At 41.9% G+C, this 72,089-nt stretch overlaps 1 protein-coding gene across 3 annotated transcripts; it reads left to right on the top strand.

Moving 5' to 3' along the window:
• The first annotated feature begins 41,321 nt into the window (after positions 1–41,321).
• Positions 41,322–61,356, top strand: LOC138808851 (ral guanine nucleotide dissociation stimulator-like). Of its 3 annotated transcripts, none has more exons than XM_069995045.1 (9): positions 44,240–44,324; positions 46,872–46,977; positions 49,298–49,453; positions 51,983–52,218; positions 58,254–58,398; positions 58,579–58,772; positions 59,624–59,671; positions 60,095–60,321; positions 60,614–61,356. In XM_069995045.1, exons 2-9 carry the CDS (start codon positions 46,954–46,956, stop codon positions 61,327–61,329), a joined length of 1,746 nt encoding a protein of 581 aa, XP_069851146.1. In that variant the 5' UTR covers positions 44,240–44,324; positions 46,872–46,953; the 3' UTR covers positions 61,330–61,356. The 3 variants fall into 3 exon arrangements, with proteins under 3 accessions (XP_069851147.1, XP_069851146.1, XP_069851145.1); XM_069995044.1 differs by having other exon boundaries at positions 59,528–59,671; XM_069995046.1 differs by lacking the exons at positions 46,872–46,977; positions 49,298–49,453; positions 51,983–52,218; positions 58,254–58,398 and adding an exon at positions 41,322–41,410 and having other exon boundaries at positions 44,041–44,324; positions 59,528–59,671.
• Positions 61,357–72,089: the final 10,733 nt, after the last annotated feature.

Here is a 72,089-nt window from a genome sequence, read left to right as displayed (position 1 = left end):
TGGAGGATTGGAGGTTGAGGCTGCTCTTAGTTCTGGATAGCTATCCCAGGTCAAGGTAGTGGCAGGCCCTCTTTCTAGTGTAAATAAAACTCTCTAGTGTAAATGAAACTACTTTGTCATCTTTAACCATGCCTCTGTGGATTTTCTCACCCCTAGGTCATTACATTTAGAAGCCCCAGAGAGATGATACATCTGGATGGCAGGCCTTGACCCTTGGGAAACACCTTTGTAGGTAAGAGTCTAGGCCCTCAGGGAAGAGATCCTCCCTGTTTCCTGAGGAAAGTGTCTGTTTCCTGAGGACCAATGTAGACAGGAGTCATTTGGAATCCCTCTAGGGGTGAATCTGGGCAGGCCTGCATCTGGGGAGGCTCATTGGAAGGCTAGATGCAGCATAACTTCCCAAGTCTGAGGCCATCATTGTAATAACACACAAGCTGGAAAAATCCATCAAGACACAATTAAAGTAAAGGAGTTTTATTAGTTGGTATGCAACTGCCCTCTCCTGGGCTACCTCAGAATTAGGAGCAAGCTGCAACTTCCAAGGGGTCAGTGTTTTTTCTTTTTTCCTCCTTTCCCTCCTTCCCACAGTCTCACTTCTCTGCCAGCCTCTCAGCCCTGAGGTGTTCCCAGGCCCTTCGGCTGGTCCTGTTCTCCAGGGCTTCCCACCGGCCCGGGTTTCCCCTCAGACCAACCAGGCTTCTCATAGGCCCAGATCACCTTAGCCTCTCTTCTGGCCAGGTCTCCCCTCAGGCCTGCCCAGGCTACCCCAAGGCCTAGGTCTTCCTTCAGGTTGGTCCGGGATTCCTGGGGTCTCTCCGCACGCCTGGGTCTCCTTGAGCCTTTCTTCCAGCCAGTGTCTACCTTCAGGCTCAGGCTCCTCTGGGGCCTCCCCCAGGCCCAGTGGAGAAGACGCACAGCTGGCCCCCAATACCTCTCTGCAGGCCCCGCAGGCAAGATGCATAAGTCTTATCTCTCTCCTCCCCCACTCCTTTCCCATGCTTTTTCTCCTCTCCTCCACCTGAACTCCTGCCTCTCAGTGTCCGGTGGCACCCCCCCCCCCCAAACCGCTTCACCACCTCCTTTGACACCCAGCCCTGGAGCAATGGGGCTCGGGGCCTTGTTGTCAGCCTAGTGGGAATCCTCGTCCCCATTGGCTCTCACAAGGTATCTACCATGCCTCTGTGGCTTCCTTGAGAAACCATCTGGGGCTTCCTCTTGAGAAGCCAGCTGGGACCCCTTTGAACGGTCATCTGGGATCTCCTGTAGAGGTCATCTGGGGTTTCCTCGGGTGTCCTCACCAGAACTTGGGGCCCAGTCCTGGTGTGACTATGCAGCAATCTGGTGGGGCTGAGGGCTGCTTACATCACTGTCCCCACCACAGTTATATCCACTATCAGCTGCTAACCAAGTGGGGCATCTGACTTGCTCATCACCCTCTCCTCTTTGAGCCAGGGTGTGGATATTCTGTGCAACATCGCTGGCACCTGTGGCCAAGGCCTGTTGTGACAGAGCTGAGGTCCCTTGGAGCTGTGTGTGTGTGTGTGTGTGTGTGTGTGTGTGTGTGTGTGTGTGTGTGTGTGTGTGTGTGTGTGTGTGTGTGTGTGTGTATGCATGTGTGCATCACTGTCATTACTCTAGCAACATCCTTGAAGCTCTTGGTGCCAGGGAGCTGGGCTATCTGCGTCCCTATCTGAAACATCAGTGGCCCCACTCTGGGCTCCCTCTCCCTTGTGCGGCACAGAGAGGCTTTGTTTGTGACCTCATCAGCACCTTGGTTCTTGTCCTGCAGGGCCCCTGCATGATCCTTGGGGCTGGGGGCTGCTTGGGTCACCATGGTTGACATAGCAAGCTCCCCAAGGCTGCTATGCTGGGGCACCACGTCAGACTGGTCCTAAATCCCCACTGGGTCACCTTTGGCTCCCTGTGCTCCTGTGAGGCAAAGGCAGGCCATTGTGTCCGATTGTGGGATAAAAGATAGCCATGACCCCGTCCATCCGCCCAGGTCACGGGTCCAGTGGTACTGTGGGGAGGAGGGCAGCTTACATCCCCTACTTGCAAAAAGCTGTCTCCACTAGGAGCACCAACCTCTCCCAGCACCTCTGTGTGAATTGGGGTCGATAGTTACTAGCCGCCTTGCTGGCTGGGGTCTGCGTCTGTAGTGACAGCACCAAGGTATACGGAGGCTGAGGGATGATGACATCACCATCATCACCATAGAAACTGCCTGCTGCTAGGGAGCCAGCTTCTGGGGCGGGGTTGGGTGGGCTTTCAGGAAATATAAGAGCCCTCTGCTCTGAGCTCCCGGCACGCCTTGGAGCATCCACCACAGCAGCACAGCTGGAGGTCAGTATTAATGACATCATTGCCAACCTGTCTCTTGGTGGGCATTCATGGGCAGTACCCAGGCATATCCAGTCCACATATGTGAAGTTACCATTTGTCTAATGTCTGCTGATATGCAATTCCCACAAGCGTCCTGTCCCCTGGAGTGGGAAAACAGGACAGCCAAGTGATCTCCTCACCGGGAGAGAGGACATGGGTTGGAATTATGTCTGTGAGTCCTGCCTACCAGGGGACAAAACGTGAGTGAGATCTCCCTACCCAGGAGGGGATCCACATTTGAATTGCCTGCTATGGGAAAGAACTCCAGGGGGAATTGTTCACCAGGGAACATGACACTGCCGCCAAGGGGTTAGGACACTTGTGAACCATCCACCACTGGAGGGGACAAGCATGGGATTCCCTTCACAAAGGGATAGTGCATGTGTAGGAACTGCCCAGGAGAGGGTGGACACATGGGTTAAAAACAGTCTACAAGTGAATGGGACATGCATGAGAATGACCCACCAGGGGAAAGAACATGCACAGGACATGCCCACAGCAGACAGGACATGCATGGAAACTGCTTACAAACACCAGGACCCATGGCGAACCCCCCTCCCTCCAGTGAATGGGATATGCTTGGAACCTGCCCACCAGCGTACAGGACAGGAATGTCAAATGTCCACAAGGGGAGAGAACATACATGGAAAGTACCCAAAAGGGGAGAAGACAGGCTTGGGAATTGCATACCAACGGACATGACATGTGTGGGATCTTCCCACCAGTGTACTGGACCCATGAGGATACTGCCAACCATGAAGAAGGGACATATGTGGAAAGTGCCCACCTATAGGTAGGACACATATGGGAACTTCCCATGTGTGGGACAGAACACTTGTGGGAACTGTCCAGCAGAACACACATGGGAACTGCACAAAAGGGTCCTGACAGTCATGGGAATTTCCCACCAGGTGATAGGAAAAGTGTGGAATGTGCCAGCCATGGGAGAGGACACACAAGATTACTGTTCATGAGGGGAAAGACATGTGTGGTATGTGCCCATCAGGTGATGGTATAAGTGTGGAACCAACCCCCACGGGACATGACATGGGTGGGACTACAAACCAGGGACAGGAGGAGTGTGAGATCTGCCCACCAGGAAAAGTACATGTGTGGGAAGTGCCAATTAGGGGATAGGACATGCATGAGCACTGCCCACCAGGGACACGCATTGGAACTACCCACTGGGGGAAAGGACATGTGTGGAACCTGCCCACCAGGGGACAGGACATGAGTGCCAAATGCCCACCACAGGACAGGCAGGACATGTGTGGGAACAATTCAACAGAAGATAGGACACCTGTGGCAACTTCCCAACAGGGAACAGGACACACATGGGTATAGCCCACCAGGGGAGAGGACTCACATGGGAGCTGACCACCAGGGGTCAGGGCACACATGGGAACTGCACACCAGGGTGCAATACACGTGTGGGATGTGCCCACCAGTGGACAGGCACACATGTGAAAGCCCGCCATAGGATATGACATGCATCTGAACTATCCACCAGAGGACAGGCAGGCATGGGCATTGCCCTACCAGGGGAGAGGATATTCAGATGAACTGCCTATCAGGGACATGACAGCTATGGCAAGTCAGTGGGCCTTTTTCAGTGATCTGGTAATAAACAATAGCTTCCAAATCCTAAACTATTGATGTTAGCTAAAAGAACTCTTAAACTCTCACTCAATTGAGCAAGTGCAAACTAACAATGCTGAACTGGGCTTCATTTTTCAGAACACCTATTTTTAACAGCTTTGAAAACAATGGACCTGTTCAAGGGAATTGAGATAATCAGCTTTTATATGCTAAAATGGTTGATGTGGGCTTAATGAACTCTCATAAACTAACTCAGTGTGAGGTGCTGAGTAATGTCAACTTTGTATAGCATTTCACTGTGTTGAAATTTTAGGTAGGGCTGTTAGGAACACTTTGAATTCAAAGGTCAAGTTTAAGCAGACTGGAATTATCAATTTCTAAATCCAAAATGTTTGATGTTAGCTGAATGAACTCTTACAAAGTCACTCAGTTTGAGGTGTTGAACAATGTGAAAGCAACAGGGTTTCACCAAGTTGAAATATTCAGAATAGTGATTTCAGACTACCTTCAACTCAGTAGGCTTAGTTATGTGAACTTGGAATATCAGCTTCTAAAGCTGAAATGGTTGATGTTAGCTGAATGAATGCTTACAAAATTATTCCATTGGAGGTTTGGTGCAATGTGAACTCACACAGCATTTCACTGGGTTCAAGTTATTAGAAGAGCTGGTTTTGATCCCACTGAACTCAATGGGCCTATTTAAGCCATCTGGTAATAATAGTTTCTAAACCCTAAATGGTTGATGTTAGCTGAATGAACTCTTATTATCACACATGGTTTGAGGTGTTGAAGAAGGGGAAATTAAAAAGCCTTACCAGAGCAGGTATTTTGAACCGCTTTGAACCCAATGAGCCTATTCAAGCCAACTTAGAGCATCAGTTTCAAATTTAAATGGTTAATGGTAGTTGAATGAACTCTTACAAACCAACTCAGTTTGAGGTGCTGAGCAATGGGAACCTTCATTGGATTGAAATGATCAAAAGAGCTGTTTTGGAAGGCTTTGAATTCAAAGGCCTGGTTTAAGCTAACCAGGAATATCAGCTTCTAAATCCTAAATAGTTGATGTTAGTTGAATGAATTGTTTCAGGCCAGTTTGATCTCAGTGTGCTTAGTTAAGTGATCTTGGAATATCAGCTCTACTTTGAGCTCAGTGTGCACAGTTAAGCGATCTTGAAATATCAGCTCCAAAATTGGAAATGGTTGATGCCAGCCAAGTGAACTCTTACAAAGTCACTCAATTTTAGGTGTGAGCAGTGTGAACCACCCAGTGTTTCATTGGGTTCAGGTTTTCAGAAGAGCTGTTTCTGATCCCTCTCAGCTTGATTGGCGTATTGAGGTGAGCTGGTTATAATAACTTCCAAATCAAACTGTTGATATTACCTAAATGAACTCTCAAAATCTCACTCAGTCTGAAGTACTGATCTGGGCAAACAAGGCTTACCTGGGTTGCATTTTTTCAGAAGAGCTCTTTTGAAAATCTTTGAACTCAAAATAATCTTTTAAAGCTAAGTGAGATCATCAGCTTGCAAATCTTAAGGGGGTGTTGATGTTAGCCAAGAGACTCAGTTTGAGGTGTTGAACATTGTGAAACTAACAGATCCCTACTGGCTGAAATACTAGTAAGAGCTCTTTCAGACATTTTGATCTCAAAGGGTTTATTTAAATGAATGTGGAATATCAGCGTCAAAGTCTGAAATGGTTGATGTTAGCTGAATACGATTTTATATCATATGTGGTTTGAGTTGTTGAGTGAGGGGAAACTAACAAGGCTTACCTGGGTTGCAGTTTTCAGACAACTATTTTATGCCACTTGGAATTCAATGGGTGTACTCAAATGAACTGAGATCAACAGGATTAAATCTTAAATGCTTAATAACGGAATAAACTCTTACAAATGAACTCAATTTGAGGTGCTAAATAATGTGAACCTCAAAGCATTTCACTGAGCTGAAATTTTCAGAAGGGCTGTTTTGGAACACATTGAATTCAAAGGGCCAGCTTATACTAACTGCAAATATCAGCTTCTCTATCTGATGTTAATGTTAGCTGAAGAAACTGTTACACTTTCATTGAGGTGATGCACACTATGAACCTAAGAGCCTTTCTCTAGCTTGACATTTTTCAGAGCAATAAAATATCAGCTTCTAAATACTAACTGCTTGATGGTATTTGAATGAACTGTTACAAACTCACTGTAGAATATGTTTCACTGAGTTGAACTCTTCAGAACAAATATTTTAGGATATTTTGTGTACAATGGGTCTAAGGACGTGAAGGGAATTATCAGTTTCTAAATACTAAACTGTTGATGTTAGCCAAATGAACTGTTCCAAACTCATTCAGATAGAGATGCTGAGCAATTGGAACCTAGCATCACCTGTCTTGTTGAATTCCTCACAACAATGATTTCAGGATTCTTTGTATCTACAGAGCCTATGTAAGCTAGTTGAAAATAATCTAAATTCTAAATGGTTGATGTTCACAAAGAAATGTTAAAATCTGACTCAGTTTGTAGTGCTGAACATTATGATTGCTTCCTTGATCATTAGCTTGGATTTTCAGAACAATGATTTGAGATTTCTTTGTAGCCAATGGGCCTATGGAAGGTACCTGGAAATATAAGCTTGTAAGTACTAAATGGCTGACATTAGCTGAATGAACTATTACAAACTCTGTTACAGATGCTGAGTAATACAAACACAACACCATTTCTCTACCATGAATCCTTTAGAACAATGATTTCAGGTTTCTTTGTACTCAATGAACCAATGGAAGCTACCTGGAAATATGAGCTTGTCAATGCTAAACAGTAGATGTTAGCTAAATGAGCTCTTTCAAACTCACTCACTTTGTGGTGCTGAGCAATGTGAACCTAACATTGTTCCCCTAGCTTGAACTATTCAGAACAATGATTTCGGGTATCTCTGTACCTGATGGACCTAAAGAAGTGACCTGGAAACATCAGCTTCTAAATACTAGAAGGTTGATTTTAGATGAATGATCTGTTACAAAATTCACTCAGTTTCAGGTGCTGAGCGATGTGAACCCAACACTGTTTCTGTAGCTTGAAGTCTTCAGAACAATGATTTCAGGTTTATTTGTACCCAATGGACCTATAGAAGGTAAAATGAACTGTTACAAACTCACTCAGTTGAAGGTGGTGCACGATGTTAACCTAACAGCATTTGTCTGACTTGAAGTCTTCAGAGTAAAGATTTCAGATTCTTTGTATGAACAGCATCCATGGAAGATAAGTAGAAATATCAGTTTCTAAATATAAACAGGTTGATGATATTTACACTCAGTTTGAGGTGCTGAGCAATGTGAACATAATGTTGTTTCCATAGCATGTATTTTTCAGAACAATGACTTCAGATTTCTTTGTATCTAACAGGCTAGGCCAGTTTGGAAGCTAACTGGAAATATCAGCTTCTAAATAGTAAAGGGTTGATGTTAGCTGAATAAACTGTTACAAACTGAAGTCTTCAGAATAATTTTAAGTTTCTTTGTACCCAATGGATCTATGGAAACTAGCAGGAAACACTGACTTCCATACCCTAAATGGTTGACTTAGCTGAATGAACTGTTATATACTCACTCAGTTTGAGGTGCTGTGCAATGTGAACCTAAGAGCCTTTCTCCAACTTGAAGTGTTCAAAGTAAAGATTTCAGATTCTTTGTACAAAATAGGCCTACAGAAATATAACCTTCTAAATATTAAAGGTTTGATAGTAGACAAAGGTACTGCGACAAACTCAGTTTGAAGTGCTGAGCAATGAGAACTTCACCTTAATTTTCTACCTTGACTTGTACAGAAAATTATTTGAGGTTTCCTTGTATGCAAAAAACCCATGGATGCTACCTGGAAATATCAGCTTGTAAATATTAAATGGTTGCTGCTAGCCCAATGAACTGTGGAAAACATATTCAGTTTGAAGTACTGAGCAAAGTGAACCTAACATAATTACCTATCTTGAATACTCTAGAACAGTGACTTCAGGTTTCTTTGTATCTAACTGGACTATGGCAGCTAATTGGATTTATTAGCTTTTTATAAAAATTCTTTTATTTTATTGTAAAGGTGATGCATAGAGGGGTTGTAGTTAAATAAGTAAGGCAATGAGTACATTTCTTGTCCAACAGTGTTACCCTCTCCCTAGTTTTCTCCCACTTTTCCTTTCTCCTTGACACCCCAAGTTGTAAAGTCCATTTACAACATAGTGTCTTGTGAGTATCGCTGTTGCATTGGTTCACAATTTTGCCCTTTGTCTCACCATTTTGTGATTCCCCTTCCCTTCCAAAAATCAGATAAATGTATATATAAGACATAAGGTAGCCGGGCACCGGTGGCTCACACCTGTAATACTAGCCACAGAGGAGGCTGAGATCTGAGGATTGCGGTTCAAAGACATCCCAGGCACGAAAGTCCATGAAATTCTTATTTCCAATAAACCACCAGAAAACTGGAAGTGGGGCTGTAGCTCAAGTGGTAGCCTTGAGCTGAAGAGCTGAGGGACAGCGCTCAGACCCAGAGTTCAAGCCCCACGACCGACAAAAAAAAAAGACATAAGGTACCACTGCCCCCCCCCCCCAAAAAAAACCCCAGTGACAACAAGGGATAAAGGCCAAAAAATGAAAGACAAAGAAATAACATTAAAAAACCTCAAAATCTCTTGTTTACATATCTTGGGGTTCATTTGATTAGCATCATTTTATATGGTCATATGTACATAGTTAATAAGCTCTTGAGATCCTCTGCTAGGAGCATCTTGACATATACTATTTATTACAAATGAGGAAAATCATAAAGCCTATATTTATTTGGTTCTGGCTTACTTCACCAGTATGATTTTTTTTTTTTTTGGGTCCGGTCCTGGGGCACTGAACTCTGGGCCTGGGCGCTGTCCCGCAGCTCTTCAGCTCAAGGCTAGCGCTCTACCACTTGAGCCACAGCACCACTTCCGGCTTTTTTCTTTTTGCTTATGTGGTGCTGAGGAATTGAACCCAGGGCCTTGAGCATGCAAGGCAAGCACTCTACCACTGAGCCACCTTCTCAGCCCCTGATTTTTTTTTTTTGTCGGTCATGGGGCTTGAACTCTGGGCCTGGGCACTATCCCTCAGCACTTCAGCTCAAGGCTAGCACTGTACCACTTAAGCCATAGCACCACTTCCAGCTTTTTCTGTTTATGTGGTGCTGAGAAATCAAACCCAGGGCCTCATGCATGAGAGGCAAACATTCTACCACTGATCCACCTTCCCAGCCCACTTAATATGATTTTTTCCCAAGTTTTTCCAGTTCCTTATGAATGGATGATGTCATTCTTTCTGATGGAATCATAGAATTCCATTGTGTATATATACCACATTTTCTTGATCCATTCATCTACTGAGGGGCATCTGGGTTGGTTCCATATCTTAGCTACAGTAAATAATGCTGCGGTAAACATAGTTGTGCTGGTAGCTTTAGTGTGGTCTTGTTTGTAAACATTTGGGTAAATGCCCAATAGTGGGATTGCTGGATCATAGGGGAGATCTATGTGAAGTCTTTTGAGGAACCTCCATACTACTTTCCAAAGTGGTTGAACAAGTTTACCCTCCCACCAACAATGCAGTAGGGTTCCCTTCTGTCCACATCCCCTCCAGCATCTGTTCTTATTAGAGTTCTTGTTTCTAGCCATTCTAACTGGGATGAGGTGGTATCTCAATGTTGTTTTGATTTGCATTTCTTTTATGGCTAGGGAGGTTGAGCATTTCTTTATGTGTCCATTGGCCATTCTTATTTCCTTTTCAGAAAAGTCTCTCTTCAAGTCTTTAACCCCCTTGTTAATCAGGCGCTTGTTTTTTTGAGGATTTGTTGTTGGGGGGACTTATTGTTTTGAATTCTATGTACATTTTAGATATGAGACCCTTGTCCATTGTATGGATCATGAAGATCTTCTCCCAATCCATGGGCTTTCTTTCGTTTATTGTGAGAATACCATACAGAGGAGTTACAATTACATGGGCAAGATAATGAGTACATTTCTTATCAAGCATTGTTGCCTCCTCTTTGTTTCCCTTTCCCATCCCTTCCCATACTCCCCCCACTCGATCCTTCCCCCTCCCATCAAAGTTTTAAAGTTCATTTTTCGATGAACGACTTGTACATCTCATTGTTGCAATGGGTCCACCTGTATCCCTAGTTAAACGATTTGTTTTTTCCCTTCCCCTCCACAAATTATACCAACATCAAATACAGTGAAAGCATGGGTTATACCATGGGGGAGGGACATACAAAGCAACATCTTTCTATTGATTTTGCTAGCTATGTCCTTTGCTATTCAGAAGCTCTGCAGTTTCATGAAATCCCAATTGTCCAACATTTCTTTGATTTGTTGTGTTTCTGGGTCTTAATTAAGAAAATTTCTGCATGTACCAAGGATCCCTAGAGTTTCTCCTATTCCTTCCTATAACATTTTCAGGGTGTCTGCTTTGAATTTGTGGTCTTTGATCCATTTGGAGTTGATTCTAGTGCAGGATAATGCATAAGGATCTAGTTTAGTTTTCTCCAGATGTTTCACCTATTTCGCCATCACTATTTACTGAAGAGGTTGTCTTTCTTTCATTCTATTTTTAACTTCCCTTATCGAAGATTAGGTGGCTATAGGTCTGTGGGTTCATTTCTGGGCCTTCAGTTCTATTCCATTGGTCCTCAGGTCTGCTCTTGTGCCAGTACCAAGCTGTTTTGATTACTATGGCTTTGTAGTAGAGTTTTAAGTTTGGTATTGATATTCCTCCAGCACTGTTCTTTCTGCTAAGGAACGATTTTGCTATTTGGGATCTTCTTTTTTTCATTCCATATGAATTTTTGGATTGCTTCTTCTATTACCTTGAAGGAAGAGTTTTGGGTATTTATAGGTATCTCGTTGAATTAGTATATAGCCTTTGGCAGTATTGCCATTTTCACAGTGTTTATCCTCCCTATCCAGGAGCATGGGAGGTTTTTCTACTTCCTTAGTTCTGCTTTAATTTCCTTTTTCAGTTTTTAAAAAAAGCATTTTCATCATAGAGGTCCTTCACATCATTAGGTAACTCCTAGGAGTTTTATTTTTTTGTGTGGCTATACAAAAGGAGTTGCTTTCCTGATTTCAGCCATGCTCTTTTCTTTATTGGCATACAAAAAGCCATTGATTCTTGAGGGTTTATTTTGTATCCTGCTACTTTGCCAAAGTTTCAGGTCAGCTCGAGTAAATTGGGAGTGGAATCCATGGGGCTCTTTAAATACAAGATCATGTCATCTGCAAAGAAGGAGAGTTTTACTTCATCTTTCCCTATTTGGAATCGTTTTATGTTTGCTTCTTTTCTTATTGCTCTTGCTATGCATTCTAATACTAAATTGAAGAGAACTGGAGAGAGTGGATATCCGTATCACATTCCTGAATTTAGATGAAATGGATTTAGCTTTTTGCCATTAAATATAATGCTAGCTGTAGGTTTGTCATACACAGCCTTTATTACCTTGAGGAATTTTCCATGGATTCCTAGTTTTTCCAGAGCTTTCATCATAAAGGGGTGTCAGATCTTGTCAAATGTTTTTTATGTACCTAGTGAGATAATCATGTGTTTCTTAACGTTGCTCTTGTTGATGTGAAGCGTTCTATTGATTGATTTGTCTGTATTGAACCAGCTTTGCATCCCTGAAATGAACCCTGTTTGATCATGCTGTGTTTTTTTTTGATGAGTTTTTGAAGTCAATTGGCCAAAATTTTGAGAAGTTTTGCATAGATATTCATAAAAAAATGGCCTATAGTTCTGAACCTTTAATAAGTCTCTTTCTGGTTTTTGGATGAGGGTTACATGGCTTCAAAGAAAGAAGTTGGTAGTGAACTTTCACTTTCAATTTCATTGAAGAGTTAGAGAAGTATTGGTGTAAGTTCTGCTTTGATGGCCTTGTAGAATTCAGCTGTAAATCCAGTCGTTCCGGCGCTTTTCTTGGATGAGAAGTCTCTTATTGCTATTTCTATTTTGATACTTGATATGGGTCTTTTAAATCATCTTGGTTTAGTTTGGGCATAACTAACAATATTTGCTAGAAATCTATCCATTTCTTCCAGTTTCTCAAACTTATTAGCATAAATGTTTGAAAAACATTCCCTTATAATGTTCTGAATTTTGTGGTGATGTTTCCAATCTCATCTCTGATTTTGCTTATTTGGATGTGTTCTCTTCTTTTACTGATAAGATTTGCTAAGGGTCTGTCGATTTTGTTCATTTGTTCTAAGAATCAACTTGTTATTTTGTTGATTCGTTTTATGTTTTTTTTATTCTAATTCGTTTAATTCTGATTTCATTTTAATTATTTGTTTCCATCTACTGGATTAGGGTTTGGCTTGTTGCATTTTTTGAAGGAGCTATAGGTGCCTCATTAAATTGTTGATTTTAGAGCTCTCTAGTTTGTTGATGTAGGAACTCAGAGGTATAAATTGTCTCTGAGTACTGCCTTTTCTGTGTCCCAGAGGAGCTGGTGATTTGTGTATTCATTTTTGTTAATTTCATGAACATTTGGGAGCTGGTGATTTGTGTATTCACTTTTGTTAATTTCATGAACATTTGAATTTTCTTTCTAATCTCTTCCATGTCTCACTCACGGTTCAACAGTGTGTCTTTCAGCCTCCATGTGTACAAGATTTTCTTTGGATGTTTTGTTATTGAGTTCTAATTTTCTTTTCTTGTGGTCTGAGAGAATGCAGGACATAATTTCAGTGCTTCTGAATTTGGACAAATTTGCTTTGTGACCTAAAATATTGTCTATTTTGGAAAGTGCTCCATGTGCTGCTGAGAAGAACGTGTATTTTGAAATATTCTGGGTGAAATATTTTTTCTTTTCTTTTTTTTGGGGGGGTTCTGGTCGTGGGGCCTGAACTCTGGGCCTGGGCGCTGTCCCTCAGCGCTTCAGCTCAAGGCTAGTGCTCTACCACTTGAGCCACAGCACCACTTCTGGCTTTTTTCTTTTTGCTTATGTGGTGCTGAGGAATCAAACCCAGGGCCTCATGCATTTAAGGCAAGCGCTCTACCACTGAGCCACCTTCCCAGCTCCTGGGTGAAATATTCTGTAGATGTCTATTAAGTCTACTTGATCGATACAGTGTTTAGATCTTAGTTTTCTGCGTTAAGTTTTTTGTTAGGCATATCCATTGGGACTAGAGGTGTGTTAATATTCACAAGAATTAATTTCTTTGGATCTATGTGAGATTTGAGGGAAAGTAGTATTTCTTGGATAAATTTGGGTACTCTGTTATTTCTAGAATTAGAATTATGAGAATTGATATGTACACCCTGAAGGAAAGATCCCTTTATTCTTATGGAATGATCTTCTTTATCGCTTCTTGCTAATTTTAAGTTGAAGTCTATTTTATCTGATGTTAGGATTGCAACTCCTGCCTGTTTATTGGGACCTTTTTCGTGGTATATTTTATTCCAGACTTTCACTTTCAGAATGTATTTGTTTTTGTGGAAAAGGTGTATCTCTTGTAGGCAGCAGATAGATGGATCTTGCTTTTTGATCCAACTAGATAATCTATGTTGCTTAATTGGAGAGCTTGGTAGTTTCTGCCATGTTATCCACTTTCTTGGGGGCTGTGCCAACTGGGTTCTTCCTATGCTTCTCAGATTCTCTGTTTGTGGGCCCTTTCTTGGCCTTTTTCACCCTCTTGTTGGTTTTCTATGTGTATGACATATTCAAGTATCTTTTGTAATGCTGGTTTGGTGAAGATATATTGTTTGAATTTTTCTCTACTGTGGAAGGGTTTTGTCCCTCCATTATAAAGGAGAATTTAGCTGGGTAGCTGGGGACAGTATTCTTGTTTTACGGTTGTCTTTAAGGGCATTGCATACATCATTATTGCTTTCATGATCTCTCCTGAGAAATCTGAAGTATTTCTGATTGTTTTCCCTTTCTAGGTGATTGATTTTTTCTCCTTGACAGCTTTAAGTATTCTTTCTTTGGTCTCTATTGATCCTGTGCAGATTATAATGTGACAGTGGGATGTTCTGTTCTGTTCTGGTCTATTTGGGGTTCTAAAGAATTCTTGCATTTGAATGGACCTATCTTTTTATATGTTTAGGAAGTTCTCTGCTAGGATCCTGTTCAATTAGTTTCCTAGACCTTTAAGTTCTGTTTCTAGGCCCTCCTCTACATCCATTAGCCTTAAATTAGTCCTTTAGTTGTTGTCTTCTATTTGTTGAATAGACCTATCATATTTCTTGGATCTATCTTGAATACTTGTCTGTTTCTTTCAATCCCAGAGATTCAATCTTCTGCATGGTCTAGCCTACTATCAAGACTTTCTTCTTTGTTTTTAAATTTTCTTTCTGTCCCATTTGTCAGATTTGATGGCTTAAAATTAGTTGTTGGAATTTTGTTTTAGAACTTGTGTGGACTTCACTACCTCCTTAGTTTGGTTTTCAGTGTTCATTCTCCAATCCCTTAGTTTATTGATTATAATTTTATTGGACTCCTTTTCCCTTCTGTTGGACTTCATTCAGCATTCTCTTTGTGGAATCAATGGATTCCTCCAGCTTTCTTTTTGTGGATTCCATGAATGCCTCTATTAATCTTCAGTTATTCTAATCTTTCTGCTCATGCAATTCTTCCTCTATTAATCTTTGGTTAGCCTCATCATGCTTATGTATTTCCCTATCACTCTCACCCCAAGCCCTTTGCAGGCTTTCAATCTTCTCAGTCAGCATGTTTACCAGTAATGTTTATAAAGCATTTGGGGAGTTTTCCTCTGGATTATTCATTAACTGCTCTGTCACCTGAATATTATGAGCAGGGAGTTGAGATATCTAGACTTGCCATTTTTCTTGTGTTTCTACAGCTTCTTCTGCTCCCCTTTGGGTATGAAAGGAAAAACAATTATCCAGTAGAACACTATTTTAAGCATCAATCCAGAGGCCTGAAGTTTCACAGATTGTTTGATGCAGTCAAAATGTGTACAGATACAATCTAGTTCAACAATAAAGACCTAGGGATCAATGGACTAAGAAAATCAAAGAAGGAGTAAGCAGACCAGGAATTCATAAGTTTAGGGAGAATTGTGAGGAGATAATATGATTGGAGCAATATAGGAAGAGAAAGATAGAGATGGAGGTTAACTAAGACTTAAATTCAGAGAAAATAAAATGAAAGTAAGGATTGAAACATAAAGAAAAAGAAAAAATTAAAATTTAAACACTTTAAATTATGTAAGTATAAAAAATACCATGATTAATGGAGTTAAGGCTGAGAGTTTGTGAACTGAGTAATCAATATCTGAATTAACTATGCACACAATGAAGGATAAGGCCTAATAATTGAAGATGGGTATGTATATGGGGAAAAGAGAACAGTGATTAAGTAAAGTCAATAAACAAAAAGGACCAAAAGAAGAAGGGGTAAAAAGAGCATTAAAAAAAAACTAAAATAAAAATGATGAAAAAGTAGAAAACAAATTCTTAAATAATTAAAATGAACATACAAATGACCAGCTCCTCTGGGACATGAGAAAGGCAGAGGAAAATTCATAGCTTTGAATTCCTACATAAACGAAGAATCAACTTGTTGTTACTATTGTTTTCCTTAAAATGGTAGCTTTTCTATACAGCATTATCACCTGTCAAGCATGTTAAAATAAACTGGGCATGATACACACTTATAATCCCAGTACTACAAAAGTATAAAGACAGCCTAATTTATGAAGAAAGTTCAAAGATAGCTTCTACTTCACTTAATATGATTTTTTCTAAGTGTTTCAATTTCCTAATGAATAAATGGGGCAGTGTCATTCTTTCTGCTGGAGGCATAGAATTTCACTGTATATATATAATATATAATATATATGACAATTTCTTGATCCATTCATCTATTGAAGGGCATGTCAGTTGGTTCCAACTCTTAGCTATGGTGAATAATGGTGTGATAAACATAGTTGTGCTGGTAGTTTAGTATGGCCTTGTTTGAAATTTTTTGAGTAAATGCCCAATAGCACTATTGCTGGGTCATAGGAGAGCTCTATATGTAGTCTTTTTTTTTTAATTTAATTTTATTTTATTTGTGAACATACTGTACAGAGGAGTTACAATTACGTGGGCAGGATAATGTGTACATTACTTACCAAGCATTGCAGCCTCCTCCTTTATTTACCCTTCACATCCCTTCCCAGCCTCCCCCCTCCCCCCATCCCAATCCTTCTCCTTCCCCCCCTTCCCTCCCCCCCCCCCCCCCGCACCGACGTTGTAAAGCTAGTTTTGGACATGACAACTTGTACTTCTCATTGTTGCAACAGGTCCAACTGTATCCTTAAAAAACTGGTTTTTCCCCATCTCCTCCACAAGTTATACTGACATCAAGTATAGTGAAAGCAGGGGTTATACTGTGGGGGAAGGATATACAAAGCAACAAAGAGATAATCTTATAAATGCGTTAGAAACACATGCATGAAAGAAAAAAAACATTAAAATACACATCTAAGGGTTCATTTTCCTGACATCACATTATCTGACCTTTTCCGCTTGACTCATACATATACTAGATATTACAAATAAGGGAAACATGGGACCTATGTTTCTTTGGGCCTGGCTTACTTCACTTAATATAATTTTTTCCAAGTTTTTCCATTTCCTAACAAATGGGGCAATGTCATTCTTTCTGATGGAGGCATAGAATTCCATTGTGTATATATACCACATTTTCTTGATCCATTCATCTACTGAGGGGCATCTGGGTTGGTTCCATATCTTAGCTATGGTAAATAATGCTGCAATAAACATAGTTGTGCTGGTAGCTTTAGTGTGGTCTTGTTTGTAAACATTTGGGTGAATGCCCAAAAGTGGGATTGCTGGGTCATAGGGGAGTTCTATGTGAAGTCTTTTGAGGAACCTCCATACTGCTTTCCAAAGTGGTTGAACAAGTTTACATTCCCACCAACAATGAAGTAAGGTTCCTTTCTGTCCACATCCCCTCCAGCATCTGTTGTTGTTAGAGTTCTTGATTTTTGCCATTCTAACTGGAGTGAGGTGATATCTCAATGTTGTTTTGATTTGCATTTCTTTTATGGCTAGGGATGTTGAACATTTCTTCATGTGTCTATTGGCCATCCTTCTTTCTTCTTCAGAGAAGTTTCTCTTTAAGTCTTTCGCCCACTTATTTATTGGGCAGTTGTTTCTTTGAGGATTTGTTATTGGGGGGTTTAATTTTTTTGAGTTGCAAGTATATTTTAGATATGAGACCCTTGTCTGTTGTATGGCTAGTAAAGATCTTCTCCCAATCTGTGGGCTTTCTATTGATCTTGCTAGCTATGTCATTTGCCCTGCAGAAGCTCTGCAACTTTATGCAATCCCATTTGTCCAACCTTTCTTTGATTTGTTGTGTTTCTGGGTCTCTATTCAGAAAATTTTGGCCTGAGCCAAGGAGACCTAGGGTTTCTCCTATTCCATCCTGTAATGTTTTCAGAGTGTCTGCTTTGAGTTCAAGGTCTTTGATCCATTTGGAGTTGATTCTGGTGCAGGGTGATATATAAGGATCTAGCTTAAGTTTTCTACATGTAGTTAACCAATTTTGCCAGCACCATTTACTGAAGAGGTTGTCTTTCTTCCATTCTATTGTTTTAGATCCCTTATCGAAGATTAGATGGCTAGAGGTCTGTAGGTTCATTTCTGGGTTTTCAATTCTATTCCATTGGTCCTGAGGTCTGTTCTTATGCCAATACCAAGCTGTTTTGATTACTATGGCTTTATAGTAGAGTTTGAAGTTTGGTATTGATATTCCTCCAGCAGTGTTCTTTCCATTGAGGATCGTTTTTGCTATTCAGGGTCTTTTATTGTTCCATATGAATTTTTGGATTGCCTCTTCTATTTCCTTGAAGAATGAGGGTGGAATTTTGATAGGTATTGCGTTGAATTTGTAGATAGCCTTGGGAAGTATTGCCATTTTCACGATGTTAATCTTTCCAATCCAGGAGCATGGGAGGTTTTGCCATTTTTTAAGTTCTGTGTTGATTTCCTTTTTTAAGATTTTAAAGTTTTCATCATAGAGGTCCTTCACTTCTTTAGTTAATTCCTAGGTATTTTATTTTTTGTGGGGCTATTACAAATGGAGTTGCTTTCCTAATTTCAGCCACACTTTTCTCATTGTTGGCATACAGAAAAGCCATTGATTTTTGGGGGTTAATTTTATAACCTGCTACTTTGCCAAAGTTTTGAATCAGCTTGAGTAATTTGGGAGTGGAGTCTATGGGATTCTTTAAACACAAGATAATGTCATCTGCAAAGAGGGAGAGTTTTATTTCTTCTTTCCCTATTTGGATGCCCTTTATGTCTGCATCTTGTCTTATTGCTGTAGCTAGGCATTCTAATACTAGATTGAAGAGAAGTGGAGAGAGTGGGCATCCTTGTCTTGTTCCTGAGTTAAGACGAAATGGCTTTAGTTTTTCACCATTGAGTATAATGCTGGCTGCAGGTTTGTCATATACAGCCTTTATTGTATTGAGGAATGTTCCATGGATTCCTAATTTTTCCAAAACCTTCATCATAAAGGGGTGTTGGATCTTGTCGAATGCTTTTTCTGCATCTATTGAGATAACCATGTGGTTCTTATTCTTGCTCCTGTTGATGTGATGAATAATATTAATTGATTTGCGTATATTGAACCAGCTTTGCATCCCTGAAATGAATCCTGTTTGATCGTGGTGTATGATTTTTTGGATGAATTGTTGAAGTCGATTGGACAAAATTTTGTTGAGAAGTTTTGCATCAATGTTCATCAAAGAAATGGGTCTATAGTTCTCTTTCTTTGATGAGTCCCTGCCTGGTTTTGGGATGAGAGTTATGATGGCTTCATAGAATGTGTTTGGTAGTGAGCATTCTCTTTCAATTTCATTGAAGAGTTGGAGGAGTATTGGTGTGAGCTCTGCTTTGAAGGCCTTGTAAAATTCCGCTGTAAAACCATCTGCTCCTTGACTTTTCTTAGCTGGGAGGTCTCTTATTGCTGTTTCTATTTCAATGCTTGATATGGGCCTGTTAAGCTGGTTTAACTCATCTTGGTTTAGTTTTGGCATGTCAATATTTGCTAGGAAAAGGTCCATTTCTGTCAAGTTCTCAAACTTATTAGCATAAAGTTTTGAGAAGTATTCCCTTATAATGTTCTGAATCTTGGTTGTTTCCGTGGTGATGTTTCCATTCTCATCTCTGAGTTTATTAATTTGGGTGTGTTCTCTTCTTTTTCTGATAAGATTTGCTAAGGGTCTGTCAATTTTGTTAATTTTTTCGAAGAACCAACTCTTTGTTTTGTTGATTCTTTCTATAGTTTTTTTTGGATTCTAATTCATTTAATTCTGATTTAATTTTGATTATTTCTTTCCGTCTACTGGATTGGGGTTTATCTTGCTGTTCTTTTTCAAGGAGGTTTAGATGTGTCATTAAATTGCTAGTTTCAGATCTCTCCAATTTGTTGATGTAGGAGCTCAGAGCTATAAACTTGCCTCTGAGTCCTGCCTTTGCTGTGTCCCAGAGGAGCTGGTAATTTGTGTGTTCATTTTTGTTGAATAGCATGAACATTTGAATTTCCTTTCTAATCTCTTCCATGACCCACTCTTGATTCAGCAGTGTGTTGTTCAGCCTCCATGTGATACCGGACTTTCTTTGGTGGCTTTTGGTGTTGAGTTCTAATTTTATTCCCTTGTGGTCAGAGAGAAGGCAAGGTATAACTTCAATGTTTCTGAATTTAGACAAGTTTGCTTTGTGGCCTAAAATGTGGTCTATTTTAGAAAACGTTCCATGTGCTGCTGAGAAAAACGTGTATTCTGATGCTGCTGGGTGAAATGTTCGGTAGATGTCTGTTAAGTCTAGTTGATCTATGCAGCTGTTTAGATCTGCGGTTTCTCTGTTGAGTTTTTGCTGAGTTGATCTATCTAGTGGGGAGAGTGGTGTGTTAAAATCCCCAACAATTAATGTCTTTGGATCTATATGGGATTTGAGGGAAAGTAGTGTTTCTTGGATAAATTTGGGTGCTCCATTGTTTGGCGAATAGATATTTAGAATTGTAATATCCTCCTGAAGGAGAGATCCTTTAATTAGTATGTAGCGACCTCCTTTATCTCTTCTCACAAATTTTAATTTGAAGTCTATTTTATCTGATATTAGGATTGCAACTCCCGCCTGTTTATGGGGGCCGTTTGCTTGGTAGATTTTGTTGCAGCCTTTAACATTGAAAATGTGTTAGTTTTTACGGGCAAGATGTGACTCCTGCAGGCAGCAGATAGAAGGGTCTTGTTTTTTAATCCAACTAGACAGTCTATGTCGCTTAATTGGAGAGTTAAGTCTGTTAATGTTAAGAGATAGGACTGAGAGGTATTTGGGAGTTCCTGCCATGTTATCCACCTTCTTGGGGGCTGCAAAAACTGGGTTCTTCCTACGGTTCTTGGATTCTCAGTTTGGGTGCAGTTTCTTGGCCTTTGTTGCGGTCTTGTTGGTTTTCTATGTGTAGGACATCTTTAAGAATCTTTTGTAGGGCTGGTTTGGTGGAGATGTATTGTTTCAATTTTTCTTTGCTATGGAAGGTTTTTATTTGGCCTTCAGTTATGAAGGAGAGTTTAGCTGGGTACAGTATTCTTGGTTGATAGTTGTTTGTCTTTAGGGCATGGCATACATCATTCCAGGCTCTTCTTGCTTTGATTGTCTCTGCTGAGAAATCTGAGGTGATTCTAATTGGTTTCCCTTTATAGGTGATTACCCTTTTCTCCTTGACAGCTTTAAGGATCTTTTCCTTGGTCTGAGTTGATCCTGTGTGGATTATAATGTGACAGTGGGATGTCCTATTCTGGTCTGGTCTATTTGGGGTTCTAAAAGCTTCTTGTATCTGAATAGGCCTATCTTTTTGTATGTTTGGGAAGTTCTCTGCTAGGATTCTGTTAAACAAATTTCCTAGACCATTAACTTCTGTTTCTAGGTGCTCCTCTACACCCCTGATCCTTAGATTAGGCCTTCTGATGGTGTCTTCCAAGTGTTGGATAGACCTATCATATTTCTTGGACTTGTCTTGGATGGTTGTAAGTCCTTTCTCTAAATATCTAGGCTGTCTTCAATCCCTGAGATTCGATCTTCTGCATGGTCTAACCTGCTCTCAAGACTCTCTACTTTGTTTTTTTATCTCTTTTCCTTCTAATTGGTCAGCTTTGATGGCTTCAAGTTCTTTGTTGAAGCTCTGTTTTAGGTCTTGTATGAATTTCTTTACTTCCTTAATTTGGTGTTCAGTGTTTGTTCTCAAATCACTTAGTTGATTGGTTATGGTTTCTTTGGACTCCCATTCCTTCTGTTGGGTTCCATTCAGCATTCCCTTTGTGGTCTCCCTGACTTCCTTCAGCTCTTTGTTAATGGATTCCATGAATGCCTTTAGTGATCTTTGTGTATTCTCTACCTGGTCTCTCAATTCCTGTATTACTCTTTGATTAACTTCCTCCCGTTTGTGGGATTCCTGCAGTTCTCTTTCCTCCTGTTCGTGTGATTCCTGCAGTTCTCTTTGAGTGTTCTCAGCCTGCTCACGCCATTCCTCCCTTTCTCTTTGAGTATTCTCAAATTGTTCACGCAAATCCTGTATCAGTTTTTGAGTAGCTTCCTCATGCTTATGATATTCCTGTATAAACTTTTGGGATGCCTCCTCTCTCTCCTTATCACGCTCATACAGAGTCCTTTGTAAGTTGTCAAACTTCTCATTTATCATGTTTGCCACCAGTGTTTGTAGAGCTATTTGGGAACTCTCCTCTGGAATGTTTATTATCTGATCTGACCCCTGATTATCAAGATTGGGAATTGAGATATCCGGATTTGCCATTTTTCTTGTGTTTTTCCGGCTTACTCTGCCCATTTGAGATGAAAATAGCACCAGTTTTGTGCTAGCACACTATCTTAAGGCAACCATCAACCAACGTTTGCATTTATAAAGTCAATAGTCTACAGATACAATCTAGTTCAACAGATACATCTATTCAAATTCAAACAACTATACGTTAATGGGCTGCGAACCGCAGAGAAAAATTTGGAAAACCAGAAATTTTTAGGGTTAGGGAGAGATGTGGGTAAAAAATAGGAATAGATTGGTGTGGGGAGGCACAGGGAGAGTTAACTATGTCCTAATCTCAATGCAGGAAATAGGTTGGGTAGGATGCAAGTAGAGAGAGAGAGAAAAAGAAGAAAGGGAAAGGGAAATGAAAAGAGACCAGAAAAAAAAAGAAACGTAAAAATTAATATAGTTATGGAGATTGAAAGACCATCTATTTAGAGAGGAATGTGAATATATTGAGAAAACAAGAGGGAGATAGAGGAGTTGTGAAAACTTAAAAAAATGCTTAAAATATTATATAGGTATAAAGAGGTAGTACTGCTATTAAGGAATTTAAGTCTCAGAGGTTTTGGATTGAGTAATAAATTTGTGGACTAAGTGTGTACACAATGGTGGATAGGGTCTACTAGTTAACTATGGGTTTATCTGAGGATGTGCAGGACAAGAGGTAAGTCACATACAGAAGAACAAAAGAGAGGAAAAGGTGAAATGGATAAGAAAGGGAGAAAAAAATAGATCAGAAGTTCAGTAGAGCTAGACAAAAAACAAAAAGATAATTCAGAAAGAAAGAAAAAGAGAAAGAAGACAAGAAAAGAAAGGAAAACGCACATTCACGTATTCCTAAAATAAAAATTATAAGAGGGGAAAAAAAAAGTTACTGGAAAACAATTATTTTTCAAAAAAGGCAAAAATTAAAGATTAATAAAAGTTTTAGAAAAGGAAAAAAAATTTTTATATATATAAGGTACCAAAAAAAAAAAAAAAAAAGAAAGAAAAAAAGAAAAGAAGAAGAAGAAGAAAAAGTTCTTTGATTTTTTTTTTTTGATTTTTTTGGGAGAGGTGGGAAGAATCCTGTATCTCCCTTTTGTCTGTAACCAGCCTCTTGTTGGAGTCTCTGGTCAGCTTGAGGTCCTGTGGCTTGATTGGTTTCTTAAGTCAGTTTGTTCCAACAGGCAGAAAAATGCTCTGCTTTATCCAAGATTTTGAGATCCCCCTCCCAGGTTTGTTTAATGGGAGGGTGATCTGTTTTGAGAATCACAAAAGAGGGGTGATGAGGCTAGGTTCTGGTAGAGTTGAGGCCTTTCAACAAACAGTAAGTTTTCCCTGGAGCTATTTTGTGAAAAACTCACAGAGCCCAGCCTGGAGCCATTCTCAGGGTTTCTGTTTTTCAATTGATTGTGGAGGCTGCTAGAGGGAGGGGCAGCCTCTGGCTCTGGTTACTCAGTGAAGAAAGCCACTCCAATGGCTGGTGCCTGATCTGGGTGACTTTTCCCTGGATGGAGCTGAGTCTGGCAGGTCACTTCGCCGTTAAGTTCTTGTGACCTGCTAAATGACTCGTTTTATTCCAAGGCCTGATTTGGAGCTGGCAGCTCCTCCGAGCTTTGTCGGTATCCAAGATGGAGATCACCGGTGCTGGGGGGGAGGGGTGGCCTTCCCTCCTCTGCTCCCTGAGAAGGAGTGAGGACGTTGGGCTTGTACTCACGCTGAGTCTTGGATCCTGGGTCGTCTCTGGTCTGCAAACTGCACGATGAAGATGTCCGCTCCTTTTCGGTTCTTGTTGGTGTTGAGTAGAATCCTCTCGCCCGTTGCGTCTGGCTCCTTCGTCCCGGATTCTCTGTGTGAGCGCTCAGGTATGGCCGCAGCAGCGGTCACCGCTGTGACCCTGCCGCCGCTGCCACGGTGGCTGCTGGCAGTCGCTCAGATGTGTCTCCTTGTCTTGGCTTCCCCTCTCTTGTCTAACTCTCTGTTCTGTGATGGCACACTTGGTGTGATTCTCTGGCTTAGGACTGTTCACTGGAACTCTAAAACTGCTTTCTATGCGAGAGCTTGTTCAGATTCCAGCTTCTCCTCCACCATCTTCCCGGGTTGTCCTCTATGTGTAGTCTTTTGAGGAACCTCCATACTGCTTTCAAAAGTGGTTGAACAATTATGCACTCCCACCAACAATGCAGTAGGAATCACTTTTGGCCACATTCTCAACAGCATCTGTTGTTATTAGAGTTCTTGATTATAGCCATTCTAACTGGGGTAGGTGGAATCTCAGTGTTGTTTCAATTTGTATTTCTTTTATGACTAGAGAGTTTGAGCATTTCTTCATGTGTCTATTGGCCATTTTTTTATTTCCTCTTCAGAGAAGTTTCTATTTAAGTCTTTAGCCCACTTGTTTAATGGGCAGTTGTTTCTTTGAGGATTTGCTTTTGGAGGAATTAATTTTTTGAGTTTTAAGTATATATGAGATCTGAGGCCCATGTCTATTGCATGGCTAGTGAAGATCTTCTCCCATTCCGTGGACTTTCTATTGATCTTCCTTGCTATGCCCTTTGCCAAGCAGAAGCTCTGCAGTTTCATGTAATCCCATTTGTCCAATCTTTCTTTGATTTGTTGTGTTTCTGGGTTTCTATTAAGAAAATTTCGGCCTGTGCCAAAGAGCCCTAGAGTTTCTCTTATTCCTTCCTGTAATGTTTTCAGGGTATCTGCTTTGACTTTGAGGTCTTTGATCCATTTGGTGTTGATTCCAGTGCAGGGCAATATATAAGAATCTAGCTTTAGTTTTCTACAGGTGTTGAACCAATTTTGTCAGTACCATTTACTGAAGAGGCTGTCTTTCTTCCATTCTATTTTTTTAACCTCCCTTATCAAAGATTAGGTGGCTATAGGTCTGTGTGTTCATTTTTGGGCCTTCAGTTCTATTCCATTGGTCCTGAAGTCTGTTCTTGTGCCAGTACCAAGGTGTTTTCATTATTTATGGCTTTGTTGTAGGGTTTGTAATTTGGTATTGATATTCCTCCAGCACTGTTCTTTCTGCTAAGAATTGTCTTTTCTATTCACGGTCTTCTATTTTTCCATATGAATGTTTGGTTTGTTTATTTTATTTTATTGAAAAATCAGGTTGGGATATTGTTGGGCATCACATTGAATTTTAGATTGCCTTTGGTAGTATTGCCATTACATGATGTTAATCCTCCCAATTAGGAGCATGGGAGATTTTTCCACTTCCTTAGTTCTGCTTTAATTTCCTTTACCAGGTTTTTAAAGTTTTCACCATAGTGGTCTTTCACTTCTTTAGTTAACTCAGAGGTATTTTATTTTTTGTGTGGCTATTACAAAAGGAGTTTCCTGATTTAAGCTGTGATCTTCTCATTATTGGCATACAAAAGAGCCATTTTTGGGGGTTAATTTTATACTCTGCTACTTTGCCAAAGTTTTGGATAAGCTCAAGTAACTTGAGAGTAGAGTTAATGGGGCTCTTTAAATACAAGATCAATTCATCTGCAAAGAGGGAGAGTTTTACTTCATCTTTCCTTATTTGGATTCCCTTTATGTTTGCATCTTTTGTCATTGCTCTAGATAGGCAATCTAAACCTAAATTGAAGAGAAGTGGAGAGACTGGACATCCTTGTCTCATTCCTGAATTTAGATGATATGGCATTAGCTTTTTGCCATTAAGTATAATGCTGGTTTTAGGGTTGTCAAACACAGCTGCTATTACATTGAGGAATTTTCCATGCATTTCTAGTTTTTCCAGAGCTTTCATCATAAAGAAGTGTTGGATCTTGTCAACGCTTTTTCTGCATCTATTGAGATAATCATGTGTTTCTTTTTTTATTGTGAAAATACTGTACAGGGGTTACAATTACATGGGCAAGATAATGAGTACATTTCTTACCAAGCATTGTAGCCTCCTCCTTTGTTTCTCCCCTTCCCATCCCATCCTCCCCCCACCCCCCATAATCATGTGTTTCTTATCCTTGCTCTTGTTGATGTGATGAATTATATTGATTTGTCTATATTGAACCATCCCTGAAATGAACACTGTTTGATCGTGCTGTATGATATTTTTGATGAGATTTTGAAGTCAATTGGCCAAAATTTTGTTGAGAAGTTTTTGAATCAATGTTCATCAAAGAAATGTGTCTATACTACTCTATCTTTGATGAGGCCCTGCCTGGCTTTGTGATGAGGGTTATGATGGCTTCGTTGAAACAGAGTGGTGTGAACTTTCACTTTCAATTTCATTGAAGAGTTGGAGAAGTATTGGTGTGAGTTCTGCTTTGAAGGACCTGTAGCATTCAGGTATAAATCCTTCCGGTCCTGGGCCGGAGGTCTCTTATTGCTATTCCTATTTTGATGCCTGATATGAGTCTGTCAAGTTGGTTTAAATCATCTTGGTTTAATTTGGGCACATCAATATTTGTTAGAAATTTGTCCATTTCTTCCAGATTGTCATACTTAGTAACACAAATGTTTGAGAAGTATTCTCTTATGTAAACGTTTGAGAAGTATTCTCTTTATGTTGTTGTAAATCTTGGTTTTTCCTATGTGTTTGCTCCATTGGGTGTGTTCTTTTTTTTATTCTGATACAATTTCCATGGGTCTAAATCTGTTATTTTTTTTTTGAAGAACCAACTCTTTGTTTTGTTGATTCCTTCTATTCTTTGGACTCTTATTCTTAGTTAATATTGTTTTCATCTACTTGATTGTGGTTTGACTTGTTGCATTTTTTCAAGGAGTTCTAGGTGCCTCGTTAAATTGTTGGCTTTTGATCTGTCCAATTTTTTATGTAGGAACTCAGAGTTATAAACTTGCCTCTGAGTACTGCCTTTGGTTGTCCCAGAGGAGTTTTTACTTTGTGTGTTCATTTTTGTTAAATCTGAACAAAGAAGATGTCAGCTGACCAAAAATTAATAGGTTTAGGGAGAATTGTGGGGAGAAAATGAGATTAGAAAAATGTGGGGAGGGAAGAGGAGAGAGGGGATATAAGCAATAGTTAAATGTAGAGAGAGGAAAAGGATAGAATGTAAGGAGAAGAGATACAGAAAAAGGAAAAATAAAAAATTTAATATGAAACACTTAAAATTGTATTAGAATAAAGAAATAATACTCCAATTAAAGGAGTAAAGGCTGAGAGTTTGTGAATTGAGTTTACAATATCTGAATAAAGTATGCACAGAAAGAAGAATTAAGGTCTAATAATCAAAGATGGTTATATATCTGGGAATTAACTAACATCAATTATGTAAAGTAAAATAACCCAAAAAGTACCACAAGAAAAAAGAGTAAAAAGAATTAAAAACTAAAGTAAAAATGATAAAAAAAATAGAAAACAATTTTTTAAAAATTAAAATATTTAGGTAGAAAATTTTTTCTATGTTTTATTTTGGGGGGACATGAATCTTGTGTCTCCTCTGTGTCCATAACTAGTCTCTTGATGGAGTTTGTTGTTTGCTTTTGGTGTTTGGTTTTTCTGTGCATTGACTGGTTTCTTAAATCAGTTTGTATGAACAACCAGAACCAAGGACTCTGTGACCCTCCTCTGAGGCTAGTTCAGAAGGAGGGCAAACTTCTTTGACAATCACAAAAGAAGGGATGGTTGTTTCCTCTAGTTTAGAGTTGCTGTGAACAGGCTAGTTTGTTGGTAGGGTTGAGAACTGTCAGCAATCAGTAGCTTTTCCTTTAGGGGATAGCTCCTGAGATACTCACACAGATGAGCCTGGAGCCATTCTCAGGATTTATGTTATTGTTTTTCTTTTACCCTCCTGCAACTAGGTCTGCTGCCTGTGCTACAGTTGGGGGGGGCAGCCTCTGACTCTGTTTACCCAGTGAAGATATCCACTCCTCCATGTGCAGAGCTCCTTCTGCCTGGGAAGGGCAACTTTCCCCTGGGTGGAGTTGAGCTCCACAGGTCAGGTTCCTTTGACTTGTTGAATGGCTCCTATTGTCTTCTTTCAAGTCCTGAATTACTTGCTAGCTGCTGGCCTAGCCTTTGTCATTATCAAAGATGGTGTTCTTGTCTGGTGATGTGGGGAGGGACTACTTTCCCACTACTCCATGCAAAGGAATAAGGATGTCTTGTAGGGTACAGACACCTTTCCTTTGGTTTCTGGGACATCTAGGGCCTGTGATTGTGTGTGGTCAGAAGGATGAATATTTCTGCCCCTTGTCATTTCTTGCTGGTGATGTGTGGAATCTGCTTGCATACCGCCTCTGGTGCCTCTGTCCTGGGATTTCTCCATTGATGTGGCCACTGCAGCAGCTGCTGCCACCTTCACGGACACCTTTGAGTGCTTGAATATGTCTCCTTAACGAAGCTGCCTGAATTTTTACTCACTGGTGAAACTCTCAGTTCTGTTATGGCATACTTAGTGTGACTCTCTATCCTTGGAATTTTCACTGGAACAGTAAAATGATTTCTACGTGGAGCATTGTTAACTCCCAGCTTCTCCTATACCATCTTCCTTTGAACTTCTTCACAGTGGATTTCTGATATCACATGTCTTACCTGAAATATTATAAGGTCAAAAACAGATTGAGTTCACAAAGAGCCTAAGATATCACAATGACAGCATGTCAAAAAGTTATTAGGACAGGAAAAATTTGCAATATCACAGTTGTTTGATGGCATCACAGTGGAAATGTGATGTTACAATGGCTATGAAGTAACAATGGGTTTCTAATATCAACATATATGCCTCATTTGAAATAATACAGAATAGGCATTGTAAATGTGTCTATGACATCACAATGAGAATGTGATGTCATAATGGTACGATGTCATTTTAGTTTGGTGGTTTCACAATGAGCTGTGCTTGTCATAATGACAATGTGATGTCACACTGGTTGGTGATGGTGTCACAAATGGTTTGTGAGTTTACAATGACATATCTGATCTCAATCATTATTTGTTCACAATGAGGATAGGGGTACACAAAGGGATTCTGATGTCACAAAGGTCATGTGGTTTTTTCAAAGAGGCTAAGAGGTGATAAGTTTGAGTGGTCAAATGTGATAGTGATGTCACAATGAGAAAATAATGTCACAATGGGTTTGTGATGTCACAGTTTTGATGAGGTCAGAACATGTTTTTGAAGTCACAAGGAGTTTGTAATATCAATGACATGTCCCATTTCAATTTACTTCAGAAAATGATATGATTTCACAGAATGAGCTTGAAGTCCCAAAGGCCATGATTTTTCTAAAATGTTATGAGTTTATATTAGGTTTTGAAAATACAATGGGACAGTGATATCACAATGGCAATGCTTGATGTCACAATTAGTTGGTGATGTCATAATGGGGATGAGGTCACAATAAAATTGGGAGATGTCACAATCAGGTGATTTCACAATGGCAAGCTGGATCTCAATTTTCATTCACAATGAGAATATGAGTTCACAAATGGGCTGTGATGTCTTGAATGGAATGTGTTGTCACAAATGTGGTAAAGTTCTAACAGGTTTGTGATGATATTGTGGGTTGTTATCAAAATGACAATGTGATATCACAGGAATTGTGATGTCACAATGGTTATGAGTTCACAATGCATTTCTGATATAATCAAACCTGCCACATTTGAAACAATGAAATCATAGAATAGGTATTCACAATGTCAATGATGTCACAAAGGCAATGTGATATCATAATCCTTTGATGTCATAGTAGGTTGGTCATGTCACAATGAGCTGTTTTCATAATGACATTGGGATGTCACACTTGTGATGATGTCACAAACTTTGTCATGTTACAATGGAAAGTGTGATCTCAATTGTCATTGGTTCACAATGAGGTTATGGGTACACAAAGGGACTCTGATGTCTCTAACAGCATGTGTTGTCATAACAGGTTTATGATGTCACAATGAGACACATGGGGCTGTTTGATGTCACAGTTTTCATAATGTCACAGTGGATTTCAGACATGACATGTCGCACCTGTAATATGCTGTCCAAAACAGATTATGAACTCAAAGCACCTAAGATATCACAATGGCAGCAAGTCAAAAAAAGTTATGAGGACAGAACAGGTTTGTGATACTACAGTGTGTTAGTGACTCACAAAGGGATTGTGATGTCACAATGGATATTAGCTAACAATGAGTTTGATATCAACCCACATGCCACATTTGAAATAGAATGAAATCACAGAATAGGCATTCACATTGTGTCTATGATGACACAACAATGTGATATCATAAAGCTATGATGTCATTGTAGTTTGGTGATGTCACAATGAGCTGTTGTCATAATGACAATGGGATGTCATGCTGGTGATGTTACAATAGGTTTTTGATGTTACAATGGTATCTCTGATCTCAATTGTCATTAGTTCACAATGAGGATATGGGTACACAAGGGGATTGTGATGTCACAAAGGCCATGTGTTTTTTTTCAAAGATTAGAGAGCATAATAGGATTAGGATGTCATAATGTGATCATCATGTCACAATGTCAAAATGACATTACAATGAGTTTTTGATATCACAGTGGTTATGTGATCACAATATATCCTTGAAGTCACAATGAGTGTGTCATATCAAAATAATACGTCCCATTTCAATTGCTACTTGAGTCCACAGAGGAGCTTGAAGTGCCAAAGGCCATGATTTATCTAAAATGTTATGAGGTTATAATACGTTTGGGAAAACACAATGGGACAGCAATATCACAATGGCAATGTGATGTCACAGTATCATGTCATAATAATGGTTTGTTGTCACCATTAGTTGGTGATGCCATAATGGGGATGAGGTCACAAGAGGTTTGAGATGTCATAATTGGTAGGTGATGTCACAATGGCAAGCCAGATCTCAATTTTATTAATTCACAATGAGAAATTAGTTCACAAATGGGCTGTGATGTCTCGAAAGGAATGTGTTGTCACAAATGTGATAAAGTTCTAACAGGTTTGTGATGTCATTGTGGGTTATTGATATCAAAATGGCAATGTGATGTCACAGGGATTTTGAGGTCACAATGCATTTCTGATATAATCAAACATGCCACATTTGAAACAATAAAATCATAGAATTGGCATTCACAATATGTCAATGATGTCACAAAGGCAATGTGATGTCATAATCCTGTGATGTCATAGTTTGGTCATATCACAACGAGCTGTCATAATGACAATGTGAAGTCACACTGTTGATGTCACAAACGATGTCATGTTACAATGGTATGTGTGATCTCAATTGTCAGTTCACAATGAGGATAAGGGTACACAAAAAGACTAAAGGCATATGCTGTCATAAATGTTATGGAGTCCTAACAGGTTTATGATGTTACAATGTGACACATTGGTCATTACATCTGGCAGGGCGATGTCACAATTTTCATTATATCACAGTGGATTTCGGACATTACACATCACACCTGAAATATTATGAGGTCCAAAACAGATTATGAACTCAGAACTAAGATATCACAATAGCAACAAGTAAAAAATGTTAGGACAGGTTTGTGATGCTACAGTGGGTTAGTGAAATCACAATGGCAATGTGATGTCACAAAGGGATTGTTATTTCACAATGGATATGAGCTAAATTTTGGGTTTCTGATGTGACATTTGAAATAGAATGAAATCACAGAATAGGCATTCACATTGTGTCTATGATGTCATTGTAGTTTGGTGATGTCTCAATGAGCTGTGTCATAATGACAATGAGATATCACACTGGTGATGATGTCACAAATGGTTTGTGATATTACAATGACATGTCTGAGCCAAATAATCATTTTACAATATTACACATAGGGACTATGAAGTCACAAAGGCCATATGCTTTTTTAAAAGTGCTAAGATGTCATAATAGGTTTCGGATCTCACAGTGTGATAGTGATGTCACAACAACAACATGATATCACAATGGGTTTGTGATGTCACAATGAGTTTGTAATATCACAAGCAAATGTCAGGTTTCAATTGCTAATAGATCACAATTAGGATCCAGGTTCACAGGAGCTTGAAGTCTCAAAGGCCATGAATTATGAGGTCATAGTAGGTTTGTGAAAAACCAATGGGACATTGATATCATAATGACAATATGATGTCACAATATCATGTCATAATTATGACACAAGTGGTGCTTTACTGGTGATGACCAAAAAAGGGTTGTTAAATCAAAATGGTTTTCTGGATTTCAGTTGTCATTAACTCACAATTAGTATATGAGTTCACAAAGGGCCTGTGTTTTTTCCAAAGGTATGTATAGTCAAAAACTTGAAGTTCAAACAGGGTGGCAATGTCACACTGAGCTGATGGTGTCATTATGCCTATGTTACACTGGTGATGATGTCACAAAGGGTTTGTGATGTTACAGTAGCATCTCATCTCAATTGTGATTGGTTCACAATGAGGATATAGGCACACAAAGGGACTGTGTTGTCAAAAAGGCCATGTGTTTTTTCAAATGTGTTGAGGCCATAGTAGTTTTGGGATATCACAATGTGATTGTGATGTCACACCAGCAATGTGATATGTCATAATAATGTTTTAATGTCACAATTAGACGGTGAGATGATACTGGTTATGAGGTCATAAAAGGTTTGTGATGTCACAGTGTCATGCTGGATCTCAATTGTCATTAACTCACAATAAATATATCAGTTCACAAAGGGACTGTGATGTCTCCAAAAGCATGTTTTCTGTCAAAAATATAGTGAAGTCCTAACAAGTTTGTGATGTCACAATGTAATATAATGGTTGACGTCTTGCAATGTGATGTCACAATGACAATGATGTCACAATGGATTTCTGATATCACTAATCATCTGTGAAATACTATGAGGTCAAAAACATTATGAGTTCATGAATGGCTTGATTTATCACAATGGCAGCATGTCACAAAGTTAATGAGGACAGAACAGGTTTGTGATGTCACAAACCTGTGAACTCATAATGCTTATGACCTCATAATATGTCAGGTATTACATGTGACATCAGTAAACCACTGTGACATAACAAAACTGTTTTGTCCTCATAAATTTTGTGACATGCTTCCATTGCAATATCTTAGGCCCTTTGTGAGCTCATAATCTTTTTTCAACCTTATAATATTTAAGGTAGGACATGTGATATCAGAAACAAACTGACATCATAGCCATCATGACATCACACTGACAGATGTCATGACCATTGTGTCACACTGTGACATAACAAACCTGTTAGGACTTTATCACATTTGTGTGAAAATATGGCTTTGGAGACATCACAGTCCCTTTGTGAACTCATATTCTCATTGTAAATTGGCAAGATCTGCCATGCTGATTAGACATCTCCAACCCATTGTGACATCACAAACCTATTGTGACCTCGTCACCCTTAAGGCATCACCAACTACTTGTGGCATTAAAACATTATTATGACACTATACTGTGACATCACATTGCCAATGTCATATCATTGTCCCATTGTGTTTTCATAAACATATGACCTCATAGTTAAAAAAATTCATGGCCTTTGGGACTCCTAGCTCCTTGATCTCATATCCTGTGAATTAGTAGCAATTGAAATCAGACATGTGATTGTCATATTACAAATTTGTTGTGACATCATTAATGCATGGTGACATCATCACTACTGTGACATCAGAAACCCACAGTGACATCACATTGCCATTGTGACATCACAATCACATTGTAACATCCCAAACCTATTATGACCTCTTAGCACCTTTGAAAAACATGGCCTTTGTGACATTACAGTCCTTTTGTGACATTACAGTTACCATTTCCTCATTGTGAAAAGACATTTGAGATCAGACATGACATTGTAACATCACAAACCCTGTGTGACAACAGCAGCAGTGTGATATCACATTGTTGTTATGACACTATCAGCTCATTGTGACCTCACCAAACTACAATGACTTCATAGCATTATGACATCAAATTCTCATTGTGACAGTGATATCACAATGTGTCATAAACACATTGTGAATGCCTATTGTGTAATTTAATTCTATTTCAAATGTGGCATGTGGTTTGATTTTAGAAACCCATTGTGAACTTATAACCATTTTAACATCACAATTCCTTTGTAACTTCACATTTCCATTGTGATTTCACTAACCCACTGTGACATCACAAACCTGTCCTGTCCTCATCACTTTTGTAACATGCTGCTATTGCAATATCTTAGGCTCTTTGTGAGCTCATAATCTCTTTTTGACCTCATAATGTTTCAGGTATGACATGTGATCTCAGAAATCCATTGTGACATGGCCTCTGTGACATTACACTGCCATGCATCATGATCATTGTGCCACATTCATTGCTAACCTTGTGACTTCATTAACCTGTTAGCATTTCATCACAAATGTGACAACCCCTGCCTTTGGAGACATCACAGCCCCTTTGTGAGTTCATATACTCATTGTGTATTAATGAAAATTGAGATCTAGCATGCTATTTGGACATCACTAACACATTGTGATATCTCAAACCTATTGTGACCTCATCACTATTGTGGCATCACCAACTAATTATGACATCAAAATATTATTATGTCATGATATTGTGACATCATATTGCCATTTTGATATCACTGTCCCATTGTGTTTTCATAAACCTAATATGACCTCATAACATTTTAGAAATTTCATGGATTTTTTTGCCTTCTAGCTCCTTCTGTGAACTTGTATCCTCATTGTGTAAGCTAGAAGCAATTGAAATGGGACATAGCATTGTGATATTACAAACATTGTGACATAACAAACCTATGGTGAGCTTATTCTCCACTGTGACATCACATTGTGACATCATACTGCCATTGTGACATCACGATCACATTGTGATATCCCAATCCTACTATGAACTCTTAGCACCTTTGAAAAAAACACGTGGTCATTGTGACAGCACAATCCTTTTGTGTGACCATATTCTCATTGTTCACTAATGACAATTCAGATAAGACATGCAATGTAACATCACAAACCCTTTGTGACATCATCAGCAGTGTGACATTACATTGTCATTAGGACACTATCAGTTAATTGTGACATCACCAAAATACAGTGACTTCATAGCATTTTGACATCACATTCTCACTGTGATGTCACAGACACATTGTGTGCCTATTCTGTGATTTCATTCTATTTCAAGTGTGGCATGTGGGTTATCAGAAAGTCATTGTGACCTCATAACAATTGTGACTTCATAGCTGATAGGGTAAATTTTAACAAAACCACGCAGACATTCTGGTAAAGGGGCCAGGAAAGGGGTTGACATGATGCCTTCTCACAAGAGACAAGTGAGAAGAAGCACTGGCTATTGTCTGAGGGGACCTATATAATAGTGGAGGTTTAGGATAGGCTAGAAGGGGCTAGGAGGTGGAGAGCCTGGAGTGGATATGTGGGCCAGGGACTTCATTATGGCAGACTAGGATTTATGTCTGCTGTCCAAATACTAGATAAGGGGTCCTGCAACTACACAGATCTGAAGGTGACTCTAAGGGTCTCTTGTTGCCTTATATGGTGGTAGCTGCCCCAGAGAAGTGCTATGCCAAAGTAAAAATGTTTGGAGGCTGATTATTTACTGCCTTTACTAAATGGCCTAGTTTTGCCTAGGAAGGGAGCATGCTAAGCTGTGGAGAGGGAAAGGAGTGTATCAAGCTATGGAAAGGGAGCTCATTTCACTAACATTCCCAATTATTTGGTTTTATAATTGAATCGGGGGCACCAGGTTAGGATTATGGGTGAAGGTCGTTTCTTCTGGAGCTGCTTACTGCTGAGAGGGGGAGAAGTATTCAGCAGGGACTCTTGACCACATACCTCCCCAAGAACATTTGATTGATGGACTGGTGACAGGTTTCATCTTCCCCATGAGGATGTTTCCTTTTAATGTTTTTATTGTAAAAATACTATACAGAGGGTTACAGTTACATGAGTAAGGTAATGAGTATATTTCCTATCGAGCTTTGTTACCTACTCCTTTGTCTTTCCCCTACCAACCCTTCCTTCCTCACCTGCCCAACTACCCCCACTTCCCCATGTCGAAGTTGTAAAGTTCGTTTTCAACATCGTGTCTTGTACATCTCATTGTTACAATGCGTCAACCTGTATCCCTATTTAAGCATTTTTTCCCCTTCCCCTCCTCAAATTAGAAAATGTATATACAAAATTCAGGGCACTGGTTTCAAATACAGTGAAAACATGGGTTGTACCATGGGGGAGGAACATACAAAGAAAGAAAAAAATCACATAGTACATTATAAATATATTAAAAACAATAGCAAGAAAGAAAAAACTGTGTCCCCATCTTGGGGTTCATTTTGCTTAACATCAACTTATATGGTCATATGTACATAGCTTTAGACATTTCCTGCTTATCCTAGACATATACTAATTATTGCAAATAAGGGAAACCATGGGACCTATGTTCCTATGGGCCTGGCTTACTTAATATAATTTTTTTTCAAAACGTTCCATTTTGTAACAAATGGGGTGATGCCATTCTTTGTCATGGAGGCATAGAATTGAAATATATATATACACCTCAGTTTATATATGTATATACCTCAGTTTCTTGATCCATTTACCTAGTGAGGGGCATCTGGGTTGGTTCCATATCTTAGCTATGGTAAATAATGCTGTGATAAACATAGTTGTGATGGTAGCTTTAGTATGGCCTTTTTTTGTGATCTTTTGGGTGAATACCAAAAAGTGGGATTGCTGGGTCATAGGGGAGCTCTATGTGGAGTCTTTTGAGGAACCTCCATACTGTTTTCCATAGTGGTTGAACAAATTTACATTCCCACAAACAATAGAGTAGGGTTCCCTTTTGGTCACATCGACTCCAACATCTGTTTTTATTACATTTCTTCATTCTAACTGGGGTGAAGTGGAATCTCAATATTCTTTTTTTTATTTAATTTGCTTTTATTTGTGAACATACAGTAACTCCTGGAAGCTGAGAACATGCCAGAACATAGGCCTAGCTTATTAGGATTGGACAAACAAGGTGTGCTATTAACTGTGTCTACATGTACACATTGAAATATTGGCTGGATGGGAATATTTCTTGTGTAAGGAAGCGGCAGAGGTCATTGGGCCCTGACAGGTGACCCTGCCTGCTTCACAATGGAATAGAACATGGAACCCTGATAGCAGGCCACGGTAACTCACAGTTGGCTCAAGCCAGCTTACTTGGCCTGTGACTCAGGAACCAGAAACATGTTCTTGTGCTGTATTCGCAGGTCGCGAGACTCTGGCCTCAGCCAAGAGAAGTATGGGTGCCTCAGTCAAAGCTGTAGACACTGGATCAGTGGCAAGGCACGAACCAACCATCTCAGAAATTTGTTCAAAAAGAAACCTAAGAAATCACAAGGCAACTCAGGCAAGGTATACTCATGATACAAAACCTACTTAACCCCAAGCCGGCACACACTAGAACCATCTTATGTGATTTGTCTATACTGAGATAATGCTTTCTCTATAGTTTCAATCCACTCTATCACAATTACTCATTTGGAAGTGTTCTCATTTCCATGTTTTTTCTCATTCTTTTTCCAACCTTAGTGTGCCAATGAGTCAGGCCTGACCCTGAATGTGCCATGCAATATATGGAGCCCGGAGGCAGGCCTGCTGGACATGCTGGTGATGAACCTGGTCCATGCCTACCAGAAAGGCGATCTCTTCTATGTTGGAAACTTCCTCCACAATTATAGACAGTGGGGGACAATGCAGCAAGTGCTGGATATTGTGTTTAAAAAGTGAGTCTTCCCAATTCCTTTGCATCCGGGTCCGTTCAGCCCCTCCTTGCTGAGTTGTGGAATACTTGGCACCCCTCTGAACCTGTTGATTTCATGGGGGTCTTCTCACAGGAGCTTGGCATGAGACAAAGAAGTGCACCCACTGCCTACTTTCTTAGTAGTGGTCTGCCCAGGACATTTCCCAGAAAAGCTACTGGAACCTCAGAAGCTTGCTTACTGAGGGGCTAGGATTACAGGCATGTGCCACTGGCACCCAACTTCTGCCCTCACCTAGGTGAGGTTCTAGGAAATCACATTTCCCATGAGTAAATAAGGTTTCATTAGCAATTGACTGTCTGTGAATAATGTAGACCCAGGAAAGGCTGGGGTGTGGGGGAGGCAGGTGAACTGGAGGCTGAATCACCTCAGAGACCTCAGGGAGGGATTATGTTGGCTTTACATACTTATAACCCCTGAAGCTTTTATGTTTTTGTGTGTGTGCCAGTCCTGCAACCTGAACTCAGCTCCTGAGATGGCGCCTGGGCCTCTAGGGATGAGCCTAATTGCCTGAGAGCCCTTATTACCCCCCAGGTTGTAAGATTGTCTTTGTATGATATTCTCTGCCAAGCAATGTTTGTTCTATTTGTGAAAGCACTTGGGCTTAGCCAATCTTAGGAAAGACCTTACCTTCTCATCAGTGTTCAGTCCAAAGTAAAGTTGTACAGCTTCCTCCATTAGAGCCTCATGGAAATTGATCTCCACCTGAACATCCTGAATCCACTGTCAAACTCCTTTACCTATTTCTCTTTCTCAGGTTTTGGCTGCCATAGAGCAGCTTCTCCTGACCTGCCAAGAAAGAAGCCTTTGGTGATGTCAGGGATGGTGATGGATGGAGATCTGGAGCCATCACTGGACTCCACAAAGCATGTGCATGTAGAGGGTTTGCATGCAGCCAACTGCACATGTGACACACATGAACCTGGAGGGACCACAAAGGAAGAAGAAGATAATATGAAATGTCTTCCTCTGACTTTCACAGTTGGCTCAGATCAGCTCAAAAAGGGTCAAATCAGCACTCATCCTGGTGTGCTGGAGGGAGTAGCACACGTGGGGCTGATGGAAAATGTCTCCAGTCTGTGCTCAGGGGAACCAATGAGTGAGGTCCCAACGTTAGATGCAGCTCCGGAAAGTGAATCTGTCCTCACTGAACATCCGGACAAATCTGTCCTGATGCAGCAGAACCAATCTCCAACTGAGAAGTTAGAATCTGCCTCTCTCTCAACTCCAGGAGCAAATCCTATCATTCATGAGGAGGTAGATTGCTTGGAGGATTCTGAGGTAGAATTTATGCCTGAAGGCAACTTAGAAGCCGGCCTAGACTTAGAGCTGCCCTCCCCTCTCCCTGGGGATATCTCTCTTTTTCTTTTTGTCCTGATTGTTGTGAAATGTGCATTCTTTTTATTCTTCTAAATTTATTAAAGGTATATGTTTATGTTGTACAATTTATGGATCCTAAATACTGTGGGTTTTTAAATGTACAATCTAATGTCCCAGACACCTGGATCCTAAGTGGGGGCAAAACACAGTGACCGGAAGCTGTCGAAGAGAACTTACTGGCTATACAGGGAACTGCTCAAAACACAGGGGATGGCAAGGAACCCAGTCCATGCGTGCATGGGGTGATCAGGCCACTACTAAAATTCTAGGACATAGCAAACCAGATGCCCTTGAAAGTTTTTCTGTCTATTGAGACAAATGTCAGACCAAATATAATTTATGGAGGACTTTCTTGGAACAGTGAATTCAAGTGTTTATGCACACCGATTGTGCTTTGTGCAAATATGTAAGTAAATTTCACCTGAAAATGACATTAAATAGCTCCTTTGGCAGAAAAGTAGTTGACAAAATACATCGGCATTAGGTTTACTGAAAAGTAAAAGCCATCATCAGTGGAAGAAAGAACACTTACTCAAAGGGACTTACTCAGAGGACATGGCAGGTGTCCTGGCTCATCGCAATTATTCTATCTTCCAGACTGCCCTGTCCTTCCTCAGGAAGGAGGTTCAAATCAACCCCCATAGACAAATGTGAAAGACTTATTCACTGAGCCAGCAAAAGTCAGGAACTTGTAGCATGGCTGAAGTTGTATGTTTAAACACTGAACAAGAAAATAAGCAAGAGCTCAAGGCCCTGAGTTCAAACTCCACTACTGACACAAAAGATAAAGACATCTAAACCTGAAATGTGTGCAATGGTAGCTTTAATCCAAGGGAAAAGAGATGTATAGAAATGGGAAAATTACATATTAGGTTAAGCAAAAAGGCCAGACTTATACATTAGGTCCAGATATGAAATAGAAAAAAGAAATGTAGTTTCCCCGCCCACATCAACTCCTGGCCATCAATTTCGTCAAATAGGCACAATACTGGGTTTGAATGATTCATTGCTCTTCATACTACAAAGTCATAATCTCTAATTAACCCTCAAAAAGAAAGAACTGGGGTCAGGCTCAAGTGGCAGAGCACCAGCCAAGAGCAGAAACAACTGAAGAATAAGAAAACAGCAAAGAAACTTGCAGACCACAGCTGCTATGCTAAGGCTGAGTCTTGTTTCTTTGGGGATCAGGACATGTAGTGTTATTTTTCTATCTCCACCTACTTCAACCTGAACCCTAAAATGAGTCACTAAAATGAGTCTCTGTTGAGACTTTGTGTACCTGTCTTTTGTGAAACACCCTATAATGTTAATCCCATGTATCTGAAGGACCAGTGATGTTTGGCTCAATGGGTAGATGCTAGCCTTGAGCAGAAAAGCTCAGCAATAATGCTAAGGCCAGTGCCGACATGCCGAAGAACCTATGCAGTTTGCACACATTTATTTCTCAAGGGCTTAATGAGTTTAAAGGTATGTTTAAAGGTAGGGTTTTTTTCTTTTTAGTTAGGTGAGATAATTCCTAGTCATTGTATATTCTGAGTTTCATGGTTCCATTCTGCGTTTTTTTTCTTCAAAAATGCTCTGCAGATAAGGACCATTTAGAATATATTTGTTAAAGCAAAGCAGATTTTTTTTCTTCATGTATCAAAGCATTTTATATTTATGCAAATGGTTTAGTTGTGGGTGGTCCATGTGTGCATTATTGAAACCATATACAGCTATACTTGAAAAGATGATGCAGCTGACCATGGAGATGGTATGGAGATATTATTGGCTTAACTGTAGAGTGAGTGGGGGTGTGGCTGTTCATGTTCTATGGGAGCATGTGGAATGATGTATAAAACACCAAATAGATTCCAGCTAGCCAAATGCGGATCAGGATGATGTGGTACTCTGTAGTGAATTGTGAAAGAATAGGAAAAACATCTTAGATATCCAGATACATTTTCTGAATGGAGTTATTGAGGGATTTCTCTGTCTGTCTGTCAGTTTGGTCGTGGAGCTTTAACTCATGTGGGCACTGTCTCTGAGCTCTTTTTTCCCAAGGCTAATGCTCTTCTACTTTGAGTCACAGCTCCCCTTCCAATTTTCTGGTGACCTGGGTCCTGTGTCACTAGATAAAATAAACTAGTGTCTAAGGCCTTCCAGAGGGCTTTGTGTTCCCAGGGCTGTGGGTGGAAGAGGGTGGGGCTCTCCACCCCGCCTCCAACCCCGCCCCTACCCGCCCCGCGGAGAGGAGCTGGGGAGGACGCCTTCCCTAGTGGCCCAGCCGAGCCACAGCCCCGCCCCTCCCCGCCCAGCCTGAAGCCCCGCCCCTCCCGCCCCGGAAGCCGTGTCTGCTCCTCTCCCGACGCCGATGGTGCTGGGCTCCTCGTGGTCCCGCGGCCCTTATAGTTCCGGTGTGGCGCCCGGGCGGAAAGTTGAAGCGGACGGACTGTGGCCGGCGATGGGCTTGGGGTGAGTGGAGGCGGCGGCGGCCTGAGGGTCGCGTTTAATCGGTAGCAGGGATACAGGTGAAGGGTGAGGTGAGAAGAGCCGCGCAGGCCCAGCGCCCGGCCATCGCGGCCTCCGCGCGCCGGCTTTGGTGCGCCATTCCCGGGGTCCCTGCGCTCCGCGACCCGGGACTGCCGAGCGCTGTGTGAACAGCCACGTTTCGCCCCGTTTTAGGCCCCTCTCTCCCCGCTTTCCTCAGGAGGGACTTCCCGGTCTCGGATTCTTTTCACTGATTTTAGAGCTTGGTGGTCGGTTGTTTGGGGGGGGGGGGAGGGCACCTCCCGTCGCCGTCCGTATGGAAGCACATTTGCAGCCAGACGTCTGCCCGGGAGAAGGCTGACAGGTAGCTGCGGCCTCCGCGGCGGTTGCGACACTCAGACGAGGCCCACGCTTTGAGGCTCGCCCCCTGAGGGGTTTGGTTTTGTTCTAGCGCTGGTTCTGGGGCCTTGAACTCAGGGCCTGAGCCCGTCCCTGAGCTCAAGGCTAGCGCCCTACCACTGGAGCCACACTTGCGCATCCCGTGTTCTTTGGTAGGTTAATGGAGATTAAAAAAAAAGAAAGTCTCAAGGACTAGGATTCCTGGCAGGCCTGGCTTCGAACCTCGATCTTCACCTCTCAGCCTCCTGATAAGATTACTAGCATGAAAAAAAAAAAAGATTACCAGCGTGAGCCGCTGATGCAGGCCTTAGCTGGAGGGTGTTCTGTAGAGCTGCTGAGACACTTCAATCACTTTTCTTCAAGCATCCATCCAACACCGTGTTCTGTCACACACAGAGAACATGACTGAAGAGCGAAGCAGCAGGGCAGCAGGGCTGTTTAAAGCGGTGCTGCTACGACATTTTTAACAGGGTTATGTTGAACAAACAACTTTCATAGGCAGAGATGAGGGAGACAAATTTAAATTTTTCTATCAAACTAGTTAAACATTTGGGACTTCTCAGGAGTGAATTTTTTTTTCTGGTTAACCTATTGATGTGGAAATCTGAACTCCTATTTGAAACATATCTGTCTATTATGTGGTTTTAAAAAAAGAACCGCTTTTGCTGTTTAACCTGTGTTCCTAACCCCCTGTTTAAAACATTGTTTTCAGTCAGGTTTAATTCTAGTTACTTAGCAGGCTGAGACCTAGAGGATCACATCTCAAATCCAACCTAGATGGAATCCTAGAGATTCCCATCTTAGTACTGGCACACTCACAAAATTTAAAATAATCCTATGCACAAAAATAAAGAAATAACAAATACAGAGACCCACTAATGTGGATACAATTTGTTGATCCTTTGTTAAGAAACTATAGTGTGCTGGGCACCAGTAGCTCAAGCCTATAATCCTAGCTACTTAGGAGGCTGAGATCTGAAGAGTTCAAAGCCAGCCCCAGAGCCTGGCGCCGGTGGCTCACACTTGTAATCCTAACTACTCAGGAGGCTGAGATCTCATGATCAAGGTTCAAAGCTAGCCCAGGCAGGAAAGTCTGTGAGACTCATCTCCAATGAAGTACCAGAAAACCAGAAGAGTGACTATGGCTCAAAGTGGTAGAACTCTAGGCTTAAGTGAAAAAGCTCAGGGACAGCGCCAGGCCCTGAATTCAAGCTCTACCACGGAAAGGAAAGGAAAGAAGGGGAAAGGGAAGGAAAGGAGAGAGAAACTGTAGTGTGTTGACACAATGAAATAGCATGTAGTTACAAATAAATGACCCAGCTTAAAAAAAAATACATAACTAAGAAAAGTGGGTTATAGGACTATATGTGTATACTTCGTACAACTCCATATTCACATTGCTTGTGTCCTATACAATTGTGGAAGACTTTAGGTAGATGTAAAAACATTATACAAGGTTAATGTTCACTGTTTGTTTTTTGGAATTCATTTCAAAATGTTTAACAATAGCCAGACTGCTTGCTGGTACAATGCCCAAGCACGGATGTGTGAAATTCTAAAATTCAAATTATAAGGGAGCTGTTGGAAACTTAGAACATAGTGGTTCACAGGAGCCAAATTACATTTTATTTATATATTTATTTAATTTTACTTCGAGGCTGCTATTGGGGCTTGTATTCAGGGCTTCATGCTTTCCCTCAACTTGCTGGTTCATGACTGATGAGCAGACTGACTCCAAAATGAAAGCCTCTGACCTTAGCTTTCTGAGTATCTAGTATTACAGGCCACCAGCATTAAGCTATAGTGTGTGTATGTGTGTGTGTGTGTGTGTGTGTATGTGTTTGTGTATCTCTCTCTCTTCCCCCCCTCTATATATGTATATATACATAAATGTATATATGTAAGTATATATGTATATTTATATAAATAAATACATATTTTATATAAAAATTGAAAGTTGGAAGTAAGGCCTACCTTTAATGCTTTTTCCCACTGGTAATAAGGTAGCCCATGATTCACAGGTGTAGATAGTGTGTTTTGAGTGTGTCTAGGAGTGGTCTTCCCAGTGAATTAGGCTGCTGTCTTCTTTCTCCCAGAATTCTCTGCAGATTGACCTATATAGGGGTCACCTTGCCTTATTTCTGGAAAATTGGTTACAGTTATGGTGAAAAGATACTGCTTTCCTTCTGTGACACTTCTTTTTTTTTTCCCCACAGCATTTCACTATTTGTAGCTTGTTGTCTGCATTCTGACTGGGCTCGCTTGGATTCTGTTCACCATGCCAACAGTGGTGGTGATGGACGTGTCCCTCTCCATGACTCGGCCTGTGTCAATCGAGGGGTCTGAGGAATACCAGCGGAAGCACCTTGCAGCCCATGGGTTGACAATGCTGTTTGAGCACATGGCCACAAACTACAAGCTTGAATTCACAGGATTAGTGGTTTTCTCATCGCTTTGGGAGCTGATGGTCCCCTTCACAAGAGATTATAACACCCTGCAGGTACAAAAAGGAATAAAGACCCAAGTTCATTGGAAAGAAAGCAGTATGATAATAGTGTACTGATTTTAGACCTTAGAATTATTTAATACTAAATATACAGGCACTTAACATGCACAGCTATAAAGCATAATTCATAACCAATAGGTCCTAGGCCTTTCTTTTGTAAAGCTATGAGGTAGAGAAAGTGGTCATGGGTGCTGGGAAGGTGGCTGACTGGTAAAGTGCTTGCCTCGCATTCATGAGGCCCTGGGTTGGATTCCTCAGCACCACATAAGCAGAGAAAGGTCATGGTCCATTTTCTGGAATTCTTAGGAAAGGTGAAGATTTCAGCATACCATGCTTCAGTCCCTAAATTCAACATTTTTTGCCATTCTGCTGTTTTCTACTTTCTCATACAATTTTAAGGTAATGAAAAATAGCCCTTATTAAAAGACACACGCACACACACACACACACAATTTCTTCTAGAAAGTTCAGAATGATGCTTACTCTCCAACAGATAGTATTCATTTATAGATGCCAAGATATTATTTTTTATCTTTTTCTTCCTTTTTTCCATCCTGGGGCTTGAATTCAGGACCTGGGCGTTATCCTTGAAATTTTTGCTCAAGGTTGGCACTCTACCACTTGAGCCATAGCTCCACTTCCAACTTTTTTGCTGGTTGATTGAGATAAGAGTCTCATGGACTTTCCTGCCCAAGGTGGTGTCAAATGTCGTTAGATCTCAGCCTCCTGAGTAGCTAGGATTACAGGAATGAGCTACTAGTACCCAGCTCAATGTTGTCATTTTAAAATCTTAATAGGTATTATCTTTCAAAGATGTTTTTCTGAGATAAGCCAGATGTCTTTATTTTTTTTTCAAATTCTTTATTGTGATTAAGTGATTACATAATTTTCCAAATTTCACTGTATTTCGAGATAGTGATGCTTAGTTAAAATCACAAACACATTCTAATTTCATGGGGCAAGTTGTCTGTCGTGATCTATAATATTTATGAGTTCTATGAGCTAGCCAGATGTCTTTAAACCATTAATATCTCCTATAGTTCTTAGCACAGTGTCTTGGCCAGTGAGTAGACAATAAGTGTTTCTGAAATTAAACTGAGCAATTAAATAATTGTTGGGCAATTTGGAAATGCAGGATTAATGCAGTTTGAATTCTTAGTAATTTTTTTGTTGTTGTCTGTCGTGGGCCTTGAACTCTGGGCCTGAGCACTGTTCCTCAGTTCTTCAGCTCAAGGCTAGTGCTCTACCACTTGAGCTATAGCGCCACTTCTGGTTTTCTGGTGGCTTATTGGAGATAAGAGTTTCATGGACTTTCCGGCCCCTGCTGGCTTTGAACCGCAATCCTCAGATCTCAGCCTCCTGAGTAGCTAGGATTGCAGGCATGAGCCACTGGCGCCCGGCTGAATTCTTACTAATTTTTATTAAAGCTTTCCTTTTATTATCTTGCATCTTTATGAGACTTAAAAATTTTTTTTAATCGTACTGTACTGGTGGACTCTTTTGGTGTTACTGAGTCTTGAATTCAGGACCTCATGCTTGGTAGGTAGATGCTCTACCACATGAGTCATACTTCCAACCCTTTTTTGTACTGGGTATTTTCAGATTATAGTCTCAGTTTATGCCCTGGATGGTTTGGGCTTTGATCCTTCCACTTGTGCTTCCCCATGTCAGTGGGGATAACAGGTGTGATACCACACGTAGTCTTTGGTTGAAGTAGAGTCTTGTGAATTTTCTCCCCGGGCCAGCCTCTTAACAGCAATTTCCCAAACTCTGCCTCTCAAAAAGTTACGATTACGGGCGTAAGCCACCCCACTCTGCTTGTACTGGTTTTCTTATAAGTTATTTAGCTAAAGATTTTTTTGGTGTTTAGCAGTTCTAAAATTTAGAGAATTGCAATGTAATGAATGAGGTGTAAGAGGTAAAAGCAGAAGCTCTGGAGTCAGGCCACTTTTGAAAAATTTCCTCATTTAGGACTTGGAAGGTGTCTCAGTGGTAGAGCGCAGGCCTTGCATGCCAGAGGCCCTGGGTTCGCTTCCTCAGCACCACATAAGAAAAGCAAAAAAGCTGGAAGTGGCGCTGTGGCACAAGTGGTAGAGTGTTAGCCTTGAGCTGAAGAGCTGAGGGACAGCGCCCAGGCCCAGAGTTCAGGCCCTATGATCAGGCCCCCCCCCCCAAAAAAAATTCCTCATTTAAAAGTAGGGTGAACAATGGTAGGATGATTAAATCCATGTAAAGTGCACAGAATGTGTTTAGGAGATTATGGTTAATGGTCCATACATTTTGGTCATTACTTCAAGCTTATTTCATTGTCCTTTACAGTTGAGGAAGTCTGTTTTGCTGTATTTGTGTGTGTGTATGTGTGTGTGTGAGTGTGTGTGTGTGTGTGTGTGTGTGTGTGTGTGTGTGTTTTCTGGAACCTATGCTTTGGGGCTTACAGAAACTCAGTGTTCGCTGTATGATACTCAGACTTCGTACAGTTTATATTGTTTCTAATAACAAAACAGCAGAGAATAATGAGCAATTTTTTTCTCGCTCAATAAGGAAGCACTGAGTAACATGGCGATTACGACAAGACATGCCTAGAGTCCGCACTGGTTGGTGTCTGTAACATTGTTCAGCAAGAATGGGGCGGTGCCATCCCTGCCAGGTAATGCTTAGTTTTTTTTCAATGTCCTTAGTTAATATCATTAACGAGCCAGGCACTAGTGGCTCACACCTGTAACCCTAGCTACTAAGGAGGCTGAAATTCAAAGATTGCTGGTCAAAGCCAGTCCAGGCAGGAAAGTATATGAGCCTCTTATCTCCAATTAACCCAAAAAGAAAAAAAAAAAAGTAGAGTTATGACTCAAGTGGTAGAGTGGTAGCCTTGAGCCAAAAAAGCTCAGGGACAAAGCACAGGGTCTGAGTTCAAGCTCCAGGACTGGCACCAGCAAGAAAGAAAAAAGGAAGAGAAAATATAGAACCCCCATACTGGCCTGTAAATCTTAGGTATTCAAGAGGCTGAGATCTGAGGAACTCAGTTTGAAGCTAGCTGAGGCTAGAAAGTCCGTGAGACACTTGTCTCCAGTTAAGTAGCAAAAAGCCAGATGTGGAGCTGTGGCTCAAGTGATGGAGCACTAGCCTTGAATGAAAAAGCTAAAAAAGGGCTAGGGAATGTGGTTTAGTGGAAGAGTGCTTGCCTAGGCTGCATGAAGCACTGGGGACGATTCCTCAATACCACAACAGAAAAAGCCAGAAGTGGTGCTGTGGCTCAAGTGGTAGAGTGCTAGCCTTGAGCACAGAGAGACTCAGGGACAACACCCAGACCCTGAGGTTAAGCTACTAGGAGTGCATGTACACATGCATGAGCACATGTGCAAAACATACAAATCATTAACCACTGTAGTGTTGATTTTCCTCAGGCTCTAACCGCCTACGTTATAACTCCACAAACTACATTTTACACTATTTGTACAGTTTTTAAAGAAGGCATTAAATCACTGTAATCGTATCACACGAATTTAAGTCATACTAATGTGTTCAGAAAGCAGACCTATGCCTCGAGGAAAGTATTTTCCTGGTAAATTGATGTACTGAAAATTTATATTGTTTATAGAAAGACAAAAGGCTCACAGTAGAATTTATAACTATTCACTGAAGGACGGATTATAATTTTGTGTGGTAGAATTGTAAACACGGAACAAGAGTGTCTATTCTTCATTATCTCAGTGTAGCAGTTATTCAGCAAATTTCTAACCATCTCAACTGAGTTGTCTAAAAAGTGAAGAATATCATAAAGACTTGCTCTTGTAGGACACCAGTGGCTCACGCCTGTAATCCTAGCTACTCAGAAGACTAGATTTGCGGATCTCCATTGAAAGCCAACCCAGGCAGGAAAGATGAAACTCTCATCTCCAGTTAAACACTAAAAAGTTGGTAGTAGAATTGTGGGCCAAATGGGAGAGTGCTAGCCTTGAGCAGAAAAAGCTAAGGGACAGTACCCAGGCCCTGAGTTCAAGCTCTAGTACCTGCATTTTTGTCTTAAATGCATAAATTCAAAATACATGATTTGGTCTTGTCTATGAGGATGGATGTTAAGGAGAGCAGAGAGAGAGAGAAAGAATGGTGGACACAAACAGTCATAATATTCAATGTACATATTGAAACTGGGACTAGAAAACTTCAGATGGATAAGTTTGGAGTACATGGAAAAATGATAGAAAGGTTGACACTGATCAAAGTGTATTCTACATATCAGTTGACGTTGAATTAAAACTCTGTGGTATAACTAGTTAAAGATAATTTTAGCTGTGGGCCAGTGGCTCACATGTATAATCCAAGTTACTTAGAAGGCTGAGATCTGAGGATCCAGGTCAAAGTCAGCCCAGCAAGAAAGTCTATGAGGCTCTTATCTCTAATTAACCATCAGAAAACCAGAAGTACAATTGTGACTCAAAGTAGTAGAGTGGTAGCCTTGAGCAAAAAGAGCTCAGGGATAGCACCCAGGCCCTGAGTTCAAGTACCATGACTGACAAGAGAAAATAAAGACAATTAAAAAAAATAAGCCAGACATCAGGGGCTCATGCTTTTAATCCTACCTACTCAAGAGGCAGAGATCTGAAGCTCATGGTTTGATGCTAGCCTGGGCAGGAAAGTCTGTGAGACTTTTATCTCCATCTAACCAGTAAAAAGGCAAAAGTAGAGGTGTGGCTCTAGTGGAAGAACACCAGTCTTGAGCAAAATAGTTCACAAATAGAGCCCAGGCCCTGAGTTCAAGCCCCAAGACCGGCACATAAACAAACAAATAAATCACACAGTTTGCTAGCTTTTCACAAATGGAAGCATGTATGTATATCTTCACTACAAGTAAGACCTAGAACATACCCATCACCCCACAAAGCTCCCTTCACATTCCTGTGGCAGTGAAAGCAAACCTGGGTGGAGCTGTTGGGCATGTGGCTTAATGGATACTTGTCCTCTGCACACAGGTCCTTCTGGTGACGGACGGCTGTCTCAGCATTGGTAGAGGGTCCCTGAGACATTCCCTAGTGACACACAATCAAAGGAGCGACAGCAACAGGTTCCCGCTGCCTTTCCCTTTCCCTTCTAAGTTATACATCATGTGCATGGCAAACCTGGACGAGGTAATGCCTTCTGCTAACTGCTTTGTAAATGGGTTAGGTAAATCCCAGGGCTCGGTTTATTTTTCAGTATATTCAATGAACACTCTTGCGTACGGTATAACATTTAGCTTTGAAAAGACTTGATTTCACATGCTCTTTGACATAACAACACTCACCTCTCCGAGAGTATAGCTGGAGATGCCCATTCTGCTGATGACCATGAAGGGTTGAGATGGTCTTTTTTTTCTGTCCGTTCCTCCAGAAATGTTGACAGAGGTATACTTTAGGTTTTTTTTGTTTGGGGGAGGGCTTTTTTTTGGAGGGGGGGGGACATAAGTCTTTTTGTTTTGTTTGCTGTGGTGCTGGTATTGGGGCTTAAAATCAAAGCCTGGATGCTGTCCCTGAGCTTTTTGCTCAAGACTAGCACTCTACCACTTCTAGCTTTTTTGGTAGTTTAGTGGAGCTGAAGATCTCACAGATTTTACTACTCAGGCTTGGCTTCAAACTGCCATCCTCAGCTCAAACTGCCATCCTCAGCTCTCAACCTCCTGAGTAGCTAGGATTACAGGCATGAGCCACCAGCACCTGGCTTCTGATGTGTTTTATTAAATACTTCCTGCTTTTCCCATTGAGTCAGGAATTATTTCACTTTACCTCAGTTTTTCTCTCTATAAAATGCTGATAATTGATGGCTCTTGCCAAACCATGTCAGGAACAGGTTGTAGGGAAGATGCTGTATGGCTACTAACTGTGGTCTCCTGAGAATCTGCAGAACTATTTATGATAAAGTACCTCTTGTTACCTTGAGGCAGATTGCAGTAGTTGAGGTAAGAAGATCCATGAGACTCAGTATCTCCACTAAACTACAAAAAAATCTGGAAGTGGAGTTGTGGCTCAAGTGGTAGAGTGCTAGCCTTGAGCAAAAAGCTCAAGGACAACACCTAGGCTCTGGAATTGAGCCCAGGAACTGGCACACACACAGAACAATTGTTGTGTTCCTTCCTTCTTTATTTGTATTTTTTTTTTGGGGGGGGGCGGGTGCGGTCGTGTGGCCTAAACTCTGGGCCTGGGCGCTGTCCCTCAGCTCTTCAGCTCAAGGCTAGCGCTCTACCACTTGAGCCACAGCACCACTTCCGGCTTTTTTCTTTTTGCTTATGTGGTGCTGAGGAATCGAACCAGGGCCTCATGCATGCAAGGCAATCGCTCTACCACTGAGCCACCTTCCCAGCCCCTGTAGTTACTTCCTTCTGATATTGACTGTTAAGAAAATCATCTCACGGACTCAACACCCATAATCCTAGCTACTCAGGAGGCTGAGATCTGAAGATCATGGTTCAAAGCCAGCCTGGGCAGGAAAGTCCATGAGACTCTTATCTACCAAAACTACCAAAAAAGCTGGAAGTGGAGCTGTGGCTCCACTTGAGACTTGAGACTCTTATCTCCAATTAACGACTCAAAAAAACTGGAAGTAGCTCTAGGCTACTTCTGCCCTCACCTAGGTGAGCTTCTAGGAAATCACATTTCCCATGAGTAAATAAGGTTTTATTGGGAATTGGATGTCTGTGAATAATGTAGACCCAGGAAATGCTGGGGTGTGGGGAAGGCAGGTGAACTGGAGGCTGAATCACCTCAGAGACCTCAGGGAGGGATTATGTTGGCTTTACATATTTATAACCCCTGAAGCTTTTATGATTTTGTGTGTGTGCCAGTCCTGCAACCTGAACTCAGGGCCTGAGTGCTGTTTCTTTGGTGCTCAGAGATACCACTACAGCATTTGAACCATAGGTGCTATTCTGGTCTTCAAAAATTAGTTTCTTTAGACTTTTACTGACTAATGTCTGATCAGACTGTGTACCTGAGATCTCATGTTCCTGATGAGCTAGAATTTGAGGTATTAGCCACTGGCACATTTTCCTTGGACCAAATGCATATACCTCTCATAGAAGAATTTTCACTGAACTGTATAGACATATCTCACTTGTTTATGTGTCAGATTCCATTCCCGTCTGGGAATGAGCCCATCCCATATGTGTCCTGTGTGGGCAGAAAAGGAGAAGCTGAGAGGTGACTTCCTCCTGTGCTCCCATAGGTACAGAATCCCGGGCCGTAACTCCGAGGAAGATGAACAAGTAAAGAAATAAGTGGACTGTGGCACATAGAAAAGGCCCCTTCTTGCAAAATGGGATCTTTGAGGCTTCTGATTCATAGTGAAGATTTCTCCTTTGCACACCACTTGTGCTTTCCACTAGGGGGCAGAGGCTTGGGATTGGAGTGGTGGCAGAGGACACAGCTGTGGTGTGGTTGTGGACTCTCAGGGATGACAGGGAGGGCTGTGTGTACAAAATCAGTTCCTTCTTGTTACCTATCACAGTGAGAATATGGGAGAATTATCTTTCAGAAGCTTCTAGATGTGGGTGGTGAAAATCATCTGGCCTGCAGGAGTCTCCTCCTGCTTCCCAGTATGCAAGTGTGCATATAGCAGTCCTTGCAGAAAGGGGCTATGGGAGGCCCAAGATAGGGAGGGCAGGCACTCACTCTTCTTGTCACCAGTCTGCCCACAGCACCCTTTGTTCCATCTTCACCATGTGGATGGACTGCTTTCCTGCTGATTCCCGAGAGCCCCAGAACCGACACCCAGTGAAAGAACTTACCCACTATGCCATGCTCCACATGCCCTCCTCAGATCTGGTCCTCCACCTCCACATTCTTCTGGATGAGCTGGAGGAGACTGGGAAGAAAGGGACCAAGAAACAGAGGAAGAAGTCCCTGTGTGGTCACCTCAGAGCGTGTGAGTAGGGATGCCGCCTGGGCCTCTAGGGATGGTCCTAATTGCCTGGGAACCCTTATTATCCCCCAGGTTGTAAGAATATCTTTGTATGATACTCTGGGCCAGGCAATGTTTGTTCTATTGGTGAAAGGAGTTTAGCTTAGCTACTCTTTGGAAATACCTTACCTTCTCATCAGTATTCAGTCCACAAAAACTTGTACAGCTTCCTCCATTAGAGCCTCATGGAAATTGAACTCTACCTTAACATCCAGAGACCACTGTCAAACTCCTTTACCTATTTCTCTTTGGCCGCCATAGAGTAGCTTCTCCTGACCTGCCAAGAAAGAAGCCCTCGGTGATGTCAGGGATGGTGATGGATGGAGATCTGGAGCCATCACTGGACTCCACAAAGCATGTGCATGTAGAGGGGTTGCATGCATTTGCAGTGAGGCCCCAACGGGTTGTGAGTCCTGTGGATAAGACAGTGGTTCTGAACCCTATATGTGACAGAGATGAACCTGTAGGACCCCAAAGAAAGAAAGAGGTAATAGTGATTGTCTTCCTCTGACTTTCACAGGCGGCCCAGATCAGCTCAAAAGGGGTCAAATCAGCAGTCCTCCTGGTGTGCTGGAGGGAGTAGCACAGGTCGGGCTGATGGAAAATGTCCCCAGTCTGTATTCAGGGGAAGCAATGAGTGAGGTCCAAACGTTAGATTAAGCTCCGGAAAGTGAATCTGTCCTCACAGAACATCTGGACAAATCTGTCCTGCTGCAGGAGAGCCAATATCCAACTGAGAAATTAGAATCTGCCTCTCTCTGAACTCCAGGAGCAAATCCTATCTTTCCTGAGGAGGTAGATCCCTTGGAGGATTCTGAGTTAAAATTTATGTCTGAAGACAACTTAGAAGTCGGCGTAGACTTAGAGCTTCCCTCCCCTCTCCCTGGGGATATCTCTCTTTTTCTTTTTGTCCTGATTGTTGTAAAATGTTCATTCTTTTTATTCTTCTAAATTTATTAAAATGTATGTTTATGTTGTACAATTTATGGATCCTAAATACTCTGGGTTTTTTAATGTACATTCTGATGTCCCAGACACATGTGTCCTTAGTAAGGGCAAAAGACAGAGTGACCTGGAGCTGTCCAAGAGCACTAACTGGCTATAGAGGGAAGTGTTCAGTGCACTGTGAGGGTTAAGGAACCCAACCCATGCTTGCATGGGGTGATCAGGCCACTACTAAAGCTCTAGGACATAGCAAACCAGATGTCCTTGAAAGTTGTTCTGTCAGACTAAATGTACTAAATGGGGGACTTTCTTCTATTAGTGAAGTCAAGTCAGTACGCACCCCCATTTTGCTCTGTGCAAATATGTAAGAACATTTCACCTCAAAATAACGTCAAAAAGCTACTTTGCAGGAAAAGTATTTGACAAAATACATGGGAAATAGGTAAAAGCCATCATCAATAGAAGAAAGAAAACTTAGTCAGAGGGACAAAGACATGCCAGGTATCCTGGCCCATCTCAATAATTCTAGTTTCAAGAGTGCTCTATACTTCCTCAGGATGGATTTCAAGTCAGCCCCTGTAGACAAATCTGAAAGACTTATCCAATGAGCCAGCAAAAGTCAGGAACTGCTAGCATGGCTGAAGTTACATGTTTCAGAATGGAACAAAAAGTAAGCAAGAGCTCAATGTCCTGAATTCAAATTCCACTACTGGCACAAAAGATGAAGACATCTAGACATGAAATGGGGGCAATGGTAGCTTTAAACCATGGAAACAGAAAAACATACGAATGGGAAAATTACATATTTAAGCAAAAGGGCCAGACTTACAAACCATTGGTGAGTAGGTGTGGGCCTGTTCATGTTCTATGGGAGCGTGTAGAATGATTTATGAAACTCCAAATAGATTCTAGTTAGCCAAATGTGGATCAGGATGATGTGGTACTATGTAGTGAACTGTGGAAGAATAGGAAATACATCTTAGATATCCATATTGACTTTCTAATTGGAGTGGTAAGGGATTTCTCAGTCTTCCTGTCTGTTATCTTGTGTTTGTCTTTCTGTCTCTGTCTCTGTCTCTGCTTCTCTCTGTCTTTGTCTCTGTCTCTGCCTCTGCCTCTGCCTCTGTCTCTGTCTCTGTCTCTCTGTCGCTCGCTCTTTCTGTCTCTTTCTCTTTCTGTCTCTTCCTCTCTTCTGTTTTGGTGTGGAGCTTGAACTCATGTTGTGGGACCTGTCTCTGAGCTTTTTTTTCACAAGGCTAATGCTCTTCAACTTAGAGTCACAGCTCCCCTTCCAGTTTTCTGGTGGTTAATTGGACAGAAGAGGACTTTCTTGCCAGATATGGCTATGAACCATGATCCTCCCATTTAGACTCCTGACTAGCTAGCAGTACAGGCATGATCCACAGTGTCCAGTCAGGGAATCTTTGTGTGTGTGTGTGTGTGTTAGATCTTGCCTCCCTCCTCTCTGGACAAATGCCTGTTTTACTATTTATTTTTTTAACAGTTTTAAAATGTCCATGTTTACATGATGTTGTAAAATTCTTGAATACAAAATTCTCTGGTCTTTTTTACCTCCAATCTAATATCCTGGGCACATGTGGCCTGATTGGGAGGAAGCAGAGTGTGCTGGATGTGGGGAACAAATCTGCTGGATTTACAAGGAACTGGTGACTAGAGGGAGCCACAAGGAATGCAGGCAGTGGAGGATGCAGCCTGTGCCGAGATAGGACCCTTGATGCTGAGACACAAAAGCTCTGTGTGATATCAGAACAGGTGTCTTTCAAAACTTGTCCCACTTGAATCTCAAGCCCCCACCTCTTACTAGGGAAAACTTCCCCTTTCCAGCTAGTCGGGTAATTGTGTTGATGTTTGAAGCTCTCTGCCAACAATGAACAATTCTGCACTGTGCAAATATAGAACATATAAATTTTAAAAGCTAGAATTAAATATTTGGTGCTGTTTTATGCTCTTAAGATGTTCCTTGCGTTGGGTTTTCATGAAGAGTTTCTAAGTCTGCATGAGGGTGGATATGGACTGTAAGTCATCAAGATGACACAATAAGAGACTCATGCCTGCATTTGGAGAATGGTCTGGAAATGAGCTTGCTGCACATATTAGCTTACTTGGGCTAGGCATTTTTCTCTGTAAGAAGTCATTTTGGCTGCCTTTTCCCGTTCATTATATCAGAAGCTACAACCTCTAACATGTAAATAGATGTACTTTGATGTAACATTTAAGAAAATCTGAGGGAATATTTAACAGTATTTGGAAAATGGTGTCGTTTGTGGTAGTCAAAAACTTATATTCTAACCATGTTGGCATTGTTTTACACAAATAGATCAATGTGACTGTATACCAGGTGAGGAACAGTTCTGAGTCTCCCTGTCTTGAAGCACACGTTCTGTGAATGCTTGAATTTCATCTGCTCTCTATCCCAGGGCAGTGGATTCTGAGAGGAGGCCGGGGCCCTGTAGTGTGGCAGAGGTGCATGTGCAGAGGGAACATGTCTGGTTGGCATGCTGGAGTGGGAAATCCAGAAAGTCTGTCAATCACCAGTTCAGTGGACAGAGGGTTTAGGAAGGGACTGAGTGAAGAGTGTGCGTATAGGGGGCTTGTGTACAGAATGGTGGTGCTTGAACTTAAAAGCTGGCCACTGTCTCTGAGTTCTTTCACTCAAGGCTAGCACTCTACCACTTTGAGCTACAGCTAGAGATAATCTGATAGCATTTCCTGACCTGGCTGGCTTTGAACCATGATCTTCAGATCTGAGCCCTCTGACTAGCAAAGAATACAGGCCTGAGCCAGAGACACTGATCCATATCATTTTTGTGTGTAGACTATTGGTGGTAAAGAAGATTCATTAAGAACTAAAAAATGACTAACAAGGGAGATTGTTGATCAAAATCTGCATATCTAACAGAAGACTTGGGTAACATTGTGACAGGAAAGGCTAAATTTCAAAATTGGGATTATTTTCTGTGTTCACTATATACATCACTTACATATTATATATAGCATAATATATATAAATATATAATATGCTACATAATAATACATATATTTGAATGTATTTTATAGGAGGACTAGCATATGATATTATGGGTCTCAAATATGTTGTTTCACAAAATATTAATGTAAAAGACATTATTGGGGAATTCAGTGATATACCATTGATTCCCATATATTGTGTAGGTATATCTGTCTTAAGTCAACATAGTTAAATTCGCCAAATGCTATTGCAAAAAGGGGTCATGTGCTGGACGCTGGTGGCCCATGCCTCTAAGCCTAGCTACTCAAGAGGCTGAGATCTGAGGATCACAGTGGAAAGTCAGCCAGGCAGGAACATCCATGAGACTCTGATCTCCCAATATGGAACCAGAAAACCAGAAGTGGTACTGTGCCTCAAGGTGGTAAAGCCCTAGCTTTGAGGTGAAAAGCTGAGTGACGGGTCCAGGCCCAGAGTTCGAGCCCAACAAACAATCCCCCATCCCCCCAAAAATGTGCGATGGCAGGTAATGAGCTATTCATATATAGCTCAGGCCTGTGATCCCAACTAATCAGGAAACTTGGTTCTGAGTTTCAGAGGTTCTATCCTCAGGGCACTAAGTTTTGAGAGAAGACTTGAGCCCCTCAAGGGACACAAAGAGACATGTGCAGTGGAGGATGGCTTGTGTCTGTGCTTGGATGGGAAATCCAGAAACTGAACAGCCATTGCCACAGTTGAGGAAAGATGAGGCTGAAGAGGAGCAATATCCATGCTGGGTAGGAAAGTTCCACAAATCTCTCATCTCCAGCTGACTACAAAAAGCTCAAAGTGGACCTGTGTCTCAGGTGGTAAAGCACTAGTTGTGAGGAAAATTGCTCAGGGATAAGGCAAAGGGTCCAAGATCAGAAATGCACACACACACACACACTCACACACACACACACACACACACACACACACACACACACACACATAAACAACAGTAAATATTGTATTTTCAATTCCTATGCAGACTGGACAACAGCTCAGCAATGTGAAATTCTTCCTCCCGTTTGTGTTGAGGGAGGAGGATAGATCATGGGACACAGAAGCAAAGACTTCAGAGGCAAATGACTATCTGTAAATGATTAGCTTGTAAGACGTAAAGGAGCAGTTTTCTACCTTAAATACTACATTCCTTCAAAGCTATAGTAAAACAAATCCTAGTCACCATAAAAAGACAATGCAGCAGCTCTTTCTTTCTCTGCTTGCCTCCACGAAATATTTCAAATATAAAAAATAATTTTCTCACTTACAAAAATGGATACCTGTGGCTGGGAAGGTAGCTCAGTGGTAGAGTGCTTGCCTAGCATGCATGAAGACCTGGGTTCAATTCCTCAGTACCACATACACAGAAAAAGCCAAAGTGGTGCTGTGGCTCAAGTGGTAGAGTGCTAGCCTTGAGCAAAAGAGCTCAGGGGAGTGCCCAGGCTGAAGTGAAGCCACAGAAATGGCCAAAAAAATAGACACCTGTAATAAAGGCTGATTATATATGTAATGTATGTTTTCCCCTATTCCTTTCAATTTCCCATCTCTATTTGCATTGGCTCCAGATGACACCAGAGAGGGGTTCCAAGGACAAACAGATTAGGCCACAGAAAGTAAACAATGACCTAGGATGTTGATGTCAAAATATGTGCCAGAAGGATGTGGCAGTCACAGAAGGCCCTGAGAGGTAAAATAATTTGAGCCAGATAAGAGGAATAGTGACAGATATGCCATGAATGTGACCTAGGAGCAAGTCCTGGAAGGTGAGAACCTAGGAGTAGCTGATTAGGATTGGACAAACCAGGTGTGATGTTAACTGTGTCTACATGTACACATTGCAATATTGGCTGGATGGGAATATTTCTTGTATGAGTAAGCGGCAGAGGTCATTGGCCCCTGACAGGTGACCCTGCCTCCTTCACAATGGAATAGAACATGGAACCCTTATAGCTGGCCACGGTAACTCACAGTTGGCTCATGCCAGCTCAGTTGGCCTGTGACTCAGGAACCAGAAACATGTTCTTGTGCTGTATTCGCAGGTCTCAAGACTCTGGTCTCAGCCAAGAGAACTATGGGTGCCTCAGTCAAAGCTGTAGACACTGGATCAGTGGCAAGCCACGAACCAACCATCTCAGAGATTTGTCCAGAAAGAAACCTAGGAAATCACAAGGCAACTCAGGCAAGGTATACTCATGATAGAAAACCTACTTAACCCTAACCTGGTCCAAAGTAGAACCTTCTTGTGTGATTTGGGTTTACTGAGATAATACTGTCTGCATAGTTTTCAATCTACTCTATCACAATTACTCATTAGGAAGTGTTCTCATTTCCATGGTTTTTTTCTGATTCTTTGTCTCGCTTCAGTGTGCTAATGCGTCAGCCCTGAGCCTGAATGTGCCATGCGATATATGGAGCCCGGAGGCAGGCCTGCTGGACATGTTGGTGATGAACCTGGTCCCTGCCTACCAGAAAGGCGATCTCTTCTATGTTGGAAACTTCCTCCACAATTATAGACAGTGGGGGACAATGCAGCAAGTGCTGGATATTGTGTTTAAAAAGTGAGTGTTCCCCCTTTAAAACCGGGGCTGTTCAGCTATTCCTGGCTGAGTTGTGGAATACTTGGCACCCCTCTGAACCTGTTGATTTCATGGGGGTGTACTCACAGGAGCTTGGCATGAGACAAGAAAGTGCATACCCTGCGTAGTTTCTTAGTAGCGGTCTGCCCGGGACATTTCCCAGAAAAGCTACTGGAACCTCAGAAGCTTGCTTACTGAGGGGCTAGGATTACAGGCATGTGCCAGAGTCACACAACTTCTGTCCTCACCTAGGTGAGGTTCTAGGAAATCACATTTCCCATGAGTAAATAAGGTTTCATTAGCAATTGGATGTCTGTGAATAATGTAGACCCAGGAAAGGCTGGGGTGTGTGGGAGCCGGGTGAACTGGTGGCTTGAATCAACTCAGAGATTTCAGGGAGGGATTATGTTGGCTTACATATTTATAACCCCTGAAGCTTTTATGTTTTTGTGTGTGTGTCAGTCCTTCCACCTAAACTCAGCGTCTTGGTGCTGTTTCTTTGGTGCTCAGAGCTACCACTACAGCATTTGAACCACAGGTGCAATTCTGACCTTTTAAAAATTAATGTCCTTAGACTTGTACTGACTAATGTCTGATCAGACTGTGCACCTGAGATCTCATGCTCCTGATTAGCTAGGATTAGAGGCATGAGCACTGTCACATTTACCTTGGACCAATGCATATAAGTCTCTTAGCAGAATTTTCACTGAACTGTATCTAACTTATTTATGTGTCAGATTCCATTCCAATCTGGGAATGAGCCCATCGCATATGTGTCCTGTGTGGGCAGAAAAGGAGAAGCTGAGAGGTGACTTCCTCCTGTCCTCCCATAGGTACAGATTCCCTGGCCGCAATTGGGAGGAAGATGAACAAGTAAAGAAGTAAGTGGATTGTGGCACAAAGAAAAGGCCCCTTCTTAAAAATTGGGATCTTTGAGGCTTCTTATTCATAGTGAAGATTTCTCATTTGCACATCACTTGTGCTTTCCACTAGGCGCAGAGGCTTGGGATTGGAGTGGTGGCAAAGGACACAGCTGTGTTTTGGTTGTGGACTCTCAGGGATGACAGGGAGGGCTGTGTGTACAAAATCAGTTCCTTCTTGTTACCTATCACATTGAGAATATTGGAGAATTATCTTTCACAAGCTTCTAGTCGTGGCTGGTAAAGATCAGTCTGCATGCAGGAATCTCCTCCTGCTTCCAAACATGCAAGTGTGCATATAGCAGTACTTGCAGAAAGGGGCTATTGGAGGGCCAGGATAGAGAGGGCAGGCACTCACTCTTCCTGTCACCAATCTGCCCACAGCACCCTTTGTTCCATCTTCACCATGTGGATGGACTGCTATCGTGCTGATTTCCGAGAGCCCCAGAACCGACACCCAGTGAAAGAACTTACCCACTATGCCATGCTCCACATGCCCTCCTCGGACCTGGTCCTCCAACTCCACATTCTTCTGGATGAGCTGGAGGAGACCGGGAAGAAAGAGACCAAGAAACAGAGGAAGAAGTCCCTGTGTGGTCACCTCAGAGCGTGTGAGTAGGGATGGCGCCTGGGCCTCTAGGGATGGTCCTAATTGCCTGAGAGCCCTTATTACTCCCCAGGTTCAAAGAATGTCTTTTTATGATACTCTCTGCCAGGCAGTGTTGGTTCTATTGGAGAAAGCACTTGGGCTTAGCCACTCTTGGGAAAGACCTTACCTTCTCATCAGTGTTCAGTCCAAATTAAACTTGTACAGCTTCCTCCATTAGAGCCTCATGGAAATTGAACTCCACGTTAACATCCACACACCACTGTCAAACTCCTTTACCGATTTCTCTTTCTCAGGTTTTGGCCGCCATAGAGCAGCTTCTCCTGACCTTCCAAGAAAGAAGCCCTCGGTGATGTCAGGGATGGTGATGGATGGAGATCTGGAGCCATCACTGGACTCCACAAAGCATGTGCATGTAGAGGGGTTGCATGCATTTGCAGTGAGGCCCCAAAAGGTTGTGATTCCTGTGGATAAGACACTGGTTGTGAATCCCACATGTGACAGAGTTGAACCTGTAGAGACCCCAAAGAAAGAAGAAAGTAATAGTGATTGTCTTCCTCTGACTTTCACAGGCGGCCCAGATCAGCGTATAAAGGGTCAAATCAGCACTTCTCTTGGTGTGCTGGAGGGAGTAGCACACGTGGGTCTGATGGAAAATGTCCCCAGTCTGTGTTCAGGGGAACCAACAAGTGAGGTCCCAACGTTAGATGCAGCTCCGGAAAGTGAATCTGTCCTCACTGAACATCTGGACAAATCTGTCCTGATGCAGCATAGCCAATCTCCAACAGAGAAATTAGTATCTGCCTCTCCGGCAACTGCAGGAGCAACTCCAATCATTCATGAGGAGGTAGATCCCTTGGAGGATTCTGAGGCAGAATTTATGTTTGACGGCAACTTAGAAGCCGGCCTAGACTTAGAGCTTCCCTCCCCTCTCCCTGGGGTTATCTCTCTTTTTCTTTTTGTCCTGATTGTTGTGAAATGTGCATTCTTTTTATTCTTCTCAATTTATTAAATATATATGTTTATGTTGTACAATTTATGGAGGCTAAATGCTGTGGTTTGTTTTCTTATACATTCTGATGTCCCAGACACATGAGTCCTGAGTAAAGGCAAAAGAGTGACCTGGAGCTGTCCAACAACACTTACTGGCTATGAAGGGAACTGTTAGTGCACTGTGAGTGGCAAGGAGCCCAACCCATGCCTGCATGGGGTGATCAGGCCATTACTAAAGTTCTAGGACATGGCAAACCAGATGTCCTTGAAAGTTGTTCTGTCTATTGAGACAAATGCCAGGCTAAATGTTCTGTATGTGGGACTTTCTTCCATTAGTGAATTCATGTCTGTATGCACACCCATTTTGCTCTGTGCAAATATGTAAGGATATTTCACCTCAAAATACCACCAAAATGTTACTTTGAGGGAAAAGTATTAGACAAAATACATAGGAAATCAGTAACAGCCATCATCAATAGAAGACAGAAGACTTAGCCAGAGGGACAAAGACATGCCAGGTGTCCTGGCTCATCTCAATAACTGTAGCTTCAAGAATCCCCTATACTTCCTCAGGATGGAGCTTCAAATCAGCCCCTGTAGACAAATCTGAAAGACTTATTCAATGAGCCAGCAAAAGTCAGGAACTCATAGCATGGTTAAAGTTACATGTTTAAGCATGGAACAAAAAGTGAGCAGGAGCTTAAGGCCTTGAGTTCAAATTCCACTACTGGCACAAAAGATGAAGATATGTAGATGTGAAATGTGGGGAATGGTAGCTTTAAACCATGGAAACAGAAAAACATACAAATGGGAATATTCCATATTTAAGCAAAAAGGCCAGACTTATAATAAACCATTGGTAAGTAGGTGTGAGCCTGTTTATGTTCTATGGGAGCATGTGGAATAATTTATGAAACACCAAATAGATTCCAGGTAGCCAAATGTGGGTCAGGATGAGGTGGTACTATGTAGTGAATTATGGAAGAATAGGATATACATCTTAGATATCCATATACATTTTTCTAAATGGAGTTGTCAGGGATTTCTCAGTCTTCCTGTCTGTCTTTCTGTGTTTGTCTATCTCTTTCTCTATTTCTGTCTCTCTCTGTTTCTGTCTCTCTTTCTCTGTGTCTCTGTCTCTTTTTCTGTCTGTCTCTGTCTCTGTCTCTCTCTCTGTCTCTCTCTCGCTTTTCCTCTCTCTGTTTGGTTGTGGAGCTGGAACTCATGTTGTGGACACTGTTTCTGAGCTTTTTTTGCACAAGGCTAATGCTCTTCCACTTACAGTCACAGCTCCCCTTCCATTTTTTGGTGCTTAATTGGAGAGAAGAGTCTCATGGACTTTCCTGCCTGATCTGGCTTTGAACCATGATCCTCGGATTTAGCCTCCTGACTAGCTAGCAGCAAAGGAGAGATCCACAGCATCCAGTCAGGAATCTTTTTTAAACCTGATTTTCTAAGAAATCACATAAATGTTTCATAGCAAGGTTTGAAGTCTGACTTGAATGTGACAAGAAAAGAATTTTGTCAGCCTGAGACAATTGAAGATCCTGGAGTGTTGTTTGTTGTTGTTTGAGTCTGGAACCCAGACATATACAAGCTACTGAAGTACTACACCATTAGCTTTACCATCGGAGTCTAGGGATTCAAGTTTATATAAAATGTTAGCTCTCCATCATGCATACCTCCGAGATATGATACATGACTTCGGCATTTCTACTGGTGTTTCAAGAACTATTTATATAATTGTTGTTTTGTAAATCTGGTGGTAGAGCTGCACACTTCTAATCAATCAGAGCAACTGGGAAGACAGAAGTGAGGAACTTCAAATTGAATGCCACCAGGAGGCCAAAACTCAACAGTTGGTCTGAAAAATAATTGTAAACAAAGAGCCCAGGAAAAGGCCCAAGTCACAGAATACCTGCTTACTAAAACATTTTTGGGCAAAATGCTTATAGAATATTGATTATCAATATATAAATATATAGTTGTGTGTACATATACATTAAAAATAGATTAATATATATTTGAGTGTGTGTGTGTGTGTGTGTGTGTGTGTGTGTGTGTGTGTGTGTGTGTGTATCTATAAAAAGAACATAAGGAAATTCAGCACTCTGTATGAAAAAGGCGCTGTGAGCTAGCCACCTGAGGCACAGGCCTGTGATCTTTGTGACTTACGAATCTGGGTTCTGAGTTTCAGGGACTCTCAACCCCAAGGCCTTAGATTTTGAGACAAGGCCTCAGCTCCTCTGGAGCAGCACGTGGACATGCGCAGTGGGAGGACGGCTGGTGCGCATGCTCAGACTGGCAATGCAGCCCCTGCGGGTCTGCCATTGCAGCTTCTAGGAGAGACAGGGGTCTGGAGCAGAGAAGTTGGCGCTGAGGTCCTGTCCTGGGGGAAGCAATGAGGAAGGGCAGCCGTGGGGAAGGGAGGCCTGTCAGGAAACCCCGCAAGGCCTTGTGTGCAGCGGGAACTTGTGGACGTCCTTTCTGGAGCTTGGGCCTGGCTGTGCCGCCCCGTGCGGCCTCCGCGGTGTTTGGGCGCCTGGATCCGCCATGGTTGCTGTCAGGCCGGGCAGCGCATCCTCCCGTGCCTTGCCCGGCGTGGAGCCTGCAGGACGGCCAGACCCCAGCACACGGGGTGCAGGAAGCAGTGGGGCTTGCGCAGGTGTGCTGCTGAGGAAGGGCGGCGGGCTTTGTCTGAGGTGAGTCCCTTAGGTGTCTGGCTGGTCTGGAGGGGACACGGAGGTTTGGAGGAACGGCTTCCCTGGGGTCCGGGGAGTGTTTTGGGGTGATGGTGGGTGTGTTGCCAGTAAGGGTCATCGAATGCCTTAGCTTTCTCTCCTTGTTATTTCCTCTTCTAATGTGTGTGTGTGTGCCAGTCCTGGGACTTGAACTCAAGGCCTTGGTGTCCTCCCTGACTCTGCCCCCTCCTTTCCCCTCCTCAGGGCTGCCACTCTACCACTTGGATCACAGTTCTGCCTGCAGATTTCTGTTGGTATTCTGGAGATAGAAGCCTCACAGACTTTGAGAACTGTACCCCGGTTTAGCTCTGTAAGGTAAGTCCATCACATACATAGCTGGATTTGGTGGTTGGTGTGCTGGGAATGGCTTCTTAGAAGTTCAGGGTTGATATTTGGGTAACTGGGCTGGGTGTCAGAGTGAGTTGAATAAACAAAACCAAATACCGGGATTGAAAATTGCATTCCTAGTGAAATTGTGAAATAAAACTAAAAAAAGAGTAAGGACAAGAACAACAAAAACAAGATGCTAGGCAAAACGAGGGCCAAGATACAGACACAAGAGGCTTTTCTTTGTTTTTGTTCTTAGTGAACAGTGAAATTATTTCTCTTATTTTCTTTTCTGTGGTACATCCCTGTAATCACTGTATTTGATTCTTGTACATTGCATCTTATATATACATTTCTCTAATTTGGGGAGGGGAAGGAGTATAACAAAATGGTGAAACATGATCACAGAATGACCCATTGCAACAATGAGACTCCCAAGACTCTCTGCAACCTCTGTTGGAAGTAAAACTCCTTTTTAAAACATTGTGTTTTTCTGGCCAGGGATTTGAACACAAGGCTTGGGTGCTGTCTTTTAGTGTTTTTGCTCAAGGATCGGGCTCCATCACTTTTCACATAGATCACTTGCACTTTTCTTGATTGGAAGTCAGAGACTCACAGGCTTTCCTGCCTGAATTGGTCCCAAACTCAGTTTCTGAGATCCTGGGCTCTTGAGTAAATATGATAATAGCCCTGACCCACTGGCACCTTACAAATTGCTTTTTTGGTTTCATTTCCAAATATTTTGAGCTTCTTGTAAATTAGCCATTTCTGGGCACTGGTGGCTCATACCTATAATCCTAGCTACTCAGGAGGCTGAGATCTGTGGATTATGGTTCAAAGGCAGCCTGAGCAGGAAACTCCATGAGACACTTGTCTGCACAACACCATCAGAAAACCAGAAATGGTGCTGTGGCTCAAGTGGTAGAGCTGTAGCCTTGAGCACAGAGAGTCTCAGGATAGACACCAGGCCCTGAGTCCAAGACCCAGAACTGGTGGAAAAAGAAAACTAAACAAAGTCAAAACCTAGACCGTTTTGTGTTTTGTGCCAGTGTTGGGGCTTGAATTCAGAGCCTGGAATCTATCACGGAACTTTTTTGTTCAAGTCTAATGCTCCACCACTTGAGCCACTGTACCATTTGTAGGTTTTGGTGGTTAATTCAACATGAGAGTCCATGGACTTTCCAGTCTTGATTGGCTTCCACTCTCATTTCTAAGATCTCAGCTTCTTGAGTAGCTTGGATTAAAGATCTGAGCCACCAGCAACTAGCTGGCTAGTAGTACATTTTTAACATGTCAGAGATTGTGCTCCATGTCCTTGTGTTCTAAAGAATCTGAAAAGTTCATTTGGAAATACACAATACCCAACCAAAAATTCCCTACACTGTGCTGTTCATTCAGTCATTTTCTTGTATTGTTGGTGACATATTTTAAATCTTTTATGAACATATTAATTCTACAAGGGGATTTCAGTGGCTGAGGTCTGTAATTCTAGCTTTGCAAGAGGCTGCCATCATGGCACTACACAGTCTAACTGGGCAGAAGAGCCCATGAGACTGAATCTCCAGTTAAGGAACCAAAAATTCTGGACTGAAGGCATGGCAAAGCACCACTCCCTGAAAAACCCAAGTTAGAGAACAACCCCTGAACTTAAGCCCCATTGCCATCACTTGTACACACACACACACACACACACACACACACACACACACACACACACACACACACACACACACACACACACACACACGGACACACACACACGGACACACACACCTGATGCAGCTGTTACTTTCATTTAATTTTTTTTGCACAGTGTTTGTGTTATTTTTTCTCATTTTTATAGTTTTTACTTGTGTAAGGTTTCCGCAGCAGCATTTTCACATGCACAGCTTATTGCATCTGTGTTGATTGTGGCATTTCTCTAATTTCCTATTTGCCAGTTTCTTTGTGACAATACAGGTTTTTATGCTGATCCATGTTAATTGTATTCCTTTCCATCCAGAGGTAGTAACAATTCTTTCTTCAACAGTTCTGACAGTTTCTTATATTGAAAAATGCCATTATAAGTTAGGCTGTGAGCACCAAATATTGCCCTTGCTCCTGAGGCATCTGTTCTTCAACAGAGCCAGGAAATATGTGTGTGTTTCCTAGCCCCACATGTACAAGTAGGCAGAAATACATTTTCACATCTGTATGTATATTTAATAAGTTAGAGTTTCTTCTAACATATTTTCCAGCACACCATAGCCTAATCCACCACCACATCAGCTGACACATTTCCAAGTGTTCTAACAATGAAAAGGATGGTTTCATTTACTTGACAATGAGTGTAAACTACATACATAGTGGTATACTGTGGGGCACTGGGCAGAAAAGATGGCGCTGAGAGGGAGTTGAGTGGGCAGAGCCGGATTTGCTTCACATTCATTGTGTAACCAGCCAGTGGAAGTTTAGGTGCATGATAGGGTGTGACCTTTACAGTGATTGGTTCCTTTTCCTTCCCTGCCATGCCACCCGGTCATTTTTGCTTTAAAAAGTGCTTTCTGTGTGTTAATAAATGAGTGTGAGTTCCTGCTTGATTCGACTCCCTGCTGAGTCTGATTGTCTCCCCAGCTCTAAGGGAGGCTGGGGAAGGGGCAAACTGCTGCACTTACCTATCCGCTGACCCTGTCTGTCTTTCTTGGGATGGACCAAGACCCGACAGTTTACCCAATGCTTCATCTATTCCATGCTGGGTAAAATTACACTAAGTTCAAGCCCTTGGCTCCAAATCTTTTATCTTTTAAAGTTAGGGCCCCCTACTTGGATCCTCAATTACATAGGCCAGGAAATGGATACACACACACACACACACACACACACACACACACACACACACACACACACACACACACACACACACACACACACACACACACACACACACACACACACACACACACACACACACACACACACACACACACACACACACACACACACACACAGCATTAGTATAGAAGCTTCCCAGCAAAACAGCCCCACCATGCGTATTCACACACACACACACACACACACACACACACACACACACACACACACACAGAACATTACTATAGAAGCTTCCCAGCAAAACAGCCACACCATGCATATTGTGACTTGAGGGTGAGAATGGACGTATCCCCTCTGCTAGCTGTTGAGGACCCTCTCTGTGTGCCTGTGAACAGTCTGATCAGAAACCAGCATCTCCCACAGTCACCAACAGCCACCAGCATGCGGGGAGAAGTGGCATGAGTGATGATCACAGGATCCTTGGTAAAGTGAGCTTTGCAACGTCATTTGACACATTTTTCTATTTCATCCCTGTTAGAGCTCTCTGCCTCAAGTGGAGTCGGGATGTATGGCAGAGATGAATTTACTAGTTTGGTGAACAAAGGGATCATGTAACAATGGTTACTGTTTACCATGTACTATTTTTTTTTCTTTTCTTTTCTTTTTTGTGAAAATACCTTACAGAGGGGTGACATTTATGTACCAGTACGTTCTTATCAAGCATTGTTGCTTCCTACTTTGTTTAACCTTCCCATCCCTTCCCATCTCCCTGGTTCTTCCTACCCACTCCCACCCCCCCTACCCCCGCGGGTCAAAATTGTAATGTACCTTTTTCGACCTAACATCTTGTACATCTCATTGTTGCAATGGGTCCACCTGTATCCCTATATAAACCATTTGTTTTTGTCCTTCCCCTCCACAGATTATACCAACATCAAATACAGTGAAAACAGGTTATCCCATGGGGGAGGGACATACAAAGCAACAAAGATATCATCTTATAGATTTGTTAGAAACAATCACAAGAAAGAAAAATAACTTTGAGTCCTTAGTACAGAGTACCAAGTACAGTGGGAGCACATCCTGTTGATGCTTCGTTTGTCTCCTATATTGTTCATGTATTTTGTGCTGGCACTGCTGAACTCAGGGCTGAGTACTGTCCCTTAGCTTTTTCATTCAAGGCTACTGTTCTATCCCGACCTTCTTCTGGCTTCTTGGGGTTAATTGGATAAAAGAGTCCCTTAAAAGCCAGGAGCTCATTTGGTTTACACGTATGAACTGAAAAACTTAGAAGACAGACATCGCTGAGGGTCGAGGTTTAAAGCGAGCATGGAGCGAGAAAGATGTTTTCATGTTGTCTTGGAAGCTCAGGAGAGCAAGGTTGGGAAAGCGAGGTAGGTGCTTCATTCGAGCCTGGACAGGCTGGTCCCGTTTTCAGCTCAAGTCCAAACCCTCAGCCCATTTTCCAACAAGGAATCAATGGAAACACCAGCCAACTCAGGCGAGGTATAGTCAGGAGGCCTTCTTGTGTGCTTTTAAGTGTCCATCATGATATGTCACTTTGTCTATGGTTTTCATTCCAATCTATGGCAGTTACTCAACTTGAAGTGTGCTCCCATTTCCATGTTTGAAAGATCCATTCTCTTTACCATCTTAGGGGTACAGTGATGGAGCCCCGACCCTGAATATGCCCTATAATGTGGAGAGCCCGGAGGCAGTCCTGCTGGAGATGCTGGCGATGAACCTGGTCCCTTGCCTACCACACAGGCGATCTCTTCCTACATAATGACAGATTGTGTGGGATAATGGAGCAAGTGCTGGCTATTCTGTTCAAACAGTGAGTGTTCCCCCTTCAAGCCCTGGGCTGCTCAGCCCCTCCTGGCTGCGTGTTGTGAACACTTGGCACCTGTCTGAGTCAGTTTGTTTCCCTGGAGTCTTCTCATGGGAAGGGACACAAAGTGGGGCACATTCTGGCTAATGTCTCAGGACTAGAACATACAGGATTCTGTGGCTCCATTGTGAACATATTATGTTCCCTCTATTTACTCTCTTTGGCATATTTCTCTTTTCCTGAGAAGGCTGACACTCTACATGCATTTCTAGAATTTTCCTATTTTACTAAAGAATATAGTGTCTAGGAGTTGTCTGTACAGGTTGAGTGCAACCCAGAAGCCTCAGCAGCCTCCTTACTGAGCGGCTAGGATTACAGGCATGAACCAGAGGCAGCCAACTTCAGACCTCACGTAGTTGAGGCCCTGGGAAAGCACATTTATCATTGTTAAATAAGGCTTCAGAAGCTGTATTGGAGGCCTTGTAGTAACTTAGCCAGAAGAGGGATGGGAGGGGCGGCCTGAGCACCCTGTGCCTACTGAGCCATGAGCAAAGGATTATATTGGGCTTGCTCATTTACAAACCTCTGAAGCACTTCTTTATTTTTAGTTTTAGTTTTTGAGCACTGATCCTACAACTTGAATTCAGAATCTAGGATTTCTCCTGATTTTTGTGCGCAAAGTTAGCACTCTATCACTTGAGCCACAGCTCCATTTCTGGCTTTTTGATGGTAAATGGGTATAACAATTTCCTAGCTATTTCCTGCCCAGTCTGGCTTTGAACTGTGCTGCTCAGATCTCAGCCTCCCAGCCTCTCTAATCTAGGATTACAGGTGTGTGGCACTGCCACCTGGACTTACTCATTCAAGCCTCTTAAAATTTTCTCAGGATTTTATAGACATATCTCACCTGACTTCTATTTTTATATTCTGATCTGGGCACTAGCCAACCCCATAAGCCTCCCCTTAGTTCTGAACAAGAGGGTCATAGAGCCATGTGCTTGTGGTTCATTCTGGTAATCCTAGCTCCTCAGGAGGCTGAGATATGAGGATGGTGGTTCAAACCTGCCCAGGCAGCAAAGTCCATGAGACTTTTATCTCCAGTAAACTACTAGAACACCGAAAGTGGCGCTGTGGCTCAAGCAATAGAGCTCTTGCCTTGAGCTGAAGAGCTCAGGGACAGCGCCCAAGCCCAGAGTTCAATCCACACGACCAAACAAAAAAAAAATATATAGAGAGAGTCATAGAGTTGAATTCCTCCTCTCTTCCCTCAGGTAGAGTTTGCTCTGTCCTAACTGTGCGGAAGATGAGCAAGTGAAGAAGTAAGTGGCCTTTGGGAGCAAGGGAACGGCTGTCCTCCAAACTGGGATTTTTGAGCTAGTCATTCAAAGTGCAAAGTTTTCCTTCAGAGTTCATTCAGAGTGTCTCTGTTCTAGTTTTCATAAAAGTCATCGGGGCAAATTCCATCCACATGGTGAAGATAGAAGAAAGGGTGCTGTGGACAGATGGGGACAAGGAGAATCAGAGGCCACATTCCCCATCCTGACCCTGCCATAACTCCTTTCTGGCAGGACTCCCATGCTGTAGCTGTCCATCCTATACCCAGACTTGCATTTTGGGAAGGAGGAGGAGACTCCTGTAAGCAGGATGTTCCTCACAACCCACTTCTAGAAACTTCTGAAGGACAATTCTCCAAAATTCTCACTGTGATAGGCAGTGAGAAGGTGGTTTATCTACAGGATCTGACTTTGTACACACAGTACTCCCTGTCATCCCTGAGAGTCCCCAACCATACCACAGCTCTGTCCTCCGCCATCCACTCACATCCCAAGCCTCAGCTTCCTGAGAAAACCCAAGTGGTGTGCAAAGGAAAACTTTGCACTTTGAATGAGAAGCTCAAAAATCCCAGTTTGGAGGACAGCCCTTCCATTGCTCCCAAAGGCCACTTACTTCTTCACTTGCTCATCTTCCGCACATTTAGGGCAGAGCAAAATCTACCTGAGGGAAGATAGGAGGAATTCAACTCTATGACTCTCTCTCTATATTTTTTTTGTTTGGTCGTGTGGCTTGAACTCTGGGCTTGGGCGCTGTCCCTGAGCTCTTCAGCTCAAGGCAAGAGCTCTACTGCTTGAGCCACAGCGCCACTTCCGGTGTTCTAGTAGTTTACTGGAGATAAAAGTCTCATGGACTTTCCTGCCTGGGCTGGTTTGAACCACCATCCTCAGATCTCAGCCTCCTGAGGAGCTAGGATTACCGGAATGAACCACAAGCACATGGCTCTATGACCCTCTTGTTCAGAACTAAGGGGAGGCTTATGGGGTTGGCTAGTGCCCAGATCAGAATATAAAAATAGAAGTCAGGTGAGATATGTCTATAAAATCCTGAGAAAATTTTAAGAGGCTTGAATGAGTAAGTCCAGGTGGCAGTGCCACACACCTGTAATCCTAGATTAGAGAGGCTGGGAGGCTGAGATCTGAGCAGCACAGTTCAAAGCCAGACTGGGCAGGAAATAGCTAGGAAATTGTTATACCCATTTACCATCAAAAAGCCAGAAATGGAGCTGTGGCTCAAGTGATAGAGTGCTAACTTTGCGCACAAAAATCAGGAGAAATCCTAGATTCTGAATTCAAGTTGTAGGATCTGCGCTCAAAAACTAAAACTAAAAATAAAGAAGTGCTTCAGAGGTTTGTAAATGAGCAAGCCTTTGCTGTTTTGGGTGCTGTCTTGGAGTGTTTTTGCTCATGGTTAGGGCTCCATCACTATTCACATAGACCACTTACATTTGTTTGATTAGAAGTCAGAGTCTCACAGGCTTTCCTGCCTGAATTGGCACTGAACTGAGATTCTGAGATCCTGCGCTCTTGAGTAAATATGATTATAGCCCTGACCCACTGGGACCTTACAAACTGCTTTGTTGGTTTCATTTCCAAATATTTTGAGCTTCTTGTAAATTAGCCATTTCTGGGCACTGGTGGCTCATGCCTATAATCCTAGCTACTCAGGAGGCTGACATCTGAGGATTATGGTTCAAAGTCAGCCTGAGCAGGAAACTCCATGAGATACTTGTCTCCA

Source organism: Dipodomys merriami, unplaced genomic scaffold (assembly GCF_024711535.1).
Source record: "Dipodomys merriami isolate MVZ:Mamm:240054 unplaced genomic scaffold, mDipMer1.0.p SCAF_48, whole genome shotgun sequence".
Classification (NCBI taxonomy): Eukaryota; Metazoa; Chordata; class Mammalia; order Rodentia; family Heteromyidae; genus Dipodomys; species Dipodomys merriami.
Note: the sequence above shows the minus strand (reverse complement) of the source record. Positions and strands in the feature narration are given on the sequence as shown.

Coding starts and splice junctions, on each gene's coding strand:
- LOC138808851 (XM_069995044.1), top strand. CDS start 46,954: ATGGGGCGGTGCCATCCCTGCCAG. Junction 52,219..58,253: donor CTGTGTGGTCACCTCAGAGC/GTGTGAGTAGGG, acceptor CTGTATTCGCAG/GTCTCAAGACTCTGGTCTCA. Junction 58,773..59,527: donor CTGGATATTGTGTTTAAAAA/GTGAGTGTTCCC, acceptor TTTATGTGTCAG/ATTCCATTCCAATCTGGGAA.